The sequence below is a fragment of the Mesoplodon densirostris genome, chromosome 13 (assembly GCF_025265405.1).
Source record: "Mesoplodon densirostris isolate mMesDen1 chromosome 13, mMesDen1 primary haplotype, whole genome shotgun sequence".
Classification (NCBI taxonomy): Eukaryota; Metazoa; Chordata; class Mammalia; order Artiodactyla; family Ziphiidae; genus Mesoplodon; species Mesoplodon densirostris.
In genome coordinates, this window is record NC_082673.1 from 35,735,262 (window position 1) to 35,807,350 (window position 72,089).

The window sequence follows — 72,089 nt, forward strand, 5'->3', positions numbered from 1 at the left end:
TGCAGAAAGGCCAGCAGAGCCCCACTCACACCGGGCCACCAACAAAGCCTTGGCCCCTCACTCCCTCCCACCAGCACAGCCCCGAGACTGCTGACGGGGCAGAGAATATGGAGTCAGGCACAACTTCAGGGGCTATTGCTGCCTGGCGCGCTGTTTATATTGACCTCAACCAGGCACACCTTGGGAGGGCGAGCCGGCAGGGTAAGGCTGCCCAGGTCAGCTAATCCACAACCATCAGGGAATCACATTGTTGAAAATGGACCTCGCTAAGGCAGAATAGAAGCCAAGGAAAAAAAGGACACAATGCCATTTGCAGCCCCGTAGATGAGTCTAGATGTAATCACGTGACTTGGAGTAAGTCAGAAAGTGAAAGACACATATCGTATCATATCACTTATAGGTATTACCTAAAAATGGATACCAGGGCAGATATTTCCACGGAGAAGGGCAATCACAGATTCATTAAACAAACTTATGGTTCACCAATGGAAAGGTGTGAGGATTGGTTTCATTACGATTTCGGGGTTAACAGATATAATCAAACACAGGTGACATATATAATCACCAAAGATCTACGGAATACCAAGAGAAGACTACTCAACATTCTGTCCTAACGTACATGGGAAAAGGATCCCAGGAAGAACAGACATCTGTATATGTGTAAAAGAACCACATCTTCCACACCTACAACAAGCCAAACTTTGTAATCAAACTTGCTGTAATAGAAAATAAAAAAAAAAATTAAAAACACGAACAAGAAGTAGTGAGACAAACTTGAGGGGCTTTCTCCTGGCACATTCCATTCTAAATTCCAATGTAGAACACGACTTCCATTGAGGCTCTGTTGCTCTAGTAACCAGATTTGGTAAGGGAGAACTGCTGCCACCTTGTGGCCGTTTCACGCAACAGCAGCTTTAATCCCAGCGCTAATGGTCAGTTGATATTCAAAATCATTGCAGGCCTGTAAATGACACCTGCCCTGAAAACAAATCCTGGGGTCACATATCGACCAAAAAATTCAAAGGACGTCCATATTTCAAAACGACCATTTCAAAAGGCATATTTTACGCACATTAGTGTTCTGCTTCTTTTTCTTTCTTTCCTTTTTTGTTAAAAAAACGGGAATGGAAAAAGGCATCCCTCAGAATGGGCGAAAATCGTTGCAAATGAATCAATGGACAAAGGTTTAATCTCCAATATATATAAACAGCTCATGCAGCTTAATATTAAAAAAACAAACAACCCAATACAAAAATGGGCAGAAGATCTAAAGAGACGTTTCTGCAAAGAAGACACAGAGATGGCCAAGACGCACATGAAAAGCTGCTCAACAGCACTAATTATTAGAGAAATGCAAATCAAAACTACAATGAGGTATCACCTCACACCTGTTAGAATCGGCATCATCAGAAAATCTACAAACAACAAATTCTCGGGAGGGTGTGGACAAAAGGAGCCCTCTTCCAGTATTGGTGGGGATGTAAATTGATACAGTCACTATGGAGAACAGTATGGAGTTTCCTTAAAAAAACTAGAAATAGAATTACCATCTGATCCAGCAATCCCACTTCTGGGCATATACCCAGAGAAAACCATAAATCAAAAAGGCACATTCACCACAATGTTCATTGCAGCACTATTTACAATAGCCAGGTAATGCAAGTAACCTAAATGCCCACAGACAGATGAATGGATAAAGATGTGGTACATATAAAAAATGGAATAGTACTCAGCCATAAAAAGGAATGAAACTGGGTCATTTGTAGAGACATCGATGGATCTAGAGACTGTCATACAGAATGAAGTAAGTCAGAAAGAGGAAAACAAATATTGTACATTAATGCATATATGTGGAACCTAAAAAATGGTACAGATGAACTGGTTTGCAGGGAAGAAATAGAGACATAGAGGTAGAGAACAAACGTATGGACACCAAGTGTGGGAAGCCATGGGGTGGTGGTGGTGGGATGAGTTGGGAGATTGGGATTGACCTGTATACATGTATAAGCATAAAATACATAACTAATAATAACCTGCTGTATAAAAAAAATACAATTAAATTTCAAAATTTTTTTAAAAAAAATTTAAAATAAAACAGAAAAAAGTTATTCGCTTCACACAGATGTATTTACAGGAATGAATTATTTCCATGCTTATATCTATAAATACATAAAAGAGGAATCAAATCTAACTTGAACCATAAAAGAAAAAAAAAACCTGAACCCACCAGTTATACAGAGGGAAACCCTATCAGGGCACTTGCTCCAGCGGTAAACAATTCTGAAATTGGTCAGAGGTGGGGAATCACCTCCCATACAGCCAGCAACCCACCCCCCATGCAAGGAGCGTCCTCATTGCAAAGCTCGGGACCGTGCTGAGGCATCTGTGAGTAAACGTGAGCTGAGCCCCAGGCCAGCTGCTGCTGAACTCTTCCCACCCTTCCCAGGTAAAACACCTGAATATGTACAAGGGCTTGAAAGCCTAGAGGAAGGGCCCTGGAGCCACATCAGCGACAGCACGCAGGCCAACTTGGTGCGTGCAGGTCAGCCAGGATGGTCCTGTCCCTGGGCGCTCTTCTGGAAGCTTTCTATTGCCCTGCCTGAGATACCCCTCCTGTCCCAGCCCCCACTGCTTTTTTCCTTCCTCACCTCTGTCCGGAGAGAAATTCCATCGGAAGTTATGAGTGACACATCCTCTTCTTTACAGGTGGCAGCCTGGCAACTCCTGCAGAAAGGCCAGCAGAGCCCCACTCACATCGGGCCACCAACAAAGCCTTGGCCCCTCAATCCCTCCCACCAGCACAGCCCCGAGACTGCTGACGGGGCAGAGAATATGGAGTCAGGCACAACTTCAGGGGCTATTGCTGCCTGGAGCTCTGTTTATATTGACCTCAACCAGGCACACCTGGGGAGGGCCGGCCGGCAGGGTAAGGCTGCCCAGGTCAGCTAATCCACAACCCTCAGGGAATCACATTGTTGAAAATGGACCTCGCTAAGGCAGAATAGAAGCCAAGGAACAAAAGGACACAATGCCATTTGCAGCCCCGTAAATGAGTCTAGAGGTAATCACGTGACTTGGAGTAAGTCAGAAAGTGAAAGACACATATCGTATCATATCACTTATAGGTGTTACCTAAAAATGGATACCAGGGCAGATATTTCCACGGAGAAGGGCAATCACAGATTCATTAAAAAAACTTATGGTTCACCAATGGTAAGGTGTGAGGATTGGTTTCATTACGATATCGGGGTTAACAGACATAATCAAACACAGGTGACATATATAATCACCAAAGACCTACGGAATACCAAGAGAAGACTACTCAACATTCTGTCCTAACGTACATGGGAAAAGGATCCCAGGAAGAACAGACATCTGTATATGTGTAAAAGAACCACATCTTCCACACCTACAACAAGCCAAACATTGTAATCAAACTTGCTGTAATAGAAAATAAAAAAAAAATTAAAAACACGAACAAGAAGTAGTGAGATAAACTTGAGGGGCTTTCTCCTGGCACATTCCATTCTAAATTCCAATGTAGAACACGACTTCCATTGAGGCTCTGTTGCTCTAGTAACCAGATTTGGTAAGGGAGAACTGCTGCCACCTTGTGGCCGTTTCACGCAACAGCAGCTTTAATCCCAGCGCTAATGGTCAGTTGATATTCAAAATCATTGCAGGCCTGTAAATGACACCTGCCCTGAAAACAAATCCTGGGGTCACATATCGACCAAAAAATTCAAAGGTCGTCCATATTTCAAAACGACCATTTCAAAAGGCATATTTTACGCACATTAGTGTTCTGCTTCTTTTTCTTTCTTTCCTTTTTTGTTAAAAAAACGGGAATGGAAAAAGGCATCCCTCAGAATGGGCGAAAATCGTTGCAAATGAATCAATGGACAAAGGTTTAATCTCCAATATATATATAAACAGCTCATGCAGCTTAATATTAAAAAAAACAAACAACCCAATACAAAAATGGGAAGAAGATCTAAAGAGACGTTTCTTCAAAGAAGACACAGAGATGGCCAAAACTCACATGAAAAGCTGCTCAACAGCACTAATTATTAGAGAAATGCAAATCAAAACTACAATGAGGTATCACCTCACACCTGTTAGAATCGGCATCATCAGAAAATCTACAAACAACAAATTCTGGGGAGGGTGTGGACAAAAGGAGCCCTCTTCCACTATTGGTGGGGATGTAAATTGATACAGTCACTATGGAGAACAGTATGGAGTTTCCTTAAAAAAACTAGAAATAGAATTACCATCTGATCCAGCATTCCACTTCTGGGCATATACCCAGAGAAAACCATAAATCAAAAAGGCACATTCACCACAATGTTCATTGCAGCACTATTTACAATAGCCAGGTAATGCAAGCAACCTAAATGCCCACAGACAGATGAATGGATAAAGATGTGGTACATATATAAAATGGAATATTACTCAGCCATAAAAAGGGATGAAAGTGGGTCATTTGTAGAGACATCAATGGATCTAGAGACTGTCATACAGAATGAAGTAAGTCAGAAAGAGGGAAAACAAATATTGTATATTAATGCATATATGTGGAACCTAAAAAATGGTACAGATGAACTGGTTTGCAGGGAAGAAATAGAGACACAGAGGTAGAGAACAAACGTATGGACACGAAGTGTGGGAAGCCATGGGGTGGTGGTTGTGGGATGAGTTGGGAGGTTGGGATTCACCTCTATACATGTATATGCATAAAATACATAACTAATAATAACCTGCTGTATAAAAAAATAAATAAAATTAAATTTCAAAATTAAAAAAAAAATTTAAAATAAAACAGAGAAAAGTTCTTCCCTTCACACAGATGTATTTATAGGAATGAATTATTTCCATGCTTATATCTATAAATACATAAAAGAGGAATCAAATCTAACTTGAACCATAAAAGAAAAAAAAACCTGAACACACCAGTTATACAGAGGGAAACCCTATCAGGGCACTTGCTCTAGCGGTAAACAATTCTGAAATTGGTCAGAGGTCGGGAATCACCACCCATACAGCCAGCAACCCACCCCTCATGCAAGGAGCGTCCTCATTGCAAAGCTGGGGGACCGTGCTGAGGCATCTGTGAGTAAACGTGAGCTGAGCCCCAGGCCAGCTGCTGCTGAACTGTTCCCACCCTTCCCAGGTAAAACACCTGAATATGTACAAGGGCTTGAAAGCCTAGAGGAAGGAACCTGGAGCCACACGAGCGACAGCACGCAGGCCAACTTGGTGCCTGCAGGCCAGCCAGGATGGTCCTGGACCAGGGCGCTGTTCTGGAACCTTTCTATTGCCCTGCCTGAGATACCCCTTCGGTCACGGCCCCCACTGTTTTTTTCCTTCTTCACCTCTGTCTGGAGAGAAATTCCATCGGAAGGTATGGGTGATACATCCTCTTCTTTACAGGTGGCAGTCTGGCAACTCCTGCAGAAAGGCCAGCAGAGCCCCACTCAAACCGGGCCACCAACAAAGCCTTGGCCCCTCACTCCCTCCCACCAGCACAGCCCCGAGACTGCTGACGGGGCAGAGAATATGGAGTCAGGCACAACTTCAGGGGCTATTGCTGCCTGGAGCGCTGTTTATATTGACCTCAACCAGGCACACCTGGGGAGGGCCGGCTGGCAGGGTAAGGCTGCCCAGGTCAGCTAATCCACAACCCTCAGGGAATCACATTGTTGAAAATGGACCCCGCTAAGGCAGAATAGAAGCCAAGGAAAAAAAGGACACAATGCCATTTGCAGCCCCGTAGATGAGTCTAGAGGTAATCACATGACTTGGAGTAAGTCAGAAAGTGAAAGACACATATCGTATCATATCACTAATATGTTATACCTAAAAATGGATACCAGGGCAGATATTTCCACGGAGAAGGGCAATCACAGATTCATTAAACAAACTTATGGTTCACCAATGGAAAGGTGTGAGGATTGGTTTCATTACGATATTGGGGTTAACAGACATAATCAAACACAGGTGACATATATAATCACCAAAGACCTACGGAATACCAAGAGAAGACTACTCAACATTCTGTCCTAACGGACATGGGAAAAGGATCCCAGGAAGAACAGACATCTGTATATGTGTAAAAGAACCACATCTTCCACAACTACAACAAGCCAAACATTGTAATCAATCTTGCTGTAATAGAAAATAAAAGAAAAAATTAAAAACACGAACAAGAAGTAGTGAGACAAACTTGAGGGGCTTTCTCCTGGCACATTCCATTCTACATTCCAATCTAGAACACGACTTCCATTGAGGCTCTGTTGCTCTAGTAACCAGATTTGGTAAGGGAGAACTGCTGCCACCTTGTGGCCGTTTCACGAAACAGCAGATTTAATCCCAGCGCTAATGGTCAGTTGATATTCAAAATCATTGCAGGCCTGTAAATGACACCTGCTCTGAAAACAAATCCTGGGGTCACATATCGACCAAAAAATTCAAAGCACGTCCATATTTCAAAACGACCATTTCAAAAGGCATATTTTACGCACATTAGTGTTCTGTTTCTTTTTCTTTCTTTCCTTTTTTGTTAAAAAAACGGGAATGGAAAAAGGCATCCCTCGGAATCGGCGAAAATCGTTGCAAACAAATCAATGGACAAAGGTTTAATCTCCAATATATATATAAACAGCTCATGCAGCTTAATATTAAGAAAACAAACAACCCAATACAAAAATGGGCAGAAGATCTAAAGAGACGTTTCTTCAAAGAAGACACAGAGATGGCCAAGACGCATATGAAAAGCTGATCAACAGCACTAATTATTAGAGAAATGCAAATCAAAACTACAATGAGGTATCACCTCACACCTGTTAGAATCGGCATCATCAGAAAATCTACAAACAACAAATTCTGGGGAGGGTGTGGACAAAAGGAGCCCTCTTCCACTATTGGTGGGGATGTAAATTGATACAGTCACTATGGAGAACAGTATGGAGTTTCCTTAAAAAAACTAGAAATAGAATTACCATCTGATCCAGCAATCCCACTTCTGGGCATATACCCAGAGCAAACCATAAACCAAAAAGGAACATTCACCACAATGTTCATTGCAGCACTATTTACAATAGCCAGGTAATGGAAGCAACCTAAATGCCCACAGACAGATGAATGGATAAAGATGTGGTACATATATAAAATGGAATATTACTCAGCCATAAAAAGGGATGAAACTGGGTCAATTGTAGACACATCGATTGATCTAGAGACTGTCATACAGAATGAAGTAAGTCAGAAAGAGGAAAACAAATATTGTATATTAATGCATATATGTGGAACCTAAAAAATGGTACAGATGAACTGGTTTGCAGGGAAGAAATAGAGACACAGAGGTAGAGAACAAACGTATGGACACCAAGTGTGGGAAGCCATTGGGTGGTGGTGGTGGGATGAGTTGGGAGATTGGGATTGACCTGTATACATGTATATGCATAAAATACATAACAAATAATAACCTGCTGTATAAAAAAAATAAATAAAACTAAATTTCAAAATTTTTAAAAATAAAATTTTAAAATAAAACAGAAAAAAGTTCTTCCCTTCACACAGATGTATTTATAGGAATGAATTATTTCCATGCTTATATCTATAAATGCATAAAAGAGGAATAAAATCTAACTTGAACCATAAAAGAAAAAAAAACCTGAACCCACCAGTTATACAGAGGGAAACACTATCAGGGCACTTGCTCCAGCTGTAAACAATTCTGAAATTGGTCAGAGGTGGGGAATCACCACCCATACAGCCAGCAACCCACCCCCCATGCAAGGAGCGTCCTCATTGCAAAGCTGGGGGACCATGCCGAGTTCTCTGTGAGTAAACGTGAGCTGAGCCACAGGCCAGCTGCTGCTGAACTGTTCCCACCCTTCCCAGGTAAAACACCTGAATATGTACAAGGGCTTGAAAGCCTAGAGGAAGGACCCTGGAGCCACACCAGTGACAGCACGCAGGCCAACTTGGTGCCTGTAGGCCAGCCAGGATGGTCCTGGCCGCGGGCGCTGTTCTGGAAGCTTTCTATTGCCCTGCCTGAGATACCCCTCCTGTCCCGGCCCCCACTGTTTTTTTCCTTCCTCACCTCTGTCTGGAGAGAAATTCCATCGGAAGGTATGGGTGATACATCCTCTTCTTTACAGGTGGCAGTCTGGCAACTCCTGCAGAAAGGCCAGCAGAGCCCCACTCAAACCGGGCCACCAACAAAGCCTTGGCCCCTCACTCCCTCCCACCAGCACAGCCCCGAGACTGCTGACGGGGCAGAGAATATGGAGTCAGGCACAACTTCAGGGGCTATTGCTGCCTGGAGCGCTGTTTATATTGACCTCAACCAGGCACACCTGGGGAGGGCCGGCTGGCAGGGTAAGGCTGCCCAGGTCAGCTAATCCACAACCCTCAGGGAATCACATTGTTGAAAATGGACCCCGCTAAGGCAGAATAGAAGCCAAGGAAAAAAAGGACACAATGCCATTTGCAGCCCCGTAGATGAGTCTAGAGGTAATCACGTGACTTGGAGTAAGTCAGAAAGTGAAAGACACATATCGTATCATATCACTAATATGTTATACCTAAAAATGGATACCAGGGCAGATATTTCCACGGAGAAGGGCAATCACAGATTCATTAAACAAACTTATGGTTCACCAATGGAAAGGTGTGAGGATTGGTTTCATTACGATATTGGGGTTAACAGACATAATCAAACACAGGTGACATATATAATCACCAAAGACCTACGGAATACCAAGAGAAGACTACTCAACATTCTGTCCTAACGGACATGGGAAAAGGATCCCAGGAAGAACAGACATCTGTATATGTGTAAAAGAACCACATCTTCCACAACTACAACAAGCCAAACATTGTAATCAATCTTGCTGTAATAGAAAATAAAAGAAAAAATTAAAAACACGAACAAGAAGTAGTGAGACAAACTTGAGGGGCTTTCTCCTGGCACATTCCATTCTACATTCCAATCTAGAACACGACTTCCATTGAGGCTCTGTTGCTCTAGTAACCAGATTTGGTAAGGGAGAACTGCTGCCACCTTGTGGCCGTTTCACGAAACAGCAGATTTAATCCCAGCGCTAATGGTCAGTTGATATTCAAAATCATTGCAGGCCTGTAAATGACACCTGCTCTGAAAACAAATCCTGGGGTCACATATCGACCAAAAAATTCAAAGCACGTCCATATTTCAAAACGACCATTTCAAAAGGCATATTTTACGCACATTAGTGTTCTGTTTCTTTTTCTTTCTTTCCTTTTTTGTTAAAAAACGGGAATGGAAAAAGGCATCCCTCGGAATCGGCGAAAATCGTTGCAAACAAATCAATGGACAAAGGTTTAATCTCCAATATATATATAAACAGCTCATGCAGCTTAATATTAAGAAAACAAACAACCCAATACAAAAATGGGCAGAAGATCTAAAGAGACGTTTCTTCAAAGAAGACACAGAGATGGCCAAGACGCATATGAAAAGCTGATCAACAGCACTAATTATTAGAGAAATGCAAATCAAAACTACAATGAGGTATCACCTCACACCTGTTAGAATCGGCATCATCAGAAAATCTACAAACAACAAATTCTGGGGAGGGTGTGGACAAAAGGAGCCCTCTTCCACTATTGGTGGGGATGTAAATTGATACAGTCACTATGGAGAACAGTATGGAGTTTCCTTAAAAAAACTAGAAATAGAATTACCATCTGATCCAGCAATCCCACTTCTGGGCATATACCCAGAGCAAACCATAAACCAAAAAGGAACATTCACCACAATGTTCATTGCAGCACTATTTACAATAGCCAGGTAATGGAAGCAACCTAAATGCCCACAGACAGATGAATGGATAAAGATGTGGTACATATATAAAATGGAATATTACTCAGCCATAAAAAGGGATGAAACTGGGTCAATTGTAGACACATCGATTGATCTAGAGACTGTCATACAGAATGAAGTAAGTCAGAAAGAGGAAAACAAATATTGTATATTAATGCATATATGTGGAACCTAAAAAATGGTACAGATGAACTGGTTTGCAGGGAAGAAATAGAGACACAGAGGTAGAGAACAAACGTATGGACACCAAGTGTGGGAAGCCATTGGGTGGTGGTGGTGGGATGAGTTGGGAGATTGGGATTGACCTGTATACATGTATATGCATAAAATACATAACAAATAATAACCTGCTGTATAAAAAAAATAAATAAAACTAAATTTCAAAATTTTTAAAAATAAAATTTTAAAATAAAACAGAAAAAAGTTCTTCCCTTCACACAGATGTATTTATAGGAATGAATTATTTCCATGCTTATATCTATAAATGCATAAAAGAGGAATAAAATCTAACTTGAACCATAAAAGAAAAAAAAACCTGAACCCACCAGTTATACAGAGGGAAACACTATCAGGGCACTTGCTCCAGCTGTAAACAATTCTGAAATTGGTCAGAGGTGGGGAATCACCACCCATACAGCCAGCAACCCACCCCCCATGCAAGGAGCGTCCTCATTGCAAAGCTGGGGGACCATGCCGAGTTCTCTGTGAGTAAACGTGAGCTGAGCCTCAGGCCAGCTGCTGCTGAACTGTTCCCACCCTTCCCAGGTAAAACACCTGAATATGTACAAGGGCTTGAAAGCCTAGAGGAAGGACCCTGGAGCCACACCAGTGACAGCACGCAGGCCAACTTGGTGCCTGTAGGCCAGCCAGGATGGTCCTGGCCGCGGGCGCTGTTCTGGAAGCTTTCTATTGCCCTGCCTGAGATACCCCTCCTGTCCCGGCCCCCACTGTTTTTTTCCTTCCTCACCTCTGTCTGGAGAGAAATTCCATCGGAAGGTATGGGTGATACATCCTCTTCTTTACAGGTGGCAGTCTGGCAACTCCTGCAGAAAGGCCAGCAGAGCCCCACTCAAACCGGGCCACCAACAAAGCCTTGGCCCCTCACTCCCTCCCACCAGCACAGCCCCGAGACTGCTGACGGGGCAGAGAATATGGAGTCAGGCACAACTTCAGGGGCTATTGCTGCCTGGAGCGCTGTTTATATTGAACTCAACCAGGCACACCTGGGGAGGGCCGGCCGGCAGGGTAAGGCTGCCCAGGTCAGCTAATCCACAACCATCAGGGAATCACATTGTTGAAAATGGACCCCGCTAAGGCAGAATAGAAGCCAAGGAAAAAAAGGACACAATGCCATTTGCAGCCCCGTAGATGAGTCTAGATGTAATCACGTGACTTGGAGTAAGTCAGAAAGTGAAAGACACATATCGTATCATATCACTAATATGTTATACCTAAAAATGGATACCAGGGCAGATATTTCCACGGAGAAGGGCAATCACAGATTCATTAAACAAACTTATGGTTCACCAATGGAAAGGTGTGAGGATTGGTTTCATTACGATATTGGGGTTAACAGACATAATCAAACACAGGTGACATATATAATCACCAAAGACCTACGGAATACCAAGAGAAGACTACTCAACATTCTGTCCTAACGGACATGGGAAAAGGATCCCAGGAAGAACAGACATCTGTATATGTGTAAAAGAACCACATCTTCCACACCTACAACAAGCCAAACATTGTAATCAAACTTGCTGTAATAGAAAATAAAAAAAAATTAAAAACACGAACAAGAAGTAGTGAGACAAACTTGAGGGGCTTTCTCCTGGCACATTCCATTCTAAATTCCAATGTAGAACACGACTTCCATTGAGGCTCTGTTGCTCTAGTAACCAGATATGGTAAGGGAGAACTGCTGCCACCTTGTGGCCGTTTCACGCAACAGCAGCTTTAATCCCAGCGCTAATGGTCAGTTGATATTCAAAATCATTGCAGGCCTGTAAATGACACATGCCATGAAAACAAATCCTGGGGTCACATATTGAACAAAAAATTCAAAGGACGTCCATATTTCAAAACGACCATTTCAAAAGGCATATTTTACGCACATTAGTGTTCTGCTTCTTTTTCTTTCTTTCCTTTTTTTGTTAAAAAAACGGGAATGGAAAAAGGCATCCCTCAGAATGGGCGAAAATCGTTGCAAATGAATCAATGGACAAAGGTTTAATCTCCAATATATATATAAACAGCTCATGCAGCTTAATATTAAAAAAACAAACAACCCAATACAAAAATGGGCAGAAGATCTAAAGAGACGTTTCTTCAAAGAAGACACAGAGATGGCCAAGACGCACATGAAAAGCTGCTCAACAGCACTAATTATTAGAGAAATGCAAATCAAAACTACAATGAGGTATCACCTCACACCTGTTAGAATCGGCATCATCAGAAAATCTACAAACAACAAATTCTGGGGAGGGTGTGGACAAAAGGAGCCCTCTTCCACTATTGGTGGGGATGTAAATTGATACAGTCACTATGGAGAACAGTATGGAGTTTCCTTAAAAAAACTAGAAATAGAATTACCATCTGACCCAGCAATCCCACTTCTGGGCATATACCCAGAGAAAACCATAAATCAAAAAGGCACATTCACCACAATGTTCATTGCAGCACTATTTACAATAGCCAGGTAATGCAAGTAACCTAAATACCCACAGACAGATGAATGGATAAAGATGTGGTACATATATAAAATGGAATATTACTCAGCCATAAAAAGGAATGAAACTGGGTCATTTGTAGAGACATCGATGGATCTAGAGACTGTCATACAGAATGAAGTAAGTCAGAAAGAGGGAAAACAAATATTGTATATTAATGCATATATGTGGAACCTAAAAAATGGTACAGATGAACTGGTTTGCAGGGAAGAAATAGAGACACAGAGGTAGAGAACAAACGTATGGACACCAAGTGTGGGAAGCCATGGGGTGGTGGTTGTGGGATGAGTTGGGAGGTTGGGATTCACCTCTATACATGTATATGCATAAAATACATAACTAATAATAACCTGCTGTATAAAAAAATAAATAAAATTAAATTTCAAAATTTAAAAAAAAAATTAAAATAAAACAGAGAAAAGTTCTTCCCTTCACACAGATGTATTTATAGGAATGAATTATTTCCATGCTTATATCTATAAATACATAAAAGAGGAATCAAATCTAACTTGAACCATAAAAGAAAAAAAAACCTGAACACACCAGTTATACAGAGGGAAACCCTATCAGGGCACTTGCTCTAGCGGTAAACAATTCTGAAATTGGTCAGAGGTGGGGAATCACCACCCATACAGCCAGCAACCCACCCCCCATGCAAGGAGCGTCCTCATTGCAAAGCTGGGGGACCGTGCTGAGGCATCTGTGAGTAAACGTGAGCTGAGCCCCAGGCCAGCTGCTGCTGAACTCTTCCCACCCTTCCCAGGTAAAACACCTGAATATGTACAAGGGCTTGAAAGCCTAGAGGAAGGGCCGTGGAGCCACACCAGCGACAGCACGCAGGCCAACTTGGTGCCTGCAGGCCAGCCAAGATGGTCCTGGACCCGGGTGCTGTTCTGGAAGCTTTCTATTGCCCTGCCTGAGATACCCCTCCTGTCACGGCCCCCACTGTTTTTTTCCTTCCTCACCTCTGTCTGGAGAGAAATTCCATCGGAAGGTATGGGTGATACATCCTCTTCTTTACAGGTGGCAGTCTGGCAACTCCTGCAGAAAGGCCAGCAGAGCCCCACTCAAACCGGGCCACCAACAAAGCCTTGGCCCCTCACTCCCTCCCACCACCACAGCCCCGAGACTGCTGACGGGGCAGAGAATATGGAGTCAGGCACAACTTCAGGGGCTATTGCTGCCTGGAGCGCTGTTTATATTGACCTCAACCAGGCACACCTGGGGAGGGCCGGCCGGCAGGTTAAGGCTGCCCAGGTCAGCTAATCCACCACCCTCAGGGAATCACATTGTTGAAAATGGACCCCGCTAAGGCAGAATAGAAGCCAAGGAAAAAAAGGACACAATGCCATTTGCAGCCCCGTAGATGAGTCTAGAGGTAATCACGTGACTTGGAGTAAGTCAGAAAGTGAAAGACACATATCGTATCATATCACTAATATGTTATACCTAAAAATGGATACCAGGGCAGATATTTCCACGGAGAAGGGCAATCACAGATTCATTAAACAAACTTATGGTTCACCAATGGAAAGGTGTGAGGATTGGTTTCATTACGATTTCGGGGTTAACAGATATAATCAAACACAGGTGACATATATAATCACCAAAGATCTACGGAATACCAAGAGAAGACTACTCAACATTCTGTCCTAACGTACATGGGAAAAGGATCCCAGGAAGAACAGACATCTGTATATGTGTAAAAGAACCACATCTTCCACACCTACAACAAGCCAAACATTGTAATCAAACTTGCTGTAATAGAAAATAAAAAAAAAATTAAAAACACAAACAAGAAGTAGTGAGACAAACTTGAGGGGCTTTCTCCTGGCACATTCCATTCTAAATTCCAATGTAGAACACGACTTCCATTGAGGCTCTGTTGCTCTAGTAACCAGATTTGGTAAGGGAGAACTGCTGCCACCTTGTGGCCGTTTCACGCAACAGCAGCTTTAATCCCAGCGCTAATGGTCAGTTGATATTCAAAATCATTGCAGGCCTGTAAATGACACCTGCCCTGAAAACAAATCCTGGGGTCACATATCGACCAAAAAATTCAAAGGACGTCCATATTTCAAAACGACCATTTCAAAAGGCATATTTTACGCACATTAGTGTTCAGCTTCTTTTTCTTTCTTTCCTTTTTTGTTAAAAAAACAGGAATGGAAAAAGGCATCCCTCAGAATGGGCGAAAATCGTTGCAAATGAATCAATGGACAAAGGTTTAATCTCCAATATATATATAAACAGGTCATGCAGCTTAATATTAAAAAAACAAACAACCCAATACAAAAATGGGCAGAAGATCTAAAGAGACGTTTCTTCAAAGAAGACACAGAGATGGCCAAGACGCACATGAAAAGCTGCTCAACAGCACTAATTATTAGAGAAATGCAAATCAAAACTACAATGAGGTATCACCTCACACCTGTTAGAATCGGCATCATCAGAAAATCTACAAACAACAAATTCTGGGGAGGGTGTGGACAAAAGGAGCCCTCTTCCACTATTGGTGGGGATGTAAATTGATACAGTCACTATGGAGAACAGTATGGAGTTTCCTTAAAAAAACTAGAAATAGAATTACCATCTGATCCAGCAATCCCACTTCTGGGCATATACCCAGAGAAAACCATAAATCAAAAAGGCACATTCACCACAATGTTCATTGCAGCACTATTTACAATAGCCAGGTAATGCAAGCAACCTAAATGCCCACAGACAGATGAATGGATAAAGATGTGGTACATATATAAAATGGAATATTACTCAGCCATAAAAAGGGATGAAACTGGGTCAATTGTAGACACATCGATTGATCTAGAGACTGTCATACAGAATGAAGTAAGTCAGAAAGAGGGAAAACAAATATTGTATATTAATGCATATATGTGGAACCTAAAAAATGGTACAGATGAACTGGTTTGCAGGGAAGAAATAGAGACACAGAGGTAGAGAACAAACGTATGGACACCAAGTGTGGGAAGCCATTGGGTGGTGGTGGTGGGATGAGTTGGGAGATTGGGATTGACCTGTATACATGTATATGCATAAAATACATAACAAATAATAACCTGCTGTATAAAAAAAATAAATAAAACTAAATTTCAAAATTTTTAAAAATAAAATTTTAAAATAAAACAGAAAAAAGTTCTTCCCTTCACACAGATGTATTTATAGGAATGAATTATTTCCATGCTTATATCTATAAATGCATAAAAGAGGAATAAAATCTAACTTGAACCATAAAAGAAAAAAAAACCTGAACCCACCAGTTATACAGAGGGAAACACTATCAGGGCACTTGCTCCAGCTGTAAACAATTCTGAAATTGGTCAGAGGTGGGGAATCACCACCCATACAGCCCGCAACACTGCCCAGATGCAAGGAGCGTCCTCATTGCAAAGCTCGGGACCATTCTGAGGCATCTGTGAGTAAACGTGAGCTGAGCCCCAGGCCAGCTGCTGCTGAACTGTTCCCACCCTTCCCAGGTAAAACACCTGAATATGTACAAGGGCTTGAAAGCCTAGAGGAAGGGCCCAGGAGCCACACAAGCCACAGCAGGTAGGCCAACTTGGTGCCTGCAGGTCAGCCAGGACGGTCCTGGCCCCGGGCGCTCTTCTGGAAGCTTTCTATGGCCCTGCCTGAGATACCCGTCCTGTCCCGGCCCCCACTGCTTTTATCCTTCCTCACCTCTGTCCGGAGAGAAATTCCATCGGAAGTTATGAGTGACACATCCTCTTCTTTACAGGTGGCAGCCCGGCCACTCCTGCAGAAAGGCCAGCAGAGCCCCACTCACACCGGTCCACCAACAAAGCCTTGGCCCCTCACTCCCTCCCACCAGCACAGCCCCGAGACTGCTGACGGGGCAGAGAATATGGAGTCAGGCACAACTTCAGGGGCTATTGCTGCCTGGAGCGCTGTTTATATTGACCTCAACCAGGCACACCTTGGGAGGGCGAGCCGGCAGGGTAAGGCTGCCCAGGTCAGCTAATCCACAACCATCAGGGAATCACATTGTTGAAAATGGACCTCGCTAAGGCAGAATAGAAGCCAAGGAAAAAAAGGACACAATGCCATTTGCAGCCCCGTAGATGAGTCTAGATGTAATCACGTGACTTGGAGTAAGTCAGAAAGTGAAAGACACATATCGTATCATATCACTTATAGGTGTTACCTATAAATGGATACCAGGGCAGATATTTCCACGGAGAAGGGCAATCACAGATTCATTAAACAAACTTATGGTTCACCAATGGAAAGGTGTGAGGATTGGTTTCATTACGATTTCGGGGTTAACAGATATAATCAAACACAGGTGACATATATAATCACCAAAGATCTACGGAATACCAAGAGAAGACTACTCAACATTCTGTCCTAACGTACATGGGAAAAGGATCCCAGGAAGAACAGACATCTGTATATGTGTAAAAGAACCACATCTTCCACACCTACAACAAGCCAAACATTGTAATCAAACTTGCTGTAATAGAAAATAAAAAAAAAATTAAAAACACGAACAAGAAGTAGTGAGACAAACTTGAGGGGCTTTCTCCTGGCACATTCCATTCTAAATTCCAATGTAGAACACGACTTCCATTGAGGCTCTGTTGCTCTAGTAACCAGATTTGGTAAGGGAGAACTGCTGCCACCTTGTGGCCGTTTCACGCAACAGCAGCTTTAATCCCAGCGCTAATGGTCATTTGATATTCAAAATCATTGCAGTCCTGTAAATGACACCTGCCCTGAAAACAAATCCTGGGGTCACATATCGACCAAAAAATTCAAAGGACGTCCATATTTCAAAACGACCATTTCAAAAGGCATATTTTACGCACATTAGTGTTCTGCTTCTTTTTCTTTCTTTCCTTTTTTGTTAAAAAAACGGGAATGGAAAAAGGCATCCCTCAGAATGGGCGAAAATCATTGCAAATGAATCAATGGACAAAGGTTTAATCTCCAATATATATATAAACAGGTCATGCAGCTTAATATTAAAAAAACAAACAACCCAATACAAAAATGGGCAGAAGATCTAAAGAGACGTTTCTTCAAAGAAGACACAGAGATGGCCAAGACGCACATGAAAAGCTGCTCAACAGCACTAATTATTAGAGAAATGCAAATCAAAACTACAATGAGGTATCACCTCACACCTGTTAGAATCGGCATCATCAGAAAATCTACAAACAACAAATTCTGGGGAGGGTGTGGACAAAAGGAGCCCTCTTCCACTATTGGTGGGGATGTAAATTGATACAGTCACTATGGAGAACAGTATGGAGTTTCCTTAAAAATACTAGAAATAGGGCCTCCCTGGTGGCGCAGTGGTTGAGAGTCCGCCTGCCGATGCAGGGGACACGGGTTCGTGCCCCGATCCCGGAGGATCCCACATGCCGCGGAGCGGCTGGGCCCGCGAGACATGGCCGCGGAGCCTGTGTGTCCGGAGCCTGTGCTCCGCAACGGGAGGGGCCACAGCAGTGAGAGGCCCGCGTCCAGCAAAAAAAAAAAAAAAAAAAAAAAAAAAAAAAAAAACTAGAAATAGAATTACCATCTGATCCAGCAATCCCACTTCTGGGCATATACCCAGAGAAAACCATAAATCAAAAAGGCACATTCACCACAATGTTCATTGCAGCACTATTTACAATAGCCAGGTAATGCAAGCAACCTAAATGCCCACAGACAGATGAATGGATAAAGATGTGGTACATATATAAAATGGAATATTACTCAGCCATAAAAAGGGATGAAAGTGGGTCATTTGTAGAGACATCAATGGATCTAGAGACTGTCATACAGAATGAAGTAAGTCAGAAAGAGGGAAAACAAATATTGTATATTAATGCATATATGTGGAACCTAAAAAATGGTACAGATGAACTGGTTTGCAGGGAAGAAATAGAGACACAGAGGTAGAGAACAAACGTATGGACACCAAGTGTGGGAAGCCATGGGGTGGTGGTTGTGGGATGAGTTGGGAGGTTGGGATTCACCTCTATACATGTATATGCATAAAATACATAACTAATAATAACCTGCTGTATAAAAAAATAAATAAAATTAAATTTCAAAATTTAAAAAAAAAATTTAAAATAAAACAGAGAAAAGTTCTTCCCTTCACACAGATGTATTTATAGGAATGAATTATTTCCATGCTTATATCTATAAATACATAAAAGAGGAATCAAATCTAACTTGAACCATAAAAGAAAAAAAAAACCTGAACACACCAGTTATACAGAGGGAAACCCTATCAGGGCACTTGCTCTAGCGGTAAACAATTCTGAAATTGGTCAGAGGTGGGGAATCACATCCCATACAGCCAGCAACCCAGCCCCCATGCAAGGAGCGTCCTCATTGCAAAGCTGGGGGACCATGCTGAGGCATCTGTGAGTAAACGTGAGCTGAGCCCCAGGCCAGCTGCTGCTGAACTCTTCCCACCCTTCCCAGGTAAAACACCTGAATATGTACAAGGGCTTGAAAGCCTAGAGGAAAGGCCCAGGAGCCACACCAGTCACAGCAGGTAGGCCAACTTGGTGCCTGCAGGTCAGCCAGGATTGTCCTGGACCCGGGCGCTTTTCTGGAAGCTTTCTATTGCCCTGCCTGAGATACCCCTCCTGTCCCGGCCCCCACTGCTTTTATCCTTCCTCACCTCTGTCCGGAGAGAAATTCCATCGGAAGTTATGAGTGACACATCCTCTTCTTTACAGGTGGCAGCCTGGCAACTCCTGCAGAAAGGCCAGCAGAGCCCCACTCACACCGGGCCACCAACAAAGCCTTGGCCCCTCACTCCCTCCCACCAGCACAGCCCCGAGACTGCTGACGGGGCAGAGAATATGGAGTCAGGCACAACTTCAGGGGCTATTGCTGCCTGGAGCGCTGTTTATATTGACCTCAACCAGGCACACCTTGGGAGGGCGAGCCGGCAGGGTAAGGCTGCCCAGGTCAGCTAATCCACAACCATCAGGGAATCACATTGTTGAAAATGGACCTCGCTAAGGCAGAATAGAAGCCAAGGAAAAAAAGGACACAATGCCATTTGCAGCCCCGTAGATGAGTCTAGATGTAATCACGTGACTTGGAGTAAGTCAGAAAGTGAAAGACACATATCGTATCATATCACTTATAGGTGTTACCTAAAAATGGATACCAGGGCAGATATTTCCACGGAGAAGGGCAATCACAGATTCATTAAACAAACTTATGGTTCACCAATGGAAAGGTGTGAGGATTGGTTTCATTACGATTTCGGGGTTAACAGATATAATCAAACACAGGTGACATATATAATCACCAAAGATCTACGGAATACCAAGAGAAGACTACTCAACATTCTGTCCTAACGTACATGGGAAAAGGATCCCAGGAAGAACAGACATCTGTATATGTGTAAAAGAACCACATCTTCCACACCTACAACAAGCCAAACATTGTAATCAAACTTGCTGTAATAGAAAATAAAAAAAAAATTAAAAACACGAACAAGAAGTAGTGAGACAAACTTGAGGGGCTTTCTCCTGGCACATTCCATTCTAAATTCCAATGTAGAACACGACTTCCATTGAGGCTCTGTTGCTCTAGTAACCAGATTTGGTAAGGGAGAACTGCTGCCACCTTGTGGCCGTTTCACGCAACAGCAGCTTTAATCCCAGCGCTAATGGTCAGTTGATATTCAAAATCATTGCAGGCCTGTAAATGACACCTGCCCTGAAAACAAATCCTGGGGTCACATATCGACCAAAAAATTCAAAGGACGTCCATATTTCAAAACGACCATTTCAAAAGGCATATTTTACGCACATTAGTGTTCTGCTTCTTTTTCTTTCTTTCCTTTTTTGTTAAAAAAACGGGAATGGAAAAAGGCATCCCTCAGAATGGGCGAAAATCGTTGCAAATGAATCAATGGACAAAGGTTTAATCTCCAATATATATATAAACAGCTCATGCAGCTTAATATTAAAAAAACAAACAACCCAATACAAAAATGGGCAGAAGATCTAAAGAGACGTTTCTTCAAAGAAGACACAGAGATGGCCAAGACGCACATGAAAAGCTGCTCAACAGCACTAATTATTAGAGAAATGCAAATCAAAACTACAATGAGGTATCACCTCACACCTGTTAGAATCGGCATCATCAGAAAATCTACAAACAACAAATTCTGGGGAGGGTGTGGACAAAAGGAGCCCTCTTCCACTATTGGTGGGGATGTAAATTGATACAGTCACTATGGAGAACAGTATGGAGTTTCCTTAAAAAAACTAGAAATAGAATTACCATCTGATCCAGCAATCCCACTTCTGGGCATATACCCAGAGAAAACCATAAATCAAAAAGGCACATTCACCACAATGTTCATTGCAGCACTATTTACAATAGCCAGGTAATGCAAGCAACCTAAATGCCCACAGACAGATGAATGGATAAAGATGTGGTACATATATAAAATGGAATATTACTCAGCCATAAAAAGGGATGAAAGTGGGTCATTTGTAGAGACATCAATGGATCTAGAGACTGTCATACAGAATGAAGTAAGTCAGAAAGAGGGAAAACAAATATTGTATATTAATGCATATATGTGGAACCTAAAAAATGGTACAGATGAACTGGTTTGCAGGGAAGAAATAGAGACACAGAGGTAGAGAACAAACGTATGGACACCAAGTGTGGGAAGCCATGGGGTGGTGGTTGTGGGATGAGTTGGGAGGTTGGGATTCACCTCTATACATGTATATGCATAAAATACATAACTAATAATAACCTGCTGTATAAAAAAATAAATAAAATTAAATTTCAAAATTTAAAAAAAAAATTTAAAATAAAACAGAGAAAAGTTCTTCCCTTCACACAGATGTATTTATAGGAATGAATTATTTCCATGCTTATATCTATAAATACATAAAAGAGGAATCAAATCTAACTTGAACCATAAAAGAAAAAAAAAACCTGAACACACCAGTTATACAGAGGGAAACCCTATCAGGGCACTTGCTCTAGCGGTAAACAATTCTGAAATTGGTCAGAGGTGGGGAATCACATCCCATACAGCCAGCAACCCAGCCCCCATGCAAGGAGCGTCCTCATTGCAAAGCTGGGGGACCGTGCTGAGGCATCTGTGAGTAAACGTGAGCTGAGCCCCAGGCCAGCTGCTGCTGAACTCTTCCCACCCTTCCCAGGTAAAACACCTGAATATGTACAAGGGCTTGAAAGCCTAGAGGAAGGGCCGTGGAGTCACACCAGCGACAGCACGCAGGCCAACTTGGTGCCTGCAGGTCAGCCAGGACGGTCCTGGCCCCGGGCGCTCTTCTGGAAGCTTTCTATTGCCCTGCCTGAGATACCCCTCCTGTCCCGGCCCCCACTGCTTTTTTCCTTCCTCACCTCTGTCCGGAGAGAAATTCCATCGGAAGTTATGAGTGACACATCCTCTTCTTTACAGGTGGCAGCCTGGCAACTCCTGCAGAAAGGCCAGCAGAGCCCCACTCACACCGGGCCACCAACAAAGCTTGGCCCCTCACTCCCTCCCACCAGCACAGCCCCGAGACTGCTGACGGGGCAGAGAATATGGAGTCAGGCACAACTTCAGGGGCTATTGCTGCCTGGAGCGCTGTTTATATTGACCTCAACCAGGCACACCTTGGGAGGGCGAGCCGGCAGGGTAAGGCTGCCCAGGTCAGCTAATCCACAACCATCAGGGAATCACATTGTTGAAAATGGACCTCGCTAAGGCAGAATAGAAGCCAAGGAAAAAAAGGACACAATGCCATTTGCAGCCCCGTAGATGAGTCTAGATGTAATCACGTGACTTGGAGTAAGTCAGAAAGTGAAAGACACATATCGTATCATATCACTTATAGGTATTACCTAAAAATGGATACCAGGGCAGATATTTCCACGGAGAAGGGCAATCACAGATTCATTAAACAAACTTATGGTTCACCAATGGAAAGGTGTGAGGATTGGTTTCATTACGATTTCGGGGTTAACAGATATAATCAAACACAGGTGACATATATAATGACCAAAGATCTACGGAATACCAAGAGAAGACTACTCAACATTCTGTCCTAACGTACATGGGAAAAGGATCCCAGGAAGAACAGACATCTGTATATGTGTAAAAGAACCACATCTTCCACACCTACAACAAGCCAAACTTTGTAATCAAACTTGCTGTAATAGAAAATAAAAAAAAAAATTAAAAACACGAACAAGAAGTAGTGAGACAAACTTGAGGGGCTTTCTCCTGGCACATTCCATTCTAAATTCCAATGTAGAACACGACTTCCATTGAGGCTCTGTTGCTCTAGTAACCAGATTTGGTAAGGGAGAACTGCTGCCACCTTGTGGCCGTTTCACGCAACAGCAGCTTTAATCCCAGCGCTAATGGTCAGTTGATATTCAAAATCATTGCAGGCCTGTAAATGACACCTGCCCTGAAAACAAATCCTGGGGTCACATATCGACCAAAAAATTCAAAGGACGTCCATATTTCAAAACGACCATTTCAAAAGGCATATTTTACGCACATTAGTGTTCTGCTTCTTTTTCTTTCTTTCCTTTTTTGTTAAAAACACGGGAATGGAAAAAGGCATCCCTCAGAATGGGCGAAAATCGTTGCAAATGAATCAATGGACAAAGGTTTAATCTCCAATATATATATAAACAGGTCATGCAGCTTAATATTAAAAAAACAAAGAACCCAATACAAAAATGGGCAGAAGATCTAAAGAGACGTTTCTTCAAAGAAGACACAGAGATGGCCAAGACGCACATGAAAAGCTGCTCAACAGCACTAATTATTAGAGAAATGCAAATCAAAACTACAATGAGGTATCACCTCACACCTGTTAGAATCGGCATCATCAGAAAATCTACAAACAACAAATTCTGGGGAGGGTGTGGACAAAAGGAGCCCTCTTCCACTATTGGTGGGGATGTAAATTGATACAGTCACTATGGAGAACAGTATGGAGTTTCCTTAAAAATACTAGAAATAGGGCCTCCCTGGTGGCGCAGTGGTTGAGAGTCCGCCTGCCGATGCAGGGGACACGGGTTCGTGCCCCGATCCCGGAGGATCCCACATGCCGCGGAGCGGCTGGGCCCGCGAGCCATGGCCGCGGAGCCTGTGTGTCCGGAGCCTGTGCTCCGCAACGGGAGGGGCCACAGCAGTGAGAGGCCCGCGTCCAGCAAAAAAAAAAAAAAAAAAAAAAAAAAAAAAAAAAACTAGAAATAGAATTACCATCTGATCCAGCAATCCCACTTCTGGGCATATACCCAGAGAAAACCATAAATCAAAAAGGCACATTCACCACAATGTTCATTGCAGCACTATTTACAATAGCCAGGTAATGCAAGCAACCTAAATGCCCACAGACAGATGAATGGATAAAGATGTGGTACATATATAAAATGGAATATTACTCAGCCATAAAAAGGGATGAAAGTGGGTCATTTGTAGAGACATCAATGGATCTAGAGACTGTCATACAGAATGAAGTAAGTCAGAAAGAGGGAAAACAAATATTGTATATTAATGCATATATGTGGAACCTAAAAAATGGTACAGATGAACTGGTTTGCAGGGAAGAAATAGAGACACAGAGGTAGAGAACAAACGTATGGACACCAAGTGTGGGAAGCCATGGGGTGGTGGTTGTGGGATGAGTTGGGAGGTTGGGATTCACCTCTATACATGTATATGCATAAAATACATAACTAATAATAACCTGCTGTATAAAAAAATAAATAAAATTAAATTTCAAAATTTAAAAAAAAAATTTAAAATAAAACAGAGAAAAGTTCTTCCCTTCACACAGATGTATTTATAGGAATGAATTATTTCCATGCTTATATCTATAAATACATAAAAGAGGAATCAAATCTAACTTGAACCATAAAAGAAAAAAAAAACCTGAACACACCAGTTATACAGAGGGAAACCCTATCAGGGCACTTGCTCTAGCGGTAAACAATTCTGAAATTGGTCAGAGGTGGGGAATCACATCCCATACAGCCAGCAACCCAGCCCCCATGCAAGGAGCGTCCTCATTGCAAAGCTGGGGGACCATGCTGAGGCATCTGTGAGTAAACGTGAGCTGAGCCCCAGGCCAGCTGCTGCTGAACTCTTCCCACCCTTCCCAGGTAAAACACCTGAATATGTACAAGGGCTTGAAAGCCTAGAGGAAAGGCCCAGGAGCCACACCAGTCACAGCAGGTAGGCCAACTTGGTGCCTGCAGGTCAGCCAGGATTGTCCTGGACCCGGGCGCTTTTCTGGAAGCTTTCTATTGCCCTGCCTGAGATACCCCTCCTGTCCCGGCCCCCACTGCTTTTATCCTTCCTCACCTCTGTCCGGAGAGAAATTCCATCGGAAGTTATGAGTGACACATCCTCTTCTTTACAGGTGGCAGCCTGGCAACTCCTGCAGAAAGGCCAGCAGAGCCCCACTCACACCGGGCCACCAACAAAGCCTTGGCCCCTCACTCCCTCCCACCAGCACAGCCCCGAGACTGCTGACGGGGCAGAGAATATGGAGTCAGGCACAACTTCAGGGGCTATTGCTGCCTGGAGCGCTGTTTATATTGACCTCAACCAGGCACACCTTGGGAGGGCGAGCCGGCAGGGTAAGGCTGCCCAGGTCAGCTAATCCACAACCATCAGGGAATCACATTGTTGAAAATGGACCTCGCTAAGGCAGAATAGAAGCCAAGGAAAAAAAGGACACAATGCCATTTGCAGCCCCGTAGATGAGTCTAGATGTAATCACGTGACTTGGAGTAAGTCAGAAAGTGAAAGACACATATCGTATCATATCACTTATAGGTGTTACCTAAAAATGGATACCAGGGCAGATATTTCCACGGAGAAGGGCAATCACAGATTCATTAAACAAACTTATGGTTCACCAATGGAAAGGTGTGAGGATTGGTTTCATTACGATTTCGGGGTTAACAGATATAATCAAACACAGGTGACATATATAATCACCAAAGATCTACGGAATACCAAGAGAAGACTACTCAACATTCTGTCCTAACGTACATGGGAAAAGGATCCCAGGAAGAACAGACATCTGTATATGTGTAAAAGAACCACATCTTCCACACCTACAACAAGCCAAACATTGTAATCAAACTTGCTGTAATAGAAAATAAAAAAAAAATTAAAAACACGAACAAGAAGTAGTGAGACAAACTTGAGGGGCTTTCTCCTGGCACATTCCATTCTAAATTCCAATGTAGAACACGACTTCCATTGAGGCTCTGTTGCTCTAGTAACCAGATTTGGTAAGGGAGAACTGCTGCCACCTTGTGGCCGTTTCACGCAACAGCAGCTTTAATCCCAGCGCTAATGGTCAGTTGATATTCAAAATCATTGCAGGCCTGTAAATGACACCTGCCCTGAAAACAAATCCTGGGGTCACATATCGACCAAAAAATTCAAAGGACGTCCATATTTCAAAACGACCATTTCAAAAGGCATATTTTACGCACATTAGTGTTCTGCTTCTTTTTCTTTCTTTCCTTTTTTGTTAAAAAAACGGGAATGGAAAAAGGCATCCCTCAGAATGGGCGAAAATCGTTGCAAATGAATCAATGGACAAAGGTTTAATCTCCAATATATATATAAACAGCTCATGCAGCTTAATATTAAAAAAACAAACAACCCAATACAAAAATGGGCAGAAGATCTAAAGAGACGTTTCTTCAAAGAAGACACAGAGATGGCCAAGACGCACATGAAAAGCTGCTCAACAGCACTAATTATTAGAGAAATGCAAATCAAAACTACAATGAGGTATCACCTCACACCTGTTAGAATCGGCATCATCAGAAAATCTACAAACAACAAATTCTGGGGAGGGTGTGGACAAAAGGAGCCCTCTTCCACTATTGGTGGGGATGTAAATTGATACAGTCACTATGGAGAACAGTATGGAGTTTCCTTAAAAAAACTAGAAATAGAATTACCATCTGATCCAGCAATCCCACTTCTGGGCATATACCCAGAGAAAACCATAAATCAAAAAGGCACATTCACCACAATGTTCATTGCAGCACTATTTACAATAGCCAGGTAATGCAAGCAACCTAAATGCCCACAGACAGATGAATGGATAAAGATGTGGTACATATATAAAATGGAATATTACTCAGCCATAAAAAGGGATGAAAGTGGGTCATTTGTAGAGACATCAATGGATCTAGAGACTGTCATACAGAATGAAGTAAGTCAGAAAGAGGGAAAACAAATATTGTATATTAATGCATATATGTGGAACCTAAAAAATGGTACAGATGAACTGGTTTGCAGGGAAGAAATAGAGACACAGAGGTAGAGAACAAACGTATGGACACCAAGTGTGGGAAGCCATGGGGTGGTGGTTGTGGGATGAGTTGGGAGGTTGGGATTCACCTCTATACATGTATATGCATAAAATACATAACTAATAATAACCTGCTGTATAAAAAAATAAATAAAATTAAATTTCAAAATTTAAAAAAAAAATTTAAAATAAAACAGAGAAAAGTTCTTCCCTTCACACAGATGTATTTATAGGAATGAATTATTTCCATGCTTATATCTATAAATACATAAAAGAGGAATCAAATCTAACTTGAACCATAAAAGAAAAAAAAAACCTGAACACACCAGTTATACAGAGGGAAACCCTATCAGGGCACTTGCTCTAGCGGTAAACAATTCTGAAATTGGTCAGAGGTGGGGAATCACATCCCATACAGCCAGCAACCCAGCCCCCATGCAAGGAGCGTCCTCATTGCAAAGCTGGGGGACCGTGCTGAGGCATCTGTGAGTAAACGTGAGCTGAGCCCCAGGCCAGCTGCTGCTGAACTCTTCCCACCCTTCCCAGGTAAAACACCTGAATATGTACAAGGGCTTGAAAGCCTAGAGGAAGGGCCGTGGAGTCACACCAGCGACAGCACGCAGGCCAACTTGGTGCCTGCAGGTCAGCCAGGACGGTCCTGGCCCCGGGCGCTCTTCTGGAAGCTTTCTATTGCCCTGCCTGAGATACCCCTCCTGTCCCGGCCCCCACTGCTTTTTTCCTTCCTCACCTCTGTCCGGAGAGAAATTCCATCGGAAGTTATGAGTGACACATCCTCTTCTTTACAGGTGGCAGCCTGGCAACTCCTGCAGAAAGGCCAGCAGAGCCCCACTCACACCGGGCCACCAACAAAGCTTGGCCCCTCACTCCCTCCCACCAGCACAGCCCCGAGACTGCTGACGGGGCAGAGAATATGGAGTCAGGCACAACTTCAGGGGCTATTGCTGCCTGGAGCGCTGTTTATATTGACCTCAACCAGGCACACCTTGGGAGGGCGAGCCGGCAGGGTAAGGCTGCCCAGGTCAGCTAATCCACAACCATCAGGGAATCACATTGTTGAAAATGGACCTCGCTAAGGCAGAATAGAAGCCAAGGAAAAAAAGGACACAATGCCATTTGCAGCCCCGTAGATGAGTCTAGATGTAATCACGTGACTTGGAGTAAGTCAGAAAGTGAAAGACACATATCGTATCATATCACTTATAGGTATTACCTAAAAATGGATACCAGGGCAGATATTTCCACGGAGAAGGGCAATCACAGATTCATTAAACAAACTTATGGTTCACCAATGGAAAGGTGTGAGGATTGGTTTCATTACGATTTCGGGGTTAACAGATATAATCAAACACAGGTGACATATATAATGACCAAAGATCTACGGAATACCAAGAGAAGACTACTCAACATTCTGTCCTAACGTACATGGGAAAAGGATCCCAGGAAGAACAGACATCTGTATATGTGTAAAAGAACCACATCTTCCACACCTACAACAAGCCAAACTTTGTAATCAAACTTGCTGTAATAGAAAATAAAAAAAAAAATTAAAAACACGAACAAGAAGTAGTGAGACAAACTTGAGGGGCTTTCTCCTGGCACATTCCATTCTAAATTCCAATGTAGAACACGACTTCCATTGAGGCTCTGTTGCTCTAGTAACCAGATTTGGTAAGGGAGAACTGCTGCCACCTTGTGGCCGTTTCACGCAACAGCAGCTTTAATCCCAGCGCTAATGGTCAGTTGATATTCAAAATCATTGCAGGCCTGTAAATGACACCTGCCCTGAAAACAAATCCTGGGGTCACATATCGACCAAAAAATTCAAAGGACGTCCATATTTCAAAACGACCATTTCAAAAGGCATATTTTACGCACATTAGTGTTCTGCTTCTTTTTCTTTCTTTCCTTTTTTGTTAAAAACACGGGAATGGAAAAAGGCATCCCTCAGAATGGGCGAAAATCGTTGCAAATGAATCAATGGACAAAGGTTTAATCTCCAATATATATATAAACAGGTCATGCAGCTTAATATTAAAAAAACAAAGAACCCAATACAAAAATGGGCAGAAGATCTAAAGAGACGTTTCTTCAAAGAAGACACAGAGATGGCCAAGACGCACATGAAAAGCTGCTCAACAGCACTAATTATTAGAGAAATGCAAATCAAAACTACAATGAGGTATCACCTCACACCTGTTAGAATCGGCATCATCAGAAAATCTACAAACAACAAATTCTGGGGAGGGTGTGGACAAAAGGAGCCCTCTTCCACTATTGGTGGGGATGTAAATTGATACAGTCACTATGGAGAACAGTATGGAGTTTCCTTAAAAAAACTAGAAATAGAATTACCATCTGATCCAGCAATCCCACTTCTGGGCATATACCCAGAGAAAACCATAAATCAAAAAGGCACATTCACCACAATGTTCATTGCAGCACTATTTACAATAGCCAGGTAATGCAAGCAACCTAAATGCCCACAGACAGATGAATGGATAAAGATGTGGTACATATATAAAATGGAATATTACTCAGCCATAAAAAGGGATGAAAGTGGGTCATTTGTAGAGACATCAATGGATCTAGAGACTGTCATACAGAATGAAGTAAGTCAGAAAGAGGGAAAACAAATATTGTATATTAATGCATATATGTGGAACCTAAAAAATGGTACAGATGAACTGGTTTGCAGGGAAGAAATAGAGACACAGAGGTAGAGAACAAACGTATGGACACCAAGTGGGGGAAGCCATGGGGTGGTGGTGGTGGGATGAGTTGGGAGATTGGGATTGACCTGTATACATGTATAGGCATAAAATACATAACTAATAATAACCTGCAGTATAAAAAGGTAAATACAATTAAATTTCAAAATTAAAAAAAAAATAAAATAAAACAGAAAAAAGTTCCTCCCTTCACACAGATGTATTTATAGGAATGAATTATTTCCATGCTTATATCTATAAATACATAAAAGAGGAATAAAATCTAACTTGAACCATAAAAGAAAAAAAATACCTGAACCCACCAGTTATACAGAGGGAAACCCTATCAGGGCACTTGCTCCAGCGGTAAACAATTCTGAAATTGGTCAGAGGTGGGGAATCACCTCCCATACAGCCAGCAACCCACACCCCATGCAAGGAGCGTCCTCATTGCGAAGCTGGGGGACCGTGCTGAGGCATCTGTGAGTAAACGTGAGCTGAGCCCCAGGCCAGCTGCTGCTGAACTGTTCCCACCCTTCCCAGGTAAAACACCTGAATATGTACAAGGGCTTGAAAGCCTAGAGGAAGGGCCCTGGAGCCACACCAGCGACAGCACGCAGGCCAACTTGGTGCCTGCAGGCCAGCCAGGATGGTCCTGGCTCCGTGCGCTCTTCTGGAAGCTTTCTATTGCCCTGCCTGAGATACCCCTCCTGTCCCGGCCCCCACTGCTTTTTTCTTTCCTCACCTCTGTCCGGAGAGAAATTCCATCGGAAGGTATGGGTGACACATCCTCTTCTTTACAGGTGGCAGCCTGGCAACTCCTGCAGAAAAGCCAGCAGAGCCCCACTCACACCGGGCCACCAACAAAGCCTTGGCCCCTCACTCCCTCCCACCAGCACAGCCCCGAGACTGCTGACAGGGCAGAGAATATGGAGTCAGGCACAACTTCAGGGGCTATTGCTGCCTGGAGCGCTGTTTATATTGACCTCAACCAGGCACACCTTGGGAGGGCGAGCCGGCAGGGTAAGGCTGCCCAGGTCAGCTAATCCACAACCATCAGGGAATCACATTGTTGAAAATGGACCTCGCTAAGGCAGAATAGAAGCCAAGGAAAAAAAGGACACAATGCCATTTGCAGCCCCGTAGATGAGTCTAGATGTAATCACGTGACTTGGAGTAAGTCAGAAAGTGAAAGACACATATCGTATCATATCACTTATAGGTATTACCTAAAAATGGATACCAGGGCAGATATTTCCACGGAGAAGGGCAATCACAGATTCATTAAACAAACTTATGGTTCACCAATGGAAAGGTGTGAGGATTGGTTTCATTACGATTTCGGGGTTAACGGATATAATCAAACACAGGTGACATATATAATCACCAAAGATCTACGGAATACCAAGAGAAGACTACTCAACATTCTGTCCTAACGTACATGGGAAAAGGATCCCAGGAAGAACAGACATCTGTATATGTGTAAAAGAACCACATCTTCCACACTTACAACAAGCCAAACATTGTAATCAAACTTGCTGTAATAGAAAATAAAAAAAAAATTAAAAACACGAACAAGAAGTAGTGAGACAAACTTGAGGGGCTTTCTCCTGGCACATTCCATTCTAAATTCCAATGTAGAACACGACTTCCATTGAGGCTCTGTTGCTCTAGTAACCAGATTTGGTAAGGGAGAACTGCTGCCACCTTGTGGCCGTTTCACGCAACAGCAGCTTTAATCCCAGCGCTAATGGTCAGTTGATATTCAAAATCATTGCAGGCCTGTAAATGACACCTGCCCTGAAAACAAATCCTGGGGTCACATATCGACCAAAAAATTCAAAGGACGTCCATATTTCAAAACGACCATTTCAAAAGGCATATTTTACGCACATTAGTGTTCTGCTTCTTTTTCTTTCTTTCCTTTTTTGTTAAAAAAACGGGAATGGAAAAAGGCATCCCTCAGAATGGGCGAAAATCGTTGCAAATGAATCAATGGACAAAGGTTTAATCTCCAATATATATATAAACAGCTCATGCAGCTTAATATTAAAAAAACAAACAACCCAATACAAAAATGGGCAGAAGATCTAAAGAGACGTTTCTTCAAAGAAGACACAGAGATGGCCAAGACGCACATGAAAAGCTGCTCAACAGCACTAATTATTAGAGAAATGCAAATCAAAACTACAATGAGGTATCACCTCACACCTGTTAGAATCGGCATCATCAGAAAATCTACAAACAACAAATTCTGGGGAGGGTGTGGACAAAAGGAGCCCTCTTCCACTATTGGTGGGGATGTAAATTGATACAGTCACTATGGAGAACAGTATGGAGTTTCCTTAAAAAAACTAGAAATAGAATTACCATCTGATCCAGCAATCCCACTTCTGGGCATATACCCAGAGAAAACCATAAATCAAAAAGGCACATTCACCACAATGTTCATTGCAGCACTATTTACAATAGCCAGGTAATGCAAGCAACCTAAATGCCCACAGACAGATGAATGGATAAAGATGTGGTACATATATAAAATGGAATATTACTCAGCCATAAAAAGGGATGAAAGTGGGTCATTTGTAGAGACCTCAATGGATCTAGAGACTGTCATACAGAATGAAGTAAGTCAGAAAGAGGGAAAACAAATATTGTATATTAATGCATATATGTGGAACCTAAAAAATGGTACAGATGAACTGGTTTGCAGGGAAGAAATAGAGACACAGAGGTAGAGAACAAACGTATGGACACCAAGTGTGGGAAGCCATGGGGTGGTGGTTGTGGGATGAGTTGGGAGGTTGGGATTCACCTCTATACATGTATATGCATAAAATACATAACTAATAATAACCTGCTGTATAAAAAAATAAATAAAATTAAATTTCAAAATTAAAAAAAAAATTTAAAATAAAACAGAGAAAAGTTCTTCCCTTCACACAGATGTATTTATAGGAATGAATTATTTCCATGCTTATATCTATAAATACATAAAAGAGGAATCAAATCTAACTTGAACCATAAAAGAAAAAAAAACCTGAACACACCAGTTATACAGAGGGAAACCCTATCAGGGCACTTGCTCTAGCGGTAAACAATTCTGAAATTGGTCAGAGGTGGGGAATCACATCCCATACAGCCAGCAACCCAGCCCCCATGCAAGGAGCGTCCTCATTGCAAAGCTGGGGGACCGTGCTGAGGCATCTGTGAGTAAACGTGAGCTGAGCCCCAGGACAGCTGCTGCTGAACTGTTCCCACCCTTCCCAGGTAAAACACCTGAATATGTACAAGGGCTTGAAAGCCTAGAGGAAGGGCCGTGGAGCCACACCAACGACAGCACGCAGGCCAACTTGGTGCCTGCAGGTCAGCCAGGACGGTCCTGGCCCCGGGCGCTCTTCTGGAAGCTTTCTATTGCCCTGCCTGTGATACCCCTCCTGTCCCGGACCCCACTGCTTTTTTCCTTCCTCACCTCTGTCCGGAGAGAAATTCCATCGGAAGCTATGAGTGACACATCCTCTTCTTTACAGGTGGCAGCCTGGCAACTCCTGCAGAAAGGCCAGCAGAGCCCCACTCACACCGGGCCACCAACAAAGCCTTGGCCCCTCACTCCCTCCCACCAGCCCAGCCCCGAGACTGCTGACGGGGCAGAGAATATGGAGTCAGGCACAACTTCAGGGGCTATTGCTGCCTGGAGCGCTGTTTATATTGACCTCAACCAGGCACACCTTGGGAGGGCGAGCCGGCAGGGTAAGGCTGCCCAGGTCAGCTAATCCACAACCATCAGGGAATCACATTGTTGAAAATGGACCTCGCTAAGGCAGAATAGAAGCCAAGGAAAAAAAGGACACAATGCCATTTGCAGCCCCGTAGATGAGTCTAGATGTAATCACGTGACTTGGAGTAAGTCAGAAAGTGAAAGACACATATCGTATCATATCACTTATAGGTATTACCTAAAAATGGATACCAGGGCAGATATTTCCACGGAGAAGGGCAATCACAGATTCATTAAACAAACTTATGGTTCACCAATGGAAAGGTGTGAGGATTGGTTTCATTACGATTTCGGGGTTAACAGATATAATCAAACACAGGTGACATATATAATCACCAAAGATCTACGGAATACCAAGAGAAGACTACTCAACATTCTGTCCTAACGTACATGGGAAAAGGATCCCAGGAAGAACAGACATCTGTATATGTGTAAAAGAACCACATCTTCCACACCTACAACAAGCCAAACATTGTAATCAAACTTGCTGTAATAGAAAATAAAAAAAAAATTAAAAACACGAACAAGAAGTAGTGAGACAAACTTGAGGGGCTTTCTCCTGGCACATTCCATTCTAAATTCCAATGTAGAACACGACTTCCATTGAGGCTCTGTTGCTCTAGTAACCAGATTTGGTAAGGGAGAACTGCTGCCACCTTGTGGCCGTTTCACGCAACAGCAGCTTTAATCCCAGCGCTAATGGTCAGTTGATATTCAAAATCATTGCAGGCCTGTAAATGACACCTGCCCTGAAAACAAATCCTGGGGTCACATATCGACCAAAAAATTCAAAGGACGTCCATATTTCAAAACGACCATTTCAAAAGGCATATTTTACGCACATTAGTGTTCTGCTTCTTTTTCTTTCTTTCCTTTTTTGTTAAAAAAACGGGAATGGAAAAAGGCATCCCTCAGAATGGGCGAAAATCGTTGCAAATGAATCAATGGACAAAGGTTTAATCTCCAATATATATATAAACAGCTCATGCAGCTTAATATTAAAAAAACAAACAACCCAATACAAAAATGGGCAGAAGATCTAAAGAGACGTTTCTTCAAAGAAGACACAGAGATGGCCAAGACGCACATGAAAAGCTGCTCAACAGCACTAATTATTAGAGAAATGCAAATCAAAACTACAATGAGGTATCACCTCACACCTGTTAGAATCGGCATCATCAGAAAATCTACAAACAACAAATTCTGGGGAGGGTGTGGACAAAAGGAGCCCTCTTCCACTATTGGTGGGGATGTAAATTGATACAGTCACTATGGAGAACAGTATGGAGTTTCCTTAAAAAAACTAGAAATAGAATTACCATCTGATCCAGCAATCCCACTTCTGGGCATATACCCAGAGAAAACCATAAATCAAAAAGGCACATTCACCACAATGTTCATTGCAGCACTATTTACAATAGCCAGGTAATGCAAGCAACCTAAATGCCCACAGACAGATGAATGGATAAAGATGTGGTACATATATAAAATGGAATATTACTCAGCCATAAAAAGGGATGAAAGTGGGTCATTTGTAGAGACCTCAATGGATCTAGAGACTGTCATACAGAATGAAGTAAGTCAGAAAGAGGGAAAACAAATATTGTATATTAATGCATATATGTGGAACCTAAAAAATGGTACAGATGAACTGGTTTGCAGGGAAGAAATAGAGACACAGAGGTAGAGAACAAACGTATGGACACCAAGTGTGGGAAGCCATGGGGTGGTGGTGGTGGGATGAGTTGGGAGATTGGGATTGACCTGTATACATGTATAAGCGTAAAATACATAACTAATAATAACCTGCTGTATAAAAAAAAAATACAATTAAATTTCAAAATTTTTTTTAAAAAAATTTAAAATAAAACAGAAAAAAGTTATTCGCTTCACACAGATGTATTTACAGGAATGAATTATTTCCATGCTTATATCTATAAATACATAAAAGAGGAATCAAATCTAACTTGAACCATAAAAGAAAAACTAAACCTGAACCCACCAGTTATACAGAGGGAAACCCTATCAGGGCACTTGCTCCAGCTGTAAACAATTCTGAAATTGGTCAGAGGTGGGGAATCACCTCCCATACAGCCAGCAACCCACCCCCCATGCAAGGAGCGTCCTCATTGCAAAGCTCGGGACCGTGCTGAGGCATCTGTGAGTAAACGTGAGCTGAGCCCCAGGCCAGCTGCTGCTGAACTGTTCCCACCCTTCCCAGGTAAAACACCTGAATATGTACAAGGCTTGAAAGCCTAGATGAAGGGCCCTGGAGCCACATCAGCGACAGCACGCAGGCCAACTTGGTGCCTGCAGGTCAGCCAGGATGGTCCTGGCCCCGGGCGCTCTTCTGGAAGCTTTCTATTGCCCTGCCTGAGATACCCCTCCTGTCCCGGCCCCCACTGCTTTTTTCCTTCCTCACCTCTGTCCGGAGAGAAATTCCATCGGAAGTTATGAGTGACACATCCTCTTCTTTACAGGTGGCAGCCTGGCAACTCCTGCAGAAAGGCCAGCAGAGCCCCACTCACACCGGGCCACCAACAAAGCCTTGGCCCCTCACTCCCTCCCACCAGCACAGCCCCGAGACTGCTGACGGGGCAGAGAATATGGAGTCAGGCACAACTTCAGGGGCTATTGCTGCCTGGAGCGCTGTTTATATTGACCTCAACCAGGCACACCTGGGGAGGGCCGGCCGGCAGGGTAAGGCTGCCCAGGTCAGCTAATCCACAACCCTCAGGGAATCACATTGTTGAAAATGGACCTCGCTAAGGCAGAATAGAAGCCAAGGAAAAAAAGGACACAATGCCATTTGCAGCCCCGTAGATGAGTCTAGATGTAATCACGTGACTTGGAGTAAGTCAGAAAGTGAAAGACACATATCGTATCATATCACTTATAGGTGTTATCTAAAAATGGATACCAGGGCAGATATTTCCACGGAGAAGGGCAATCACAGATTCATTAAACAAACTTATGGTTCACCAATGGAAAGGTGTGAGGATTGGTTTCATTACGATTTCGGGGTTAACAGATATAATCAAACACAGGTGACATATATAATCACCAAAGATCTACGGAATACCAAGAGAAGACTACTCAACATTCTGTCCTAACGTACATGGGAAAAGGATCCCAGGAAGAACAGACATCTGTATATGTGTAAAAGAACCACATCTTCCACACCTACAACAAGCCAAACATTGTAATCAAACTTGCTGTAATAGAAAATAAAAATAATTAAAAACACGAACAAGAAGTAGTGAGACAAACTTGAGGGGCTTTCTCCTGGCACATTCCATTCTAAATTCCAATGTAGAACACGACTTCCATTGAGGCTCTGTTGCTCTAGTAACCAGATTTGGTAAGGGAGAACTGCTGCCACCTTGTGGCCGTTTCACGCAACAGCAGCTTTAATCCCAGCGCTAATGGGCAGTTGATATTCAAAATCATTGCAGGCCTGTAAATGACACCTGCCCTGAAAACAAATCCTGGGGTCACATATCGACCAAAAAATTCAAAGGACCTCCATATTTCAAAACGACCATTTCAAAAGGCATATTTTACGCACATTAGTGTTCTGCTTCTTTTTCTTTCTTTCCTTTTTTGTTAAAAAAACGGGAATGGAAAAAGGCATCCCTCAGAATGGGCGAAAATCGTTGCAAATGAATCAATGGACAAAGGTTTAATCTCCAATATATATATAAACAGCTCATGCAGCTTAATATTAAGAAAACAAACAACCCAATACAAAAATGGGCAGAAGATCTAAAGAGACGTTTCTTCAAAGAAGACACAGAGATGGCCAAGACGCACATGAAAAGCTGCTCAACAGCACTAATTATTAGAGAAATGCAGATCAAAACTACAATGAGGTATCACCTCACACCTGTTAGAATCGGCATCATCAGAAAATCTACAAACAACAAATTCTGGGGAGGGTGTGGACAAAAGGAGCCCTCTTCCACTATTGGTGGGGATGTAAATTGATACAGTCACTATGGAGAACAGTATGGAGTTTCCTTAAAAAAACTAGAAATAGAATTACCATCTGATCCAGCAATCCCACTTCTGGGCATATACCCAGAGAAAACCATAAATCAAAAAGGCACATTCACCACAATGTTCATTGCAGCACTATTTACAATAGCCAGGTAATGCAAGCAACCTAAATGCCCACAGACAGATGAATGGATAAAGATGTGGTACATATATAAAATGGAATATTACTCAGCCATAAAAAGGGATGAAAGTGGGTCATTTGTAGAGACATCAATGGATCTAGAGACTGTCATACAGAATGAAGTAAGTCAGAAAGAGGGAAAACAAATATTGTATATTAATGCATATATGTGGAACCTAAAAAATGGTACAGTTGAACTGGTTTGCAGGGAAGAAATAGAGACACAGAGGTAGAGAACAAACGTATGGACACCAAGTGTGGGAAGCCATGGGGTGGTGGTTGTGGGATGAGTTGGGAGGTTGGGATTCACCTCTATACATGTATATGCAAAAAATACATAACTAATAATAACCTGCTGTATAAAAAAATAAATAAAATTAAATTTCAAAATTTAAAAAAAAAATTTAAAATATAACAGAGAAAAGTTCTTCCCTTCACACAGATGTATTTATAGGAATGAATTATTTCCATGCTTATATCTATAAATACATAAAAGAGGAATCAAATCTAACTTGAACCATAAAAGAAAAAAAAAACCTGAACACACCAGTTATACAGAGGGAAACCCTATCAGGGCACTTGCTCTAGCGGTAAACAATTCTGAAATTGGTCAGAGGTGGGGAATCACATCCCATACAGCCAGCAACCCAGCCCCCATGCAAGGAGCGTCCTCATTGCAAAGCTGGGGGACCGTGCTGAGGCATCTGTGAGTAAACGTGAGCTGAGCCCCAGGCAAGCTGCTGCTGAAATCTTCCCACCCTTCCCAGGTAAAACACCTGAATATGTACAAGGGCTTGAAAGCCTAGAGGAAGGGCCGTGGAGCCACACCAGCGACAGCACGCAGGCCAACTTGGTGCCTGCAGGTCAGCCAGGACGGTCCTGGCCCCGGGCGCTCTTCTGGAAGCTTTCTATTGCCCTGCCTGAGATACCCCTCCTGTCCCGGCCCCCACTGCTTTTTTCCTTCCTCACCTCTGTCCGGAGAGAAATTCCATCGGAAGTTATGAGTGACACATCCTCTTCTTTACAGGTGGCAGCCTGGCAACTCCTGCAGAAAGGCCAGCAGAGCCCCACTCACACCGGGCCACCAACAAAGCCTTGGCCCCTCACTCCCTCCCACCAGCACAGCCCCGAGACTGCTGACGGGGCAGAGAATATGGAGTCAGGCACAACTTCAGGGGCTATTGCTGCCTGGCGCGCTGTTTATATTGACCTCAACCAGGCACACCTTGGGAGGGCGAGCCGGCAGGGTAAGGCTGCCCAGGTCAGCTAATCCACAACCATCAGGGAATCACATTGTTGAAAATGGACCTCGCTAAGGCAGAATAGAAGCCAAGGAAAAAAAGGACACAATGCCATTTGCAGCCCCGTAGATGAGTCTAGATGTAATCACGTGACTTGGAGTAAGTCAGAAAGTGAAAGACACATATCGTATCATATCACTTATAGGTATTACCTAAAAATGGATACCAGGGCAGATATTTCCACGGAGAAGGGCAATCACAGATTCATTAAACAAACTTATGGTTCACCAATGGAAAGGTGTGAGGATTGGTTTCATTACGATTTCGGGGTTAACAGATATAATCAAACACAGGTGACATATATAATCACCAAAGATCTACGGAATACCAAGAGAAGACTACTCAACATTCTGTCCTAACGTACATGGGAAAAGGATCCCAGGAAGAACAGACATCTGTATATGTGTAAAAGAACCACATCTTCCACACCTACAACAAGCCAAACATTGTAATCAAACTTGCTGTAATAGAAAATAAAAAAAAAATTAAAAACACGAACAAGAAGTAGTGAGACAAACTTGAGGGGCTTTCTCCTGGCACATTCCATTCTAAATTCCAATGTAGAACACGACTTCCATTGAGGCTCTGTTGCTCTAGTAACCAGATTTGGTAAGGGAGAACTGCTGCCACCTTGTGGCCGTTTCACGCAACAGCAGCTTTAATCCCAGCGCTAATGGTCAGTTGATATTCAAAATCATTGCAGGCCTGTAAATGACACCTGCCCTGAAAACAAATCCTGGGGTCACATATCGACCAAAAAATTCAAAGGACGTCCATATTTCAAAACGACCATTTCAAAAGGCATATTTTACGCACATTAGTGTTCTGCTTCTTTTTCTTTCTTTCCTTTTTTGTTAAAAAAACGGGAATGGAAAAAGGCATCCCTCAGAATGGGCGAAAATCATTGCAAATGAATCAATGGACAAAGGTTTAATCTCCAATATATATATAAACAGCTCATGCAGCTTAATATTAAAAAAACAAACAACCCAATACAAAAATGGGCAGAAGATCTAAAGAGACGTTTCTTCAAAGAAGACACAGAGATGGCCAAGACGCACATGAAAAGCTGCTCAACAGCACTAATTATTAGAGAAATGCAAATCAAAACTACAATGAGGTATCACCTCACACCTGTTAGAATCGGCATCATCAGAAAATCTACAAACAACAAATTCTGGGGAGGGTGTGGACAAAAGGAGCCCTCTTCCACTATTGGTGGGGATGTAAATTGATACAGTCACTATGGAGAACAGTATGGAGTTTCCTTAAAAAAACTAGAAATAGAATTACCATCTGATCCAGCAATCCCACTTCTGGGCATATACCCAGAGAAAACCATAAATCAAAAAGGCACATTCACCACAATGTTCATTGCAGCACTATTTACAATAGCCAGGTAATGCAAGCAACCTAAATGCCCACAGACAGATGAATGGATAAAGATGTGGTACATATATAAAATGGAATATTACTCAGCCATAAAAAGGGATGAAAGTGGGTCATTTGTAGAGACATCAATGGATCTAGAGACTGTCATACAGAATGAAGTAAGTCAGAAAGAGGGAAAACAAATATTGTATATTAATGCATATATGTGGAACCTAAAAAATGGTACAGATGAACTGGTTTGCAGGGAAGAAATAGAGACACAGAGGTAGAGAACAAACGTATGGACACCAAGTGTGGGAAGCCATGGGGTGGTGGTGGTGGGATGAGTTGGGAGATTGGGATTGACCTGTATACATGTATAAGCGTAAAATACATAACTAATAATAACCTGCTGTATAAAAAAAAAATACAATTAAATTTCAAAATTTTTTTTAAAAAAATTTAAAATAAAACAGAAAAAAGTTATTCGCTTCACACAGATGTATTTACAGGAATGAATTATTTCCATGCTTATATCTATAAATACATAAAAGAGGAATCAAATCTAACTTGAACCATAAAAGAAAAACTAAACCTGAACCCACCAGTTATACAGAGGGAAACCCTATCAGGGCACTTGCTCCAGCTGTAAACAATTCTGAAATTGGTCAGAGGTGGGGAATCACCTCCCATACAGCCAGCAACCCACCCCCCATGCAAGGAGCGTCCTCATTGCAAAGCTCGGGACCGTGCTGAGGCATCTGTGAGTAAACGTGAGCTGAGCCCCAGGCCAGCTGCTGCTGAACTGTTCCCACCCTTCCCAGGTAAAACACCTGAATATGTACAAGGCTTGAAAGCCTAGATGAAGGGCCCTGGAGCCACATCAGCGACAGCACGCAGGCCAACTTGGTGCCTGCAGGTCAGCCAGGATGGTCCTGGCCCCGGGCGCTCTTCTGGAAGCTTTCTATTGCCCTGCCTGAGATACCCCTCCTGTCCCGGCCCCCACTGCTTTTTTCCTTCCTCACCTCTGTCCGGAGAGAAATTCCATCGGAAGTTATGAGTGACACATCCTCTTCTTTACAGGTGGCAGCCTGGCAACTCCTGAAGAAAGGCCAGCAGAGCCCCACTCACACCGGGCCACCAACAAAGCCTTGGCCCCTCACTCCCTCCCACCAGCACAGCCCCGAGACTGCTGACGGGGCAGAGAATATGGAGTCAGGCACAACTTCAGGGGCTATTGCTGCCTGGAGCGCTGTTTATATTGACCTCAACCAGGCACACCTGGGGAGGGCCGGCCGGCAGGGTAAGGCTGCCCAGGTCAGCTAATCCACAACCCTCAGGGAATCACATTGTTGAAAATGGACCTCGCTAAGGCAGAATAGAAGCCAAGGAAAAAAAGGACACAATGCCATTTGCAGCCCCGTAGATGAGTCTAGATGTAATCACGTGACTTGGAGTAAGTCAGAAAGTGAAAGACACATATCGTATCATATCACTTATAGGTGTTATCTAAAAATGGATACCAGGGCAGATATTTCCACGGAGAAGGGCAATCACAGATTCATTAAACAAACTTATGGTTCACCAATGGAAAGGTGTGAGGATTGGTTTCATTACGATTTCGGGGTTAACAGATATAATCAAACACAGGTGACATATATAATCACCAAAGATCTACGGAATACCAAGAGAAGACTACTCAACATTCTGTCCTAACGTACATGGGAAAAGGATCCCAGGAAGAACAGACATCTGTATATGTGTAAAAGAACCACATCTTCCACACCTACAACAAGCCAAACATTGTAATCAAACTTGCTGTAATAGAAAATAAAAATAATTAAAAACACGAACAAGAAGTAGTGAGACAAACTTGAGGGGCTTTCTCCTGGCACATTCCATTCTAAATTCCAATGTAGAACACGACTTCCATTGAGGCTCTGTTGCTCTAGTAACCAGATTTGGTAAGGGAGAACTGCTGCCACCTTGTGGCCGTTTCACGCAACAGCAGCTTTAATCCCAGCGCTAATGGGCAGTTGATATTCAAAATCATTGCAGGCCTGTAAATGACACCTGCCCTGAAAACAAATCCTGGGGTCACATATCGACCAAAAAATTCAAAGGACCTCCATATTTCAAAACGACCATTTCAAAAGGCATATTTTACGCACATTAGTGTTCTGCTTCTTTTTCTTTCTTTCCTTTTTTGTTAAAAAAACGGGAATGGAAAAAGGCATCCCTCAGAATGGGCGAAAATCGTTGCAAATGAATCAATGGACAAAGGTTTAATCTCCAATATATATATAAACAGCTCATGCAGCTTAATATTAAGAAAACAAACAACCCAATACAAAAATGGGCAGAAGATCTAAAGAGACGTTTCTTCAAAGAAGACACAGAGATGGCCAAGACGCACATGAAAAGCTGCTCAACAGCACTAATTATTAGAGAAATGCAGATCAAAACTACAATGAGGTATCACCTCACACCTGTTAGAATCGGCATCATCAGAAAATCTACAAACAACAAATTCTGGGGAGGGTGTGGACAAAAGGAGCCCTCTTCCACTATTGGTGGGGATGTAAATTGATACAGTCACTATGGAGAACAGTATGGAGTTTCCTTAAAAAAACTAGAAATAGAATTACCATCTGATCCAGCAATCCCACTTCTGGGCATATACCCAGAGAAAACCATAAATCAAAAAGGCACATTCACCACAATGTTCATTGCAGCACTATTTACAATAGCCAGGTAATGCAAGCAACCTAAATGCCCACAGACAGATGAATGGATAAAGATGTGGTACATATATAAAATGGAATATTACTCAGCCATAAAAAGGGATGAAAGTGGGTCATTTGTAGAGACATCAATGGATCTAGAGACTGTCATACAGAATGAAGTAAGTCAGAAAGAGGGAAAACAAATATTGTATATTAATGCATATATGTGGAACCTAAAAAATGGTACAGTTGAACTGGTTTGCAGGGAAGAAATAGAGACACAGAGGTAGAGAACAAACGTATGGACACCAAGTGTGGGAAGCCATGGGGTGGTGGTTGTGGGATGAGTTGGGAGGTTGGGATTCACCTCTATACATGTATATGCAAAAAATACATAACTAATAATAACCTGCTGTATAAAAAAATAAATAAAATTAAATTTCAAAATTTAAAAAAAAAATTTAAAATATAACAGAGAAAAGTTCTTCCCTTCACACAGATGTATTTATAGGAATGAATTATTTCCATGCTTATATCTATAAATACATAAAAGAGGAATCAAATCTAACTTGAACCATAAAAGAAAAAAAAAACCTGAACACACCAGTTATACAGAGGGAAACCCTATCAGGGCACTTGCTCTAGCGGTAAACAATTCTGAAATTGGTCAGAGGTGGGGAATCACATCCCATACAGCCAGCAACCCAGCCCCCATGCAAGGAGCGTCCTCATTGCAAAGCTGGGGGACCGTGCTGAGGCATCTGTGAGTAAACGTGAGCTGAGCCCCAGGCAAGCTGCTGCTGAAATCTTCCCACCCTTCCCAGGTAAAACACCTGAATATGTACAAGGGCTTGAAAGCCTAGAGGAAGGGCCGTGGAGCCACACCAGCGACAGCACGCAGGCCAACTTGGTGCCTGCAGGTCAGCCAGGACGGTCCTGGCCCCGGGCGCTCTTCTGGAAGCTTTCTATTGCCCTGCCTGAGATACCCCTCCTGTCCCGGCCCCCACTGCTTTTTTCCTTCCTCACCTCTGTCCGGAGAGAAATTCCATCGGAAGTTATGAGTGACACATCCTCTTCTTTACAGGTGGCAGCCTGGCAACTCCTGCAGAAAGGCCAGCAGAGCCCCACTCACACCGGGCCACCAACAAAGCCTTGGCCCCTCACTCCCTCCCACCAGCACAGCCCCGAGACTGCTGACGGGGCAGAGAATATGGAGTCAGGCACAACTTCAGGGGCTATTGCTGCCTGGCGCGCTGTTTATATTGACCTCAACCAGGCACACCTTGGGAGGGCGAGCCGGCAGGGTAAGGCTGCCCAGGTCAGCTAATCCACAACCATCAGGGAATCACATTGTTGAAAATGGACCTCGCTAAGGCAGAATAGAAGCCAAGGAAAAAAAGGACACAATGCCATTTGCAGCCCCGTAGATGAGTCTAGATGTAATCACGTGACTTGGAGTAAGTCAGAAAGTGAAAGACACATATCGTATCATATCACTTATAGGTATTACCTAAAAATGGATACCAGGGCAGATATTTCCACGGAGAAGGGCAATCACAGATTCATTAAACAAACTTATGGTTCACCAATGGAAAGGTGTGAGGATTGGTTTCATTACGATTTCGGGGTTAACGGATATAATCAAACACAGGTGACATATATAATCACCAAAGATCTACGGAATACCAAGAGAAGACTACTCAACATTCTGTCCTAACGTACATGGGAAAAGGATCCCAGGAAGAACAGACATCTGTATATGTGTAAAAGAACCACATCTTCCACACCTACAACAAGCCAAACTTTGTAATCAAACTTGCTGTAATAGAAAATAAAAAAAAATTAAAAACACGAACAAGAAGTAGTGAGACAAACTTGAGGGGCTTTCTCCTGGCACATTCCATTCTAAATTCCAATGTAGAACACGACTTCCATTGAGGCTCTGTTGCTCTAGTAACCAGATTTGGTAAGGGAGAACTGCTGCCACCTTGTGGCCGTTTCACGCAACAGCAGCTTTAATCCCAGCGCTAATGGTCAGTTGATATTCAAAATCATTGCAGGCCTGTAAATGACACCTGCCCTGAAAACAAATCCTGGGGTCACATATCGACCAAAAAATTCAAAGGACGTCCATATTTCAAAACGACCATTTCAAAAGGCATATTTTACGCACATTAGTGTTCTGCTTCTTTTTCTTTCTTTCCTTTTTTGTTAAAAAAACGGGAATGGAAAAAGGCATCCCTCGGAATGGGCGAAAATCGTTGCAAATGAATCAATGGACAAAGGTTTAATCTCCAATATATATATAAACAGCTCATGCAGCTTAATATTAAAAAAACAAACAACCCAATACAAAAATGGGCAGAAGATCTAAAGAGACGTTTCTTCAAAGAAGACACAGAGATGGCCAAGACGCACATGAAAAGCTGCTCAACAGCACTAATTATTAGAGAAATGCAAATCAAAACTACAATGAGGTATCACCTCACACCTGTTAGAATCGGCATCATCAGAAAATCTACAAACAAGAAATTCTGGGGAGGGTGTGGACAAAAGGAGCCCTCTTCCACTATTGGTGGGGATGTAAATTGATACAGTCACTATGGAGAACAGTATGGAGTTTCCTTAAAAAAACTAGAAATAGAATTACCATCTGATCCAGCAATCCCACTTCTGGGCATATACCCAGAGAAAACCATAAATCAAAAAGGCACATTCACCACAATGTTCATTGCAGCACTATTTACAATAGCCAGGTAATGCAAGCAACCTAAATGCCCACAGACAGATGAATGGATAAAGATGTGGTACATATATAAAATGGAATATTACTCAGCCATAAAAAGGGATGAAAGTGGGTCATTTGTAGAGACCTCAATGGATCTAGAGACTGTCATACAGAATGAAGTAAGTCAGAAAGAGGGAAAACAAATATTGTATATTAATGCATATATGTGGAACCTAAAAAATGGTACAGATGAACTGGTTTGCAGGGAAGAAATAGAGACACAGAGGTAGAGAACAAACGTATGGACACCAAGTGTGGGAAGCCATGGGGTGGTGGTTGTGGGATGAGTTGGGAGGTTGGGATTCACCTCTATACATGTATATGCATAAAATACATAACTAATAATAACCTGCTGTATAAAAAAATAAATAAAATTAAATTTCAAAATTAAAAAAAAAATTTAAAATAAAACAGAGAAAAGTTCTTCCCTTCACACAGATGTATTTATAGGAATGAATTATTTCCATGCTTATATCTATAAATACATAAAAGAGGAATCAAATCTAACTTGAACCATAAAAGAAAAAAAAACCTGAACACACCAGTTATACAGAGGGAAACCCTATCAGGGCACTTGCTCTAGCGGTAAACAATTCTGAAATTGGTCAGAGGTGGGGAATCACATCCCATACAGCCAGCAACCCAGCCCCCATGCAAGGAGCGTCCTCATTGCAAAGCTGGGGGACCGTGCTGAGGCATCTGTGAGTAAACGTGAGCTGAGCCCCAGGACAGCTGCTGCTGAACTGTTCCCACCCTTCCCAGGTAAAACACCTGAATATGTACAAGGGCTTGAAAGCCTAGAGGAAGGGCCGTGGAGCCACACCAACGACAGCACGCAGGCCAACTTGGTGCCTGCAGGTCAGCCAGGACGGTCCTGGCCCTGGGCGCTCTTCTGGAAGCTTTCTATTGCCCTGCCTGTGATACCCCTCCTGTCCCGGACCCCACTGCTTTTTTCCTTCCTCACCTCTGTCCGGAGAGAAATTCCATCGGAAGCTATGAGTGACACATCCTCTTCTTTACAGGTGGCAGCCTGGCAACTCCTGCAGAAAGGCCAGCAGAGCCCCACTCACACCGGGCCACCAACAAAGCCTTGGCCCCTCACTCCCTCCCACCAGCCCAGCCCCGAGACTGCTGACGGGGCAGAGAATATGGAGTCAGGCACAACTTCAGGGGCTATTGCTGCCTGGAGCGCTGTTTATATTGACCTCAACCAGGCACACCTTGGGAGGGCGAGCCGGCAGGGTAAGGCTGCCCAGGTCAGCTAATCCACAACCATCAGGGAATCACATTGTTGAAAATGGACCTCGCTAAGGCAGAATAGAAGCCAAGGAAAAAAAGGACACAATGCCATTTGCAGCCCCGTAGATGAGTCTAGATGTAATCACGTGACTTGGAGTAAGTCAGAAAGTGAAAGACACATATCGTATCATATCACTTATAGGTATTACCTAAAAATGGATACCAGGGCAGATATTTCCACGGAGAAGGGCAATCACAGATTCATTAAACAAACTTATGGTTCACCAATGGAAAGGTGTGAGGATTGGTTTCATTACGATTTCGGGGTTAACAGATATAATCAAACACAGGTGACATATATAATCACCAAAGATCTACGGAATACCAAGAGAAGACTACTCAACATTCTGTCCTAACGTACATGGGAAAAGGATCCCAGGAAGAACAGACATCTGTATATGTGTAAAAGAACCACATCTTCCACACCTACAACAAGCCAAACATTGTAATCAAACTTGCTGTAATAGAAAATAAAAAAAAAATTAAAAACACGAACAAGAAGTAGTGAGACAAACTTGAGGGGCTTTCTCCTGGCACATTCCATTCTAAATTCCAATGTAGAACACGACTTCCATTGAGGCTCTGTTGCTCTAGTAACCAGATTTGGTAAGGGAGAACTGCTGCCACCTTGTGGCCGTTTCACGCAACAGCAGCTTTAATCCCAGCGCTAATGGTCAGTTGATATTCAAAATCATTGCAGGCCTGTAAATGACACCTGCCCTGAAAACAAATCCTGGGGTCACATATCGACCAAAAAATTCAAAGGACGTCCATATTTCAAAACGACCATTTCAAAAGGCATATTTTACGCACATTAGTGTTCTGCTTCTTTTTCTTTCTTTCCTTTTTTGTTAAAAAAACGGGAATGGAAAAAGGCATCCCTCAGAATGGGCGAAAATCGTTGCAAATGAATCAATGGACAAAGGTTTAATCTCCAATATATATATAAACAGCTCATGCAGCTTAATATTAAAAAAACAAACAACCCAATACAAAAATGGGCAGAAGATCTAAAGAGACGTTTCTTCAAAGAAGACACAGAGATGGCCAAGACGCACATGAAAAGCTGCTCAACAGCACTAATTATTAGAGAAATGCAAATCAAAACTACAATGAGGTATCACCTCACACCTGTTAGAATCGGCATCATCAGAAAATCTACAAACAACAAATTCTGGGGAGGGTGTGGACAAAAGGAGCCCTCTTCCACTATTGGTGGGGATGTAAATTGATACAGTCACTATGGAGAACAGTATGGAGTTTCCTTAAAAAAACTAGAAATAGAATTACCATCTGATCCAGCAATCCCACTTCTGGGCATATACCCAGAGAAAACCATAAATCAAAAAGGCACATTCACCACAATGTTCATTGCAGCACTATTTACAATAGCCAGGTAATGCAAGCAACCTAAATGCCCACAGACAGATGAATGGATAAAGATGTGGTACATATATAAAATGGAATATTACTCAGCCATAAAAAGGGATGAAAGTGGGTCATTTGTAGAGACATCAATGGATCTAGAGACTGTCATACAGAATGAAGTAAGTCAGAAAGAGGGAAAACAAATATTGTATATTAATGCATATATGTGGAACCTAAAAAATGGTACAGATGAACTGGTTTGCAGGGAAGAAATAGAGACACAGAGGTAGAGAACAAACGTATGGACACCAAGTGTGGGAAGCCATGGGGTGGTGGTGGTGGGATGAGTTGGGAGATTGGGATTGACCTGTATACATGTATAAGCGTAAAATACATAACTAATAATAACCTGCTGTATAAAAAAAAATACAATTAAATTTCAAAATTTTTTTTAAAAAAATTTAAAATAAAACAGAAAAAAGTTATTCGCTTCACACAGATGTATTTACAGGAATGAATTATTTCCATGCTTATATCTATAAATACATAAAAGAGGAATCAAATCTAACTTGAACCATAAAAGAAAAACAAAACCTGAACCCACCAGTTATACAGAGGGAAACCCTATCAGGGCACTTGCTCCAGCTGTAAACAATTCTGAAATTGGTCAGAGGTGGGGAATCACCTCCCATACAGCCAGCAACCCACCCCCCATGCAAGGAGCGTCCTCATTGCAAAGCTCGGGACCGTGCTGAGGCATCTGTGAGTAAACGTGAGCTGAGCCCAGGCCAGCTGCTGCTGAACTGTTCCCACCCTTCCCAGGTAAAACACCTGAATATGTACAAGGCTTGAAAGCCTAGAGGAAGGGCCCTGGAGCCACATCAGCGACAGCACGCAGGCCAACTTGGTGCCTGCAGGTCAGCCAGGATGGTCCTGGCCCCGGGCGCTCTTCTGGAAGCTTTCTATTGCCCTGCCTGAGATACCCCTCCTGTCCCGGCCCCCACTGCTTTTTTCCTTCCTCACCTCTGTCCGGAGAGAAATTCCATCGGAAGTTATGAGTGACACATCCTCTTCTTTACAGGTGGCAGCCTGGCAACTCCTGCAGAAAGGCCAGCAGATCCCACTCACACCGGGCCACCAACAAAGCCTTGGCCCCTCACTCCCTCCCACCAGCACAGCCCCGAGACTGCTGACGGGGCAGAGAATATGGAGTCAGGCACAACTTCAGGGGCTATTGCGGCCTGGCGCGCTGTTTATATTGACCTCAACCAGGCACACCTTGGGAGGGCGAGCCGGCAGGGTAAGGCTGCCCAGGTCAGCTAATCCACAACCATCAGGGAATCACATTGTTGAAAATGGACCTCGCTAAGGCAGAATAGAAGCCAAGGAAAAAAAGGACACAATGCCATTTGCAGCACCGTAGATGAGTCTAGAGGTAATCATGTGACTTGGAGTGAGTCAGAAAGTGAAAGACAAATATCGTATCATATCACTTATAGGTATTACCTAAAAATGGATACCAGGGCAGATATTTCCACGGAGAAGGGCAATCACAGATTCATTAAACAAACTTATGGTTCACCAATGGAAAGGTGTGAGGATTGGTTTCATTACGATTTCGGGGTTAACAGATATAATCAAACACAGGTGACATATATAATCACCAAAGATCTACGGAATACCAAGAGAAGACTACTCAACATTCTGTCCTAACGTACATGGGAAAAGGATCCCAGGAAGAACAGACATCTGTATATGTGTAAAAGAACCACATCTTCCACACCTACAACAAGCCAAACATTGTAATCAAACTTGCTGTAATAGAAAATAAAAAAAAAATTAAAAACACGAACAAGAAGTAGTGAGACAAACTTGAGGGGCTTTCTCCTGGCACATTCCATTCTAAATTCCAATGTAGAACACGACTTCCATTGAGGCTCTGTTGCTCTAGTAACCAGATTTGGTAAGGGAGAACTGCTGCCACCTTGTGGCCGTTTCACGCAACAGCAGCTTTAATCCCAGCGCTAATGGTCAGTTGATATTCAAAATCATTGCAGGCCTGTAAATGACACCTGCCCTGAAAACAAATCCTGGGGTCACATATCGACCAAAATATTCAAAGGACCTCCATATTTCAAAACGACCATTTCAAAAGGCATATTTTACGCACATTAGTGTTCTGCTTCTTTTTCTTTCTTTCCTTTTTTGTTAAAAAAACGGGAATGGAAAAAGGCATCGCTCAGAATGGGCGAAAATCGTGGCAAATGAATCAATGGACAAAGGTTTAATCTCCAATATATATATAAACAGCTCATGCAGCTTAATATTAAAAAAACAAACAACCCAATACAAAAATGGGCAGAAGATCTAAAGAGACGTTTCTTCAAAGAAGACACAGAGATGGCCAAGACGCACATGAAAAGCTGCTCAACAGCACTAATTATTAGAGAAATGCAAATCAAAACTACAATGAGGTATCACCTCACACCTGTTAGAATCGGCATCATCAGAAAATCTACAAACAAGAAATTCTGGGGAGGGTGTGGACAAAAGGAGCCCTCTTCCACTATTGGTGGGGATGTAAATTGATACAGTCACTATGGAGAACAGTATGGAGTTTCCTTAAAAAAACTAGAAATAGAATTACCATCTGATCCAGCAATCCCACTTCTGGGCATATACCCAGAGAAAACCATAAATCAAAAAGGCACATTCACCACAATGTTCATTGCAGCACTATTTACAATAGCCAGGTAATGCAAGCAACCTAAATGCCCACAGACAGATGAATGGATAAAGATGTGGTACATATATAAAATGGAATATTACTCAGCCATAAAAAGGGATGAAACTGGGTCATTTGTAGAGACATCAATGGATGTAGAGACTGTCATACAGAATGAAGTAAGTCAGAAAGAGGGAAAACAAATATTGTATATTAATGCATATATGTGGAACCTAAAAAATGGTACAGATGAACTGGTTTGCAGGGAAGAAATAGAGACACAGAGGTAGAGAACAAACGTATGGACACCAAGTGTGGGAAGCCATGGGGTGGTGGTTGTGGGATGAGTTGGGAGGTTGGGATTCACCTCTATACATGTATATGCATAAAATACATAACTAATAATAACCTGCTGTATAAAAAAATAAATAAAATTAAATTTCAAAATTTAAAAAAAAAATTTAAAATAAAACAGAGAAAATTTCTTCCCTTCACACAGATGTATTTATAGGAATGAATTATTTCCATGCTTATATCTATAAATACATAAAAGAGGAATCAAATCTAACTTGAACCATAAAAGAAAAAAAAAACCTGAACACACCAGTTATACAGAGGGAAACCCTATCAGGGCACTTGCTCCAGCTGTAAACAATTCTGAAATTGGTCAGAGGTGGGGAATCACATCCCATACAGCCAGCAACCCAGCCCCCATGCAAGGAGCGTCCTCATTGCAAAGCTGGGGGACCGTGCTGAGGCATCTGTGAGTAAACGTGAGCTGAGCCCCAGGCCAGCTGCTGCTGAACTGTTCCCACCCTTCCCAGGTAAAACACCTGAATATGTACAAGGGCTTGAAAGCCTAGAGGAAGGGCCGTGGAGCCACACCAGCGACAGCACGCAGGCCAACTTGGTGCCTGCAGGTCAGCCAGGACGGTCCTGGCCCCGGGCGCTCTTCTGGAAGCTTTCTATTGCCCTGCCTGAGATACCCCTCCTGTCCCGGCCCCCACTGCTTTTTTCCTTCCTCACCTCTGTCCGGAGAGAAATTCCATCGGAAGTTATGAGTGACACATCCTCTTCTTTACAGGTGGCAGCCTGGCAACTCCTGCAGAAAGGCCAGCAGAGCCCCACTCACACCGGGCCACCAACAAAGCCTTGGCCCCTCACTCCCTCCCACCAGCACAGCCCCGAGACTGCTGACGGGGCAGAGAATATGGAGTCAGGCACAACTTCAGGGGCTATTGCTGCCTGGAGCGCTGTTTATATTGACCTCAACCAGGCACACCTGGGGAGGGCGAGCCGGCAGGGTAAGGCTGCCCAGGTCAGCTAATCCACAACCATCAGGGAATCACATTGTTGAAAATGGACCTCGCTAAGGCAGAATAGAAGCCAAGGAAAAAAAGGACACAATGCCATTTGCAGCCCCGTAGATGAGTCTAGATGTAATCACGTGACTTGGAGTAAGTCAGAAAGTGAAAGACACATATCGTATCATATCACTTATAGGTATTACCTAAAAATGGATACCAGGGCAGATATTTCCACGGAGAAGGGCAATCACAGATTCATTAAACAAACTTATGGTTCACCAATGGAAAGGTGTGAGGATTGGTTTCATTACGATTTCGGGGTTAACAGATATAATCAAACACAGGTGACATATATAATCACCAAAGATCTACGGAATACCAAGAGAAGACTACTCAACATTCTGTCCTAACGTACATGGGAAAAGGATCCCAGGAAGAACAGACATCTGTATATGTGTAAAAGAACCACATCTTCCACACCTACAACAAGCCAAACATTGTAATCAAACTTGCTGTAATAGAAAATAAAAAAAAAATTAAAAACACGAACAAGAAGTAGTGAGACAAACTTGAGGGGCTTTCTCCTGGCACATTCCATTCTAAATTCCAATGTAGAACACGACTTCCATTGAGGCTCTGTTGCTCTAGTTACCAGATTTGGTAAGGGAGAACTGCTGCCACCTTGTGGCCGTTTCACGCAACAGCAGCTTTAATCCCAGCGCTAATGGGCAGTTGATATTCAAAATCATTGCAGGCCTGTAAATGACACCTGCCCTGAAAACAAATCCTGGGGTCACATATCGACCAAAAAATTCAAAGGACCTCCATATTTCAAAACGACCATTTCAAAAGGCATATTTTACGCACATTAGTGTTCTGCTTCTTTTTCTTTCTTTCCTTTTTTGTTAAAAAAACGGGAATGGAAAAAGGCATCCCTCAGAATGGGCGAAAATCATTGCAAATGAATCAATGGACAAAGGTTTAATCTCCAATATATATAAACAGCTCATGCAGCTTAATATTAAAAAAACAAACAACCCAATACAAAAATGGGCAGAAGATCTAAAGAGACGTTTCTTCAAAGAAGACACAGAGATGGCCAAGACGCACATGAAAAGCTGCTCAACAGCACTAATTATTAGAGAAATGCAGATCAAAACTACAATGAGGTATCACCTCACACCTGTTAGAATCGGCATCATCAGAAAATCTACAAACAACAAATTCTGGGGAGGGTGTGGACAAAAGGAGCCCTCTTCCACTATTGGTGGGGATGTAAATTGATACAGTCACTATGGAGAACAGTATGGAGTTTCCTTAAAAAAACTAGAAATAGAATTACCATCTGATCCAGCAATCCCACTTCTGGGCATATACCCAGAGAAAACCATAAATCAAAAAGGCACATTCACCACAATGTTCATTGCAGCACTATTTACAATAGCCAGGTAATGGAAGCAACCTAAATGCCCACAGACAGATGAATGGATAAAGATGTGGTACATATATAAAATGGAATATTACTCAGCCATAAAAAGGGATGAAACTGGGTCATTTGTAGAGACATCGATGGATCTAGAGACTGTCATACAGAATGAAGTAAGTCAGAAAGAGGGAAAACAAATATTGTATATTAATGCATATATGTGGAACCTAAAAAATGGTACAGATGAACTGGTTTGCAGGGAAGAAATAGAGACATAGAGGTAGAGAACAAACGTATGGACACCAAGTGTGGGAAGCCATGGGGTGGTGGTGGTGGGATGAGTTGGGAGATTGGGATTGACCTGTATACATGTATAAGCGTAAAATACATAACTAATAATAACCTGCTGTATAAAAAAAAATACAATTAAATTTCAAAATTTTTTTTAAAAAAATTTAAAATAAAACAGAAAAAAGTTATTCGCTTCACACAGATGTATTTACAGGAATGAATTATTTCCATGCTTATATCTATAAATACATAAAAGAGGAATCAAATCTAACTTGAACCATAAAAGAAAAACAAAACCTGAACCCACCAGTTATACAGAGGGAAACCCTATCAGGGCACTTGCTCCAGCTGTAAACAATTCTGAAATTGGTCAGAGGTGGGGAATCACCTCCCATACAGCCAGCAACCCACCCGCCATGCAAGGAGCGTCCTCATTGCAAAGCTCGGGACCGTGCTGAGGCATCTGTGAGTAAACGTGAGCTGAGCCCCAGGCCAGCTGCTGCTGAACTGTTCCCACCCTTCCCAGGTAAAACACCTGAATATGTACAAGGCTTGAAAGCCTAGAGGAAGGGCCCTGGAGCCACATCAGCGACAGCACGCAGGCCAACTTGGTGCCTGCAGGTCAGCCAGGATGGTCCTGGCCCCGGGCGTTCTTCTGGAAGCTTTCTATTGCCCTGCCTGAGATACCCCTCCTGTCCCGGCCCCCACTGCTTTTATCCTTCCTCACCTCTGTCCGGAGAGAAATTCCATCGGAAGTTATGAGTGACACATCCTCTTCTTTACAGGTGGCAGCCTGGCAACTCCTGCAGAAAGGCCAGCAGAGCCCCACTCACACCGGGCCACCAACAAAGCCTTGGCCCCTCACTCCCTCCCACCAGCACAGCCCCGAGACTGCTGACGGGGCAGAGAATATGGAGTCAGGCACAACTTCAGGGGCTATTGCGGCCTGGCGCGCTGTTTATATTGACCTCAACCAGGCACACCTTGGGAGGGCGAGCCGGCAGGGTAAGGCTGCCCAGGTCAGCTAATCCACAACCATCAGGGAATCACATTGTTGAAAATGGACCTCGCTAAGGCAGAATAGAAGCCAAGGAAAAAAAGGACACAATGCCATTTGCAGCACCGTAGATGAGTCTAGAGGTAATCATGTGACTTGGAGTGAGTCAGAAAGTGAAAGACAAATATCGTATCATATCACTTATAGGTATTACCTAAAAATGGATACCAGGGCAGATATTTCCACGGAGAAGGGCAATCACAGATTCATTAAACAAACTTATGGTTCACCAATGGAAAGGTGTGAGGATTGGTTTCATTACGATTTCGGGGTTAACAGATATAATCAAACACAGGTGACATATATAATCACCAAAGATCTACGGAATACCAAGAGAAGACTACTCAACATTCTGTCCTAACGTACATGGGAAAAGGATCCCAGGAAGAACAGACATCTGTATATGTGTAAAAGAACCACATCTTCCACACCTACAACAAGCCAAACATTGTAATCAAACTTGCTGTAATAGAAAATAAAAAAAAAATTAAAAACACGAACAAGAAGTAGTGAGACAAACTTGAGGGGCTTTCTCCTGGCACATTCCATTCTAAATTCCAATGTAGAACACGACTTCCATTGAGGCTCTGTTGCTCTAGTAACCAGATTTGGTAAGGGAGAACTGCTGCCACCTTGTGGCCGTTTCACGCAACAGCAGCTTTAATCCCAGCGCTAATGGGCAGTTGATATTCAAAATCATTGCAGGCCTGTAAATGACACCTGCCCTGAAAACAAATCCTGGGGTCACATATCGACCAAAAAATTCAAAGGACCTCCATATTTCAAAACGACCATTTCAAAAGGCATATTTTACGCACATTAGTGTTCTGCTTCTTTTTCTTTCTTTCCTTTTTTGTTAAAAAAACGGGAATGGAAAAAGGCATCCCTCAGAATGGGCGAAAATCGTGGCAAATGAATCAATGGACAAAGGTTTAATCTCCAATATATATATAAACAGCTCATGCAGCTTAATATTAAAAAAACAAACAACCCAATACAAAAATGGGCAGAAGATCTAAAGAGACGTTTCTTCAAAGAAGACACAGAGATGGCCAAGACGCACATGAAAAGCTGCTCAACAGCACTAATTATTAGAGAAATGCAAATCAAAACTACAATGAGGTATCACCTCACACCTGTTAGAATCGGCATCATCAGAAAATCTACAAACAACAAATTCTGGGGAGGGTGTGGACAAAAGGAGCCCTCTTCCACTATTGGTGGGGATGTAAATTGATACAGTCACTATGGAGAACAGTATGGAGTTTCCTTAAAAAAACTAGAAATAGAATTACCATCTGATCCAGCAATCCCACTTCTGGGCATATACCCAGAGAAAACCATAAATCAAAAAGGCACATTCACCACAATGTTCATTGCAGCACTATTTACAATAGCCAGGTAATGCAAGCAACCTAAATGCCCACAGACAGATGAATGGATAAAGATGTGGTACATATATAAAATGGAATATTACTCAGCCATAAAAAGGGATGAAACTGGGTCATTTGTAGAGACATCAATGGATGTAGAGACTGTCATACAGAATGAAGTAAGTCAGAAAGAGGGAAAACAAATATTGTATATTAATGCATATATGTGGAACCTAAAAAATGGTACAGATGAACTGGTTTGCAGGGAAGAAATAGAGACACAGAGGTAGAGAACAAACGTATGGACAACAAGTGTGGGAAGCCATGGGGTGGTGGTTGTGGGATGAGTTGGGAGGTTGGGATTCACCTCTATACATGTATATGCATAAAATACATAACTAATAATAACCTGCTGTATAAAAAAATAAATAAAATTAAATTTCAAAATTTAAAAAAAAAATTTAAAATAAAACAGAGAAAATTTCTTCCCTTCACACAGATGTATTTATAGGAATGAATTATTTCCATGCTTATATCTATAAATACATAAAAGAGGAATCAAATCTAACTTGAACCATAAAAGAAAAAAAAAACCTGAACACACCAGTTATACAGAGGGAAACCCTATCAGGGCACTTGCTCCAGCTGTAAACAATTCTGAAATTGGTCAGAGGTGGGGAATCACATCCCATACAGCCAGCAACCCAGCCCCCATGCAAGGAGCGTCCTCATTGCAAAGCTGGGGGACCGTGCTGAGGCATCTGTGAGTAAACGTGAGCTGAGCCCCAGGCCAGCTGCTGCTGAACTGTTCCCACCCTTCCCAGGTAAAACACCTGAATATGTACAAGGGCTTGAAAGCCTAGAGGAAGGGCCGTGGAGCCACACCAGCGACAGCACGCAGGCCAACTTGGTGCCTGCAGGTCAGCCAGGACGGTCCTGGCCCCGGGCGCTCTTCTGGAAGCTTTCTATTGCCCTGCCTGAGATACCCCTCCTGTCCCGGCCCCCACTGCTTTTTTCCTTCCTCACCTCTGTCCGGAGAGAAATTCCATCGGAAGTTATGAGTGACACATCCTCTTCTTTACAGGTGGCAGCCTGGCAACTCCTGCAGAAAGGCCAGCAGAGCCCCACTCACACCGGGCCACCAACAAAGCCTTGGCCCCTCACTCCCTCCCACCAGCACAGCCCCGAGACTGCTGACGGGGCAGAGAATATGGAGTCAGGCACAACTTCAGGGGCTATTGCGGCCTGGCGCGCTGTTTATATTGACCTCAACCAGGCACACCTTGGGAGGGCGAGCCGGCAGGGTAAGGCTGCCCAGGTCAGCTAATCCACAACCATCAGGGAATCACATTGTTGAAAATGGACCTCGCTAAGGCAGAATAGAAGCCAAGGAAAAAAAGGACACAATGCCATTTGCAGCACCGTAGATGAGTCTAGAGGTAATCATGTGACTTGGAGTGAGTCAGAAAGTGAAAGACAAATATCGTATCATATCACTTATAGGTATTACCTAAAAATGGATACCAGGGCAGATATTTCCACGGAGAAGGGCAATCACAGATTCATTAAACAAACTTATGGTTCACCAATGGAAAGGTGTGAGGATTGGTTTCATTACGATTTCGGGGTTAACAGATATAATCAAACACAGGTGACATATATAATCACCAAAGATCTACGGAATACCAAGAGAAGACTACTCAACATTCTGTCCTAACGTACATGGGAAAAGGATCCCAGGAAGAACAGACATCTGTATATGTGTAAAAGAACCACATCTTCCACACCTACAACAAGCCAAACATTGTAATCAAACTTGCTGTAATAGAAAATAAAAAAAAAATTAAAAACACGAACAAGAAGTAGTGAGACAAACTTGAGGGGCTTTCTCCTGGCACATTCCATTCTAAATTCCAATGTAGAACACGACTTCCATTGAGGCTCTGTTGCTCTAGTAACCAGATTTGGTAAGGGAGAACTGCTGCCACCTTGTGGCCGTTTCACGCAACAGCAGCTTTAATCCCAGCGCTAATGGGCAGTTGATATTCAAAATCATTGCAGGCCTGTAAATGACACCTGCCCTGAAAACAAATCCTGGGGTCACATATCGACCAAAAAATTCAAAGGACCTCCATATTTCAAAACGACCATTTCAAAAGGCATATTTTACGCACATTAGTGTTCTGCTTCTTTTTCTTTCTTTCCTTTTTTGTTAAAAAAACGGGAATGGAAAAAGGCATCGCTCAGAATGGGCGAAAATCGTGGCAAATGAATCAATGGACAAAGGTTTAATCTCCAATATATATATAAACAGCTCATGCAGCTTAATATTAAAAAAACAAACAACCCAATACAAAAATGGGCAGAAGATCTAAAGAGACGTTTCTTCAAAGAAGACACAGAGATGGCCAAGACGCACATGAAAAGCTGCTCAACAGCACTAATTATTAGAGAAATGCAAATCAAAACTACAATGAGGTATCACCTCACACCTGTTAGAATCGGCATCATCAGAAAATCTACAAACAACAAATTCTGGGGAGGGTGTGGACAAAAGGAGCCCTCTTCCACTATTGGTGGGGATGTAAATTGATACAGTCACTATGGAGAACAGTATGGAGTTTCCTTAAAAAAACTAGAAATAGAATTACCATCTGATCCAGCAATCCCACTTCTGGGCATATACCCAGAGAAAACCATAAATCAAAAAGGCACATTCACCACAATGTTCATTGCAGCACTATTTACAATAGCCAGGTAATGCAAGCAACCTAAATGCCCACAGACAGATGAATGGATAAAGATGTGGTACATATATAAAATGGAATATTACTCAGCCATAAAAAGGGATGAAACTGGGTCATTTGTAGAGACATCAATGGATGTAGAGACTGTCATACAGAATGAAGTAAGTCAGAAAGAGGGAAAACAAATATTGTATATTAATGCATATATGTGGAACCTAAAAAATGGTACAGATGAACTGGTTTGCAGGGAAGAAATAGAGACACAGAGGTAGAGAACAAACGTATGGACAACAAGTGTGGGAAGCCATGGGGTGGTGGTTGTGGGATGAGTTGGGAGTTTGGGATTCACCTCTATACATGTATATGCATAAAATACATAACTAATAATAACCTGCTGTATAAAAAAATAAATAAAATTAAATTTCAAAATTTAAAAAAAAAATTTAAAATAAAACAGAGAAAATTTCTTCCCTTCACACAGATGTATTTATAGGAATGAATTATTTCCATGCTTATATCTATAAATACATAAAAGAGGAATCAAATCTAACTTGAACCATAAAAGAAAAAAAAAACCTGAACACACCAGTTATACAGAGGGAAACCCTATCAGGGCACTTGCTCCAGCTGTAAACAATTCTGAAATTGGTCAGAGGTGGGGAATCACATCCCATACAGCCAGCAACCCAGCCCCCATGCAAGGAGCGTCCTCATTGCAAAGCTGGGGGACCGTGCTGAGGCATCTGTGAGTAAACGTGAGCTGAGCCCCAGGCCAGCTGCTGCTGAACTGTTCCCACCCTTCCCAGGTAAAACACCTGAATATGTACAAGGGCTTGAAAGCCTAGAGGAAGGGCCGTGGAGCCACACCAGCGACAGCACGCAGGCCAACTTGGTGCCTGCAGGTCAGCCAGGACGGTCCTGGCCCCGGGCGCTCTTCTGGAAGCTTTCTATTGCCCTGCCTGAGATACCCCTCCTGTCCCGGCCCCCACTGCTTTTTTCCTTCCTCACCTCTGTCCGGAGAGAAATTCCATCGGAAGTTATGAGTGACACATCCTCTTCTTTACAGGTGGCAGCCTGGCAACTCCTGCAGAAAGGCCAGCAGAGCCCCACTCACACCGGGCCACCAACAAAGCCTTGGCCCCTCACTCCCTCCCACCAGCACAGCCCCGAGACTGCTGACGGGGCAGAGAATATGGAGTCAGGCACAACTTCAGGGGCTATTGCTGCCTGGAGCGCTGTTTATATTGACCTCAACCAGGCACACCTGGGGAGGGCGAGCCGGCAGGGTAAGGCTGCCCAGGTCAGCTAATCCACAACCATCAGGGAATCACATTGTTGAAAATGGACCTCGCTAAGGCAGAATAGAAGCCAAGGAAAAAAAGGACACAATGCCATTTGCAGCCCCGTAGATGAGTCTAGATGTAATCACGTGACTTGGAGTAAGTCAGAAAGTGAAAGACACATATCGTATCATATCACTTATAGGTATTACCTAAAAATGGATACCAGGGCAGATATTTCCACGGAGAAGGGCAATCACAGATTCATTAAACAAACTTATGGTTCACCAATGGAAAGGTGTGAGGATTGGTTTCATTACGATTTCGGGGTTAACAGATATAATCAAACACAGGTGACATATATAATCACCAAAGATCTACGGAATACCAAGAGAAGACTACTCAACATTCTGTCCTAACGTACATGGGAAAAGGATCCCAGGAAGAACAGACATCTGTATATGTGTAAAAGAACCACATCTTCCACACCTACAACAAGCCAAACATTGTAATCAAACTTGCTGTAATAGAAAATAAAAAAAAAATTAAAAACACGAACAAGAAGTAGTGAGACAAACTTGAGGGGCTTTCTCCTGGCACATTCCATTCTAAATTCCAATGTAGAACACGACTTCCATTGAGGCTCTGTTGCTCTAGTAACCAGATTTGGTAAGGGAGAACTGCTGCCACCTTGTGGCCGTTTCACGCAACAGCAGCTTTAATCCCAGCGCTAATGGGCAGTTGATATTCAAAATCATTGCAGGCCTGTAAATGACACCTGCCCTGAAAACAAATCCTGGGGTCACATATCGACCAAAAAATTCAAAGGACCTCCATATTTCAAAACGACCATTTCAAAAGGCATATTTTACGCACATTAGTGTTCTGCTTCTTTTTCTTTCTTTCCTTTTTTTGTTAAAAAAACGGGAATGGAAAAAGGCATCCCTCAGAATGGGCGAAAATCATTGCAAATGAATCAATGGACAAAGGTTTAATCTCCAATATATATAAACAGCTCATGCAGCTTAATATTAAAAAAACAAACAACCCAATACAAAAATGGGCAGAAGATCTAAAGAGACGTTTCTTCAAAGAAGACACAGAGATGGCCAAGACGCACACAAAAAGCTGCTCAACAGCACTAAGTATTAGAGAAATGCAAATCAAAACTACAATGAGGTATCACCTCACACCTGTTAGAATCGGCATCATCAGAAAATCTACAAACAACAAATTCTGGGGAGGGTGTGGACAAAAGGAGCCCTCCTCCACTATTGGTGGGGATGTAAATTGATACAGTCACTATGGAGAACAGTATGGAGTTTCCTTAAAAAAACTAGAAATAGAATTACCATCTGATCCAGCAATCCCACTTCTGGGCATATACCCAGAGAAAACCATAAATCAAAAAGGCACATTCACCACAATGTTCATTGCAGCACTATTTACAATAGCCAGGTAATGGAAGCAACCTAAATGCCCACAGACAGATGAATGGATAAAGATGTGGTACATATATAAAATGGAATATTACTCAGCCATAAAAAGGGATGAAACTGGGTCATTTGTAGAGACATCGATGGATCTAGAGACTGTCATACAGAATGAAGTTAAGTCAGAAAGAGGAAAACAAATATTGTATATTAATGCATATATGTGGAACCTAAAAAATGGTACAGATGAACTGGTTTGCAGGGAAGAAATAGAGACATAGAGGTAGAGAACAAACGTATGGACACCAAGTGTGGGAAGCCATGGGGTGGTGGTGGTGGGATGAGTTGGGAGATTGGGATTGACCTGTATACATGTATAAGCGTAAAATACATAACTAATAATAACCTGCTGTATAAAAAAAAATACAATTAAATTTCAAAATTTTTTTTAAAAAAATTTAAAATAAAACAGAAAAAAGTTATTCGCTTCACACAGATGTATTTACAGGAATGAATTATTTCCATGCTTATATCTATAAATACATAAAAGAGGAATCAAATCTAACTTGAACCATAAAAGAAAAACAAAACCTGAACCCACCAGTTATACAGAGGGAAACCCTATCAGGGCACTTGCTCCAGCTGTAAACAATTCTGAAATTGGTCAGAGGTGGGGAATCACCTCCCATACAGCCAGCAACCCACCCGCCATGCAAGGAGCGTCCTCATTGCAAAGCTCGGGACCGTGCTGAGGCATCTGTCAGTAAACGTGAGCTGAGCCCCAGGCCAGCTGCTGCTGAACTGTTCCCACCCTTCCCAGGTAAAACACCTGAATATGTACAAGGCTTGAAAGCCTAGAGGAAGGGCCCTGGAGCCACATCAGCGACAGCACGCAGGCCAACTTGGTGCCTGCAGGTCAGCCAGGATGGTCCTGGCCCCGGGCGCTCTTCTGGAAGCTTTCTATTGCCCTGCCTGAGATACCCCTCCTGTCCCGGCCCCCACTGCTTTTATCCTTCCTCACCTCTGTCCGGAGAGAAATTCCATCGGAAGTTATGAGTGACACATCCTCTTCTTTACAGGTGGCAGCCTGGCAACTCCTGCAGAAAGGCCAGCAGAGCCCCACTCACACCGGGCCACCAACAAAGCCTTGGCCCCTCAATCCCTCCCACCAGCACAGCCCCGAGACTGCTGACGGGGCAGAGAATATGGAGTCAGGCACAACTTCAGGGGCTATTGCTGCCTGGAGCGCTGTTTATATTGACCTCAAACAGGCACACCTGGGGAGGGCCGGCCGGCAGGGTAAGGCTGCCCAGGTCAGCTAATCCACAACCCTCAGGGAATCACATTGTTGAAAATGGACCTCGCTAAGGCAGAATAGAAGCCAAGGAAAAAAAGGACACAATGCCATTTGCAGCCCCGTAGATGAGTCTAGAGGTAATCACGTGACTTGGAGTAAGTCAGAAAGTAAAAGACACATATCGTATCATATCACTTATAGGTGTTACCTAAAAATGGATACCAGGGCAGATATTTCCACGGAGAAGGGCAATCACAGATTCATTAAACAAACTTATGGTTCACCAATGGAAAGGTGTGAGGATTGGTTTCATTACGATATCGGGGTTAACAGACATAATCAAACACAGGTGACATATATAATCACCAAAGACTTACGGAATACCAAGAGAAGACTACTCAACATTGTGTCCTAACGGACATGGGAAAAGGATCCCAGGAAGAACAGACATCTGTATATGTGTAAAAGAACCACATCTTCCACACCTACAACAAGCCAAACATTGTAATCAAACTTGCTGTAATAGAAAATAAAAAAAAAATTAAAAACACGAACAAGAAGTAGTGAGACAAACTTGAGGGGCTTTCTCCTGGCACATTCCATTCTAAATTCCAATGTAGAACACGACTTCCATTGAGGCTCTGTTGCTCTAGTAACCAGATTTGGTAAGGGAGAACTGCTGCCACCTTGTGGCCGTTTCACGCAACAGCAGCTTTAATCCCAGCGCTAATGGGCAGTTGATATTCAAAATCATTGCAGGCCTGTAAATGACACCTGCCCTGAAAACAAATCCTGGGGTCACATATCGACCAAAAAATTCAAAGGACCTCCATATTTCAAAACGACCATTTCAAAAGGCATATTTTACGCACATTAGTGTTCTGCTTGTTTTTCTTTCTTTCCTTTTTTGTTAAAAAAACGGGAATGGAAAAAGGCATCCCTCAGAATGGGCGAAAATCATTGCAAATGAATCAATGGACAAAGGTTTAATCTCCAATATATATAAACAGCTCATGCAGCTTAATATTAAAAAAACAAACAACCCAATACAAAAATGGGCAGAAGATCTAAAGAGACGTTTCTTCAAAGAAGACACAGAGATGGCCAAGACGCACACAAAAAGCTGCTCAACAGCACTAAGTATTAGAGAAATGCAAATCAAAACTACAATGAGGTATCACCTCACACCTGTTAGAATCGGCATCATCAGAAAATCTACAAACAACAAATTCTGGGGAGGGTGTGGACAAAAGGAGCCCTCCTCCACTATTGGTGGGGATGTAAATTGATACAGTCACTATGGAGAACAGTATGGAGTTTCCTTAAAAAAACTAGAAATAGAATTACCATCTGATCCAGCAATCCCACTTCTGGGCATATACCCAGAGAAAACCATAAATCAAAAAGGCACATTCACCACAATGTTCATTGCAGCACTATTTACAATAGCCAGGTAATGCAAGCAACCTAAATGCCCACAGACAGATGAATGGATAAAGATGTGGTACATATATAAAATGGAATATTACTCAGCCATAAAAAGGGATGAAACTGGGTCATTTGTAGAGACATCGATGGATCTAGAGACTGTCATACAGAATGAAGTTAAGTCAGAAAGAGGAAAACAAATATTGTATATTAATGCATATATGTGGAACCTAAAAAATGGTACAGATGAACTGGTTTGCAGGGAAGAAATAGAGACATAGAGGTAGAGAACAAACGTATGGACACCAAGTGTGGGAAGCCATGGGGTGGTGGTGGTGGGATGAGTTGGGAGATTGGGATTGACCTGTATACATGTATAAGCGTAAAATACATAACTAATAATAACCTGCTGTATAAAAAAAAATACAATTAAATTTCAAAATTTTTTTTAAAAAAATTTAAAATAAAACAGAAAAAAGTTATTCGCTTCACACAGATGTATTTACAGGAATGAATTATTTCCATGCTTATATCTATAAATACATAAAAGAGGAATCAAATCTAACTTGAACCATAAAAGAAAAACAAAACCTGAACCCACCAGTTATACAGAGGGAAACCCTATCAGGGCACTTGCTCCAGCTGTAAACAATTCTGAAATTGGTCAGAGGTGGGGAATCACCTCCCATACAGCCAGCAACCCACCCGCCATGCAAGGAGCGTCCTCATTGCAAAGCTCGGGACCGTGCTGAGGCATCTGTCAGTAAACGTGAGCTGAGCCCCAGGCCAGCTGCTGCTGAACTGTTCCCACCCTTCCCAGGTAAAACACCTGAATATGTACAAGGCTTGAAAGCCTAGAGGAAGGGCCCTGGAGCCACATCAGCGACAGCACGCAGGCCAACTTGGTGCCTGCAGGTCAGCCAGGATGGTCCTGGCCCCGGGCGCTCTTCTGGAAGCTTTCTATTGCCCTGCCTGAGATACCCCTCCTGTCCCGGCCCCCACTGCTTTTATCCTTCCTCACCTCTGTCCGGAGAGAAATTCCATCGGAAGTTATGAGTGACACATCCTCTTCTTTACAGGTGGCAGCCTGGCAACTCCTGCAGAAAGGCCAGCAGAGCCCCACTCACACCGGGCCACCAACAAAGCCTTGGCCCCTCAATCCCTCCCACCAGCACAGCCCCGAGACTGCTGACGGGGCAGAGAATATGGAGTCAGGCACAACTTCAGGGGCTATTGCTGCCTGGAGCGCTGTTTATATTGACCTCAAACAGGCACACCTGGGGAGGGCCGGCCGGCAGGGTAAGGCTGCCCAGGTCAGCTAATCCACAACCCTCAGGGAATCACATTGTTGAAAATGGACCTCGCTAAGGCAGAATAGAAGCCAAGGAAAAAAAGGACACAATGCCATTTGCAGCCCCGTAGATGAGTCTAGAGGTAATCACGTGACTTGGAGTAAGTCAGAAAGTAAAAGACACATATCGTATCATATCACTTATAGGTGTTACCTAAAAATGGATACCAGGGCAGATATTTCCACGGAGAAGGGCAATCACAGATTCATTAAACAAACTTATGGTTCACCAATGGAAAGGTGTGAGGATTGGTTTCATTACGATATCGGGGTTAACAGACATAATCAAACACAGGTGACATATATAATCACCAAAGACCTACGGAATACCAAGAGAAGACTACTCAACATTGTGTCCTAACGGACATGGGAAAAGGATCCCAGGAAGAACAGACATCTGTATATGTGTAAAAGAACCACATCTTCCACACCTACAACAAGCCAAACATTGTAATCAAACTTGCTGTAATAGAAAATAAAAAAAAAATTAAAAACACGAACAAGAAGTAGTGAGACAAACTTGAGGGGCTTTCTCCTGGCACATTCCATTCTAAATTCCAATGTAGAACACGACTTCCATTGAGGCTCTGTTGCTCTAGTAACCAGATTTGGTAAGGGAGAACTGCTGCCACCTTGTGGCCGTTTCACGCAACAGCAGCTTTAATCCCAGCGCTAATGGTCAGTTGATATTCAAAATCATTGCAGGCCTGTAAATGACACCTGCCCTGAAAACAAATCCTGGGGTCACATATCGACCAAAAAATTCAAAGGTCGTCCATATTTCAAAACGACCATTTCAAAAGGCGTATTTTACGCACATTAGTGTTCTGCTTCTTTTTCTTTCTTTCCTTTTTTGTTAAAAAAACGGGAATGGAAAAAGGCATCCCTCAGAATGGGCGAAAATCGTTGCAAATGAATCAATGGACAAAGGTTTAATCTCCAATATATATATATACAGCTCATGTAGCTTAATATTAAAAAAAACAAACAACCCAATACAAAAATGGGCAGAAGATCTAAAGAGACGTTTCTTCAAAGAAGACACAGAGATGGCCAAAACGCACATGAAAAGCTGCTCAACAGCACTAATTATTAGAGAAATGCAAATCAAACCTACAGTGAGGTATCACCTCACACCTGTTAGAATTGGCATCATCAGAAAATCTACAAACAACAAATTCTGGGGAGGGTGTGGACAAAAGGAGCCCTCTTCCACTATTGGTGGGGATGTAAATTGATACAGTCACTATGGAGAACAGTATGGAGTTTCCTTAAAAAAACTAGAAATAGAATTACCATCTGATCCAGCAATCCCACTTCTGGGCATATACCCAGAGAAAACCATAAATCAAAAAGGCACATTCACCACAATGTTCATTGCAGCACTATTTACAATAGCCAGGTAATGCAAGCAACCTAAATGCCCACAGACAGATGAATGGATAAAGATGTGGTACATATATAAAATGGAATATTACTCAGCCATAAAAAGGGATGAAACTGGGTCATTTGTAGAGACATCGATGCATCTAGAGACTGTCATACAGAATGAAGTAAGTCAGAAAGAGGGAAAACAAATATTGTATATTAATGCGTATATGTGGAACCTAAAAAAAAATGGTACAGATGAACTAGTTTGCAGGGAAGAAATAGAGACACAGAGGTAGAGAACAAACGTATGGATACCAAGTGTGGGAAGCCATGGGGTGGTGGTTGTGGGATGAGTTGGGAGGTTGGGATTCACCTCTATACATGTATATGCATAAAATACATAACTAATAATAACCTGCTGTATAAAAAAATAAATAAAATTAAATTTCAAAATTTAAAAAAAAATTTAAAATAAAACAGAGAAAAGTTCTTCCCTTCACACAGATGTATTTATAGGAATGAATTATTTCCATGCTTATATCTATAAATACATAAAAGAGGAATCAAATCTAACTTGAACCATAAAAGAAAAAAAAAACCTGAACATACCAGTTATACAGAGGGAAACCCTATCAGGGCACTTGCTCTAGCAGTAAACAATTCTGAAATTGGTCAGAGGTGGGGAATCACATCCCATACAGCCAGCAACCCACCCCCATGCAAGGAGCGTCCTCATTGCAAAGCTGGGGGACCGTGCTGAGGCATCTGTGAGTAAACGTGAGCTGAGCCCCAGGCCAGCTGCTGCTGAACTGTTCCCACCCTTCCCAGGTAAAACACCTGAATATGTACAAGGGCTTGAAAGCCTAGAGGAAGGACCCTGGAGCCACACTAGCGACAGCACGCAGGCCAACTTGTTGCCTGCAGGCCAGCCAGGATGGTCCTGGCCCCGGGCTCTCTTCTGGAAGCTTTCTATTGCCCTGCCTGAGATACCCCTCCTGTCCCGGCCCCCACTGTTTTTTTCCTTCCTCACCTCTGTCTGGAGAGAAATTCCATCGGAAGGTATGGGTGATACATCCTCTTCTTTACAGGTGGCAGTCTGGCAACTCCTGCAGAAAGGCCAGCAGAGCCCCACTCAAACCGGGCCACCAACAAAGCCTTGGCCCCTCACTCCCTCCCACCAGCACAGCCCCGAGACTGCTGACGGGGCAGAGAATATGGAGTCAGGCACAACTTCAGGGGCTATTGCTGCCTGGAGCGCTGTTTATATTGACCTCAACCAGGCACACCTGGGGAGGGCCGGCCGGCAGGGTAAGGCTGCCCAGGTCAGCTAATCCACAACCCTCAGGGAATCACATTGTTGAAAATGGACCCCGCTAAGGCAGAATAGAAGCCAAGGAAAAAAAGGACACAATGCCATTTGCAGCCCCGTAGATGAGTCTAGAGGTAATCACGTGACTTGGAGTAAGTCAGAAAGTGAAAGACACATATCGTATCATATCACTAATATGTTATACCTAAAAATGGATACCAGGGCAGATATTTCCACGGAGAAGGGCAATCACAGATTCATTAAACAAACTTATGGTTCACCAATGGAAAGGTGTGAGGATTGGTTTCATTACGATATTGGGGTTAACAGACATAATCAAACACAGGTGACATATATAATCACCAAAGACCTACGGAATACCAAGAGAAGACTACTCAACATTCTGTCCTAACGGACATGGGAAAAGGATCCCAGGAAGAACAGACATCTGTATATGTGTAAAAGAACCACATCTTCCACAACTACAACAAGCCAAACATTGTAATCAAACTTGCTGTAATAGAAAATAAAAAAAAAAATTAAAAACACGAACAAGAAGTAGTGAGACAAACTTGAGGGGCTTTCTCCTGGCACATTCCATTCTACATTCCAATCTAGAACACGACTTCCATTGAGGCTCTGTTGCTCTAGTAACCAGATATGGTAAGGGAGAACTGCTGCCACCTTGTGGCCGTTTCACGCAACAGCAGCTTTAATCTCAGTGCTAATGGTCAGTTGATATTCAAAATCATTGCAGGCCTGTAAATGACACCTGCCCTGAAAACAAATCCTGGGGTCACATATCGACCAAAAAATTCAAAGGACGTCCATATTTCAAAACGACCATTTCAAAAGGCATAATTTACGCACATTAGTGTTCTGCTTCTTTTTCTTTCTTTCCGTTTTTGTTAAAAAAACGGGAATGGAAAAAGGCATCCCTCAGAATGGGCGAAAATCATTGCAAATGAATCAATGGACAAAGGTTTAATCTCCAATATATATAAACAGGTCATGCAGCTTAATATTAAAAAAACAAACAACCCAATACAAAAATGGGCAGAAGATCTAAAGAGACGTTTCTTCAAAGAAGACACAGAGATGGCCAAGACGCACATGAAAAGCTGCTCAACAGCACTAATTATTAGAGAAATGCAAATCAAAACTACAATGAGGTATCACCTCACACCTGTTAGAATCGGCATCATCAGAAAATCTACAAACAACAAATTCTGGGGAGGGTGTGGACAAAAGGAGCCCTCCTCCACTATTGGTGGGGATGTAAATTGATACAGTCACTATGGAGAACAGTATGGAGTTTCCTTAAAAAAACTAGAAATAGAATTACCATCTGATCCAGCAATCCCACTTCTGGGCATATACCCAGAGAAAACCATAAATCAAAAAGGCACATTCACCACAATGTTCATTGCAGCACTATTTACAATAGCCAGGTAATGGAAGCAACCTAAATGCCCACAGACAGATGAATGGATAAAGATGTGGTACATATATAAAATGGAATATTACTCAGCCATAAAAAGGGATGAAACTGGGTCATTTGTAGAGACATCGATGGATCTAGAGACTGTCATACAGAATGAAGTTAAGTCAGAAAGAGGAAAACAAATATTGTATATTAATGCATATATGTGGAACCTAAAAAATGGTACAGATGAACTGGTTTGCAGGGAAGAAATAGAGACATAGAGGTAGAGAACAAACGTATGGACACCAAGTGTGGGAAGCCATGGGGTGGTGGTGGTGGGATGAGTTGGGAGATTGGGATTGACCTGTATACATGTATAAGCGTAAAATACATAACTAATAATAACCTGCTGTATAAAAAAAAATACAATTAAATTTCAAAATTTTTTTTAAAAAAATTTAAAATAAAACAGAAAAAAGTTATTCGCTTCACACAGATGTATTTACAGGAATGAATTATTTCCATGCTTATATCTATAAATACATAAAAGAGGAATCAAATCTAACTTGAACCATAAAAGAAAAACAAAACCTGAACCCACCAGTTATACAGAGGGAAACCCTATCAGGGCACTTGCTCCAGCTGTAAACAATTCTGAAATTGGTCAGAGGTGGGGAATCACCTCCCATACAGCCAGCAACCCACCCGCCATGCAAGGAGCGTCCTCATTGCAAAGCTCGGGACCGTGCTGAGGCATCTGTCAGTAAACGTGAGCTGAGCCCCAGGCCAGCTGCTGCTGAACTGTTCCCACCCTTCCCAGGTAAAACACCTGAATATGTACAAGGCTTGAAAGCCTAGAGGAAGGGCCCTGGAGCCACATCAGCGACAGCACGCAGGCCAACTTGGTGCCTGCAGGTCAGCCAGGATGGTCCTGGCCCCGGGCGCTCTTCTGGAAGCTTTCTATTGCCCTGCCTGAGATACCCCTCCTGTCCCGGCCCCCACTGCTTTTATCCTTCCTCACCTCTGTCCGGAGAGAAATTCCATCGGAAGTTATGAGTGACACATCCTCTTCTTTACAGGTGGCAGCCTGGCAACTCCTGCAGAAAGGCCAGCAGAGCCCCACTCACACCGGGCCACCAACAAAGCCTTGGCCCCTCAATCCCTCCCACCAGCACAGCCCCGAGACTGCTGACGGGGCAGAGAATATGGAGTCAGGCACAACTTCAGGGGCTATTGCTGCCTGGAGCGCTGTTTATATTGACCTCAAACAGGCACACCTGGGGAGGGCCGGCCGGCAGGGTAAGGCTGCCCAGGTCAGCTAATCCACAACCCTCAGGGAATCACATTGTTGAAAATGGACCTCGCTAAGGCAGAATAGAAGCCAAGGAAAAAAAGGACACAATGCCATTTGCAGCCCCGTAGATGAGTCTAGAGGTAATCACGTGACTTGGAGTAAGTCAGAAAGTAAAAGACACATATCGTATCATATCACTTATAGGTGTTACCTAAAAATGGATACCAGGGCAGATATTTCCACGGAGAAGGGCAATCACAGATTCATTAAACAAACTTATGGTTCACCAATGGAAAGGTGTGAGGATTGGTTTCATTACGATATCGGGGTTAACAGACATAATCAAACACAGGTGACATATATAATCACCAAAGACCTACGGAATACCAAGAGAAGACTACTCAACATTGTGTCCTAACGGACATGGGAAAAGGATCCCAGGAAGAACAGACATCTGTATATGTGTAAAAGAACCACATCTTCCACACCTACAACAAG